Source organism: Scylla paramamosain, chromosome 18 (assembly GCF_035594125.1).
Source record: "Scylla paramamosain isolate STU-SP2022 chromosome 18, ASM3559412v1, whole genome shotgun sequence".
Taxonomy (NCBI): Eukaryota; Metazoa; Arthropoda; class Malacostraca; order Decapoda; family Portunidae; genus Scylla; species Scylla paramamosain.
This window is the reverse complement of record NC_087168.1, coordinates 4,837,631-4,909,719: the sequence shown is the minus strand read 5'-3', so window position 1 is coordinate 4,909,719 and position 72,089 is coordinate 4,837,631. Positions and strand designations below refer to the sequence as shown.

The 72,089-nt window shown below is 40.2% G+C and overlaps 2 protein-coding genes and 1 long non-coding RNA gene across 8 annotated transcripts in view; 2 read left to right on the top strand and 1 right to left on the bottom strand.

Moving 5' to 3' along the window:
- The window catches only part of LOC135108965 (putative neural-cadherin 2), an 87,751-nt gene extending 78,666 nt beyond the window's left edge, over nt 1-9,085 (top strand). The window contains exons 23-25 of the mRNA XM_064019867.1: nt 6,525-6,717; nt 7,760-7,992; nt 8,236-9,085. Of these exons, the coding sequence (XP_063875937.1) occupies nt 6,525-6,717; nt 7,760-7,992; nt 8,236-8,564 (755 nt within the window). The 3' untranslated portion in view covers nt 8,565-9,085. The remainder of the gene's footprint in view (nt 1-6,524; nt 6,718-7,759; nt 7,993-8,235) is intronic.
- A 13,010-nt stretch (nt 9,086-22,095) lies between these two features.
- LOC135109049 (uncharacterized) lies at nt 22,096-62,065 on the top strand. Of its 6 annotated transcripts, none has more exons than XM_064020043.1 (6): nt 22,096-22,191; nt 41,403-41,452; nt 42,781-42,943; nt 58,253-58,542; nt 59,232-59,455; nt 60,383-62,035. In XM_064020043.1, exons 2-6 carry the CDS (start codon nt 41,417-41,419, stop codon nt 60,417-60,419), a joined length of 750 nt encoding a protein of 249 aa, XP_063876113.1. In that variant the 5' UTR covers nt 22,096-22,191; nt 41,403-41,416; the 3' UTR covers nt 60,420-62,035. The 6 variants fall into 6 exon arrangements, with proteins under 6 accessions (XP_063876113.1, XP_063876111.1, XP_063876112.1 ...); XM_064020041.1 differs by lacking the exon at nt 22,096-22,191 and adding an exon at nt 22,198-22,336 and having other exon boundaries at nt 60,383-62,034; XM_064020042.1 differs by lacking the exon at nt 22,096-22,191 and adding an exon at nt 22,371-22,473.
- A 7,881-nt stretch (nt 62,066-69,946) lies between these two features.
- The window catches only part of LOC135109047 (uncharacterized), an 8,231-nt gene continuing 6,088 nt past the window's right edge, over nt 69,947-72,089 (bottom strand). The window contains exon 4 of the long non-coding RNA XR_010272558.1: nt 69,947-72,089. This exon is cut by the window's right edge and continues 4,219 nt beyond it. This is a non-coding gene — a long non-coding RNA (uncharacterized LOC135109047).

The following is a 72,089-nucleotide window of genomic DNA, read 5'->3' as shown; positions in this document are numbered from 1 at the left end:
GCGACCAGCCTTCACATATCCTGTACTGCAACGCTGTACAGCAGACAGCCGCGCGTGGATAGAAATTGGTAGAAACATTTACAGGAGGTGTAAATTCATTGTGCAGGTTGGCGTTGTAAGAGTTGAGAAGTCACAATTACGGATGAAGAACAGATTTAGAATGGTGACGAGATAATTATTAGAAAAAAAATATATATCGTTGCCTTTAGATGTGACTGAGTAGCAAGCTGATGTTCTGGTCACCACTACTCCCTTCCTTCCTTCCTTCCTTCCTTCATTCCTTCCTTCCTTCCTTCCTTCCTTCCCTCAGCTCCAGCCACCTTCCTTCCTTCCTTCCTTCCTTCCCTCACTAAGCTGGAGCCGCCTCCCTCCCTCCCTCCTTCCCTCAGCTGAGGCCGCCTTCCTTCTTTTTCTTCCTTCCCGCAGCTGTGGCCTCCTTCCTTCCTTCCTTCCTTCCTTCCTTCCTTCCTTCCTTCCTTCCTTTCCCTCCTTCCTTCCTTCCTTCTTTCCCTCCTTCCTTCCTTCCTTCTTTCCTTCTCTCCCTCCCTCCCTCCCTCAGCTGCAGCCACCTTCCTTCATTCCTTCCCACAGCCTTTTTGTTTTTTTACGTAAGAGGGTCACTGGCCAGGGGAAACAAAACCAAAAAAAAAATCCCACTTAGGCGCCAGTCCCAAAAGAGATGTCAAAAGAATCACTGAAAATTAAAGGATAAGCGTCTTGAAACCTCCCTCTTCAAAGAGTTCAAGTCATAGGAAGGTGGAAATACAGAAGCAGGCAGGGAGTTCCAGAGTTTATCAGAGAAAGGAATGAATAATTGAGAATACTGGTTAATTCTTGCGTTAGAGAAGTGGACAGAATAGGGATGAGAGAAAGAAGAAAGTCTTGTGCAGCGAAACCGCGGGAGGAGGGGAGGCATGCAGTTAGCAAGATCAGAAGAGCAGTTAGCATGAAAATAGCAATAAAAGATAGCAAGAGATGCAACATTGCGATGATGAGAAAGAAGCTGAAGACAGTCAGCTAGAGGGGGAGGAGTTGGTAAGACGAAAAGTTTTTGATTCCACCCTGTTTAAAATAACGGATGAGTGGAATCCACTCCACCCCCATATATGTGAAGCATACTACATGCATCGGCAGATAAGGCTCCTGTACAGAGTTAGCGGCTGGAGGGATGAAAAAAACTGGCGAAGACGACTCAGAATGCCTAACTTCATAGAAGTTTTAGCTAGTGATGAGATGTGAAGTTTCCAGTTTAAATTATAAGTAAAGGATAGACTGAGGATGTTCAGTGTAGAAGAGGGAGACAGTTGAGTATCATTGAAGAAGAGGGGATAGTTGTCTGGAAAGTTGTGTCAAGTTGATAGATGGAGGAATTGAGTTTCTGAGGCATTGAACAATACCAAGTTTGCTCTGCCCCGATCAGAAATTTTAGAGAAATCAGAAGTCAGGCGTTCTGTGGCTTCCCTGTGTGAATTGTTTAATTCCTGAAGGGTTGGACGTCTACGAAAAGACGTGGGAAAGTGCAGGGTGGTATCATCAGCGTAGGAGTGGACAGGACAAGAAGTCTGGTTTAGAAGATCAGTGATGAATAATAGGAAGAGTGGGTGACAGGACAGAACCCTGAGGAACACCACTATTAATAGATTTAGGAGAAGAACAGTGACTGTCTACCACAGCAGCAATAGAACGGTCAGAGAGGAAACTTGACATGAAGTTACAGAGAGAAGGATAGAAGCAGTGGGAGGGTAGTTTGGAAGTCAAAGCCTTGTGCCAGATTCTATCAAAAGCTTTTGATATATCCAAAAGCAACAACAAAAGTTTCACCAAAATCTCTAAAAGAGGATGTCCAAGACTTAGTAAGGAAAGCCAAAAGATCACCAGTAGAGTGGCCTTGACGGAACCCATACTGGCGATCAGATAGAAGGTTGTGAAGTGATAGATGTTTAAGAATCTTCCTGTTGAGGATAAATTGGAAAACTATAGATAGGCAGGAAATTAAAGTAATAGAACAGTAGTTTGAGGGATTAGAATGGTCATCCATCTTAGGAACAGGCTGAATGTAGGCAAATTTGCAGCAAGAAGGAAAGGTAGATGTTGATAGATAGAGCTGAAAGAGTTTGACTAGGCAAGGTGCAAGCATGGAGGCACAGTTTCAGAGAACAATAGGAGGGACCCCATCAGGTCCATAAGCCTTCCGAGGGTTTAGGCCAGCAAGAGCATGGAAAACAACATTGCGAAGAATTTTAATAGGTAGCATGAAGTAGTCAGAGGATGGAGGAGAGGGAGGAACAAGCCCAGAATCGTCCAAGGTAGAGTTTTTAGCAAAGGTTTGAGCGAAGAGTTCTGCTTCAGAAATAGATGTGATAGCAGTGGTACCATCTAGTTGAAATAAAGGAGGGAAAGAAGAAGAAGCAAAATCATTGGAGATATTTTTGGCTAGATGCCAGAAGTCATGAGGGGAGTTAGATCTTGAAAGATTTTGACACTTTGTTAATGAAGGAGTTTTTGGCTAGTTGGAGAACAGACTTGGCATGGTTCCAGGCAGAAATATAAAGTACATGAGATTCAGGTGATGGAAAACCTAAGTACCTTTTGTGGGCCACCTCTCTGTCATGTATAGCAAGAGAACAAGCTGTGTTAAACCAAGGTTTGGAAGGTTTGGGTCAAGAAAAAGAGTGAGGAATGTACGCCTCCATGCCAGACACTATCACCTCTGTTATGCGCTCGGCACACAAAGATGGGTCTCTGACACGGAAGCAGTAGTCATTCCAAGGAAAATCAGCAAAATACCTCCTCAGGTCCCCCCAACTAGCAGAGGCAAAATGCCAGAGGCACCTTTGCTTAGGGGGATCTTGAGTAGGGATTGGAGCGATAGGGCAAGATACAGATATGAGATTGTGATCGGAGGAGCCCAATGGAGAAGAGAGGGTGACAGCATAAGCAGAAGGATTAGAGGTCAGGAAAGGTCAAGAATGTTGGGTGTATCTCAGAGATGGTCAGGAATATGAGTAGGGTGTTGCACCAATTGCTCTAGTTCATGGAGGATAGCAAAGTTGAAGGCTAGTTCACCCGGATGGTCAGTGGAGGGAGAGGAAAGCCAAAGCTGGTGGTGAACATTGAAGTCTCCAAGAATGGAGATCTCTGCAAATGGGAAGAGAGTGAGATTGTGCTCCACTTTGGAAGTTAAGTTGTCAAAGAATTTCTTATAGTCAGAAGAGTTAGGTGAGAGGTATACAGCACAGATAAATTTAATTTGAGAGTGACTGTAGTCGTAGCCAGATGGTGGAAAACTTGGAAGATTTAAGAGCGTGGGCACAAGAGCAGGTTAAGTCGTTGCTCACATAAATGCAACATCTAGCTTTGGATTGAAAATGAGGACAGAGAAAGTAGGAGGGAACAGAAAAGGGGCTACTGTCAGTTGCTTCAGATACCTGAGTTTTGGTGAGGAAAAGATGATGAGGTTTAGAAGAGGAGAGGTGGTGTTCTACAGATTGAAAATTAGACCTTAGATTGCGAATGTTGCAGAAGTTAATGAAGAAAAAGTTGATGGGGGTGTCAAGACACTTAGGGTCGTTGTCAGAAGGGCACTTCGACCTGTGGACATTTGTGGTCCCCTCCCCAGATGGAGACTCTGAGGCTGGTGTAGGAGTCGCCATGATAATTTTGAAGTTTTGAGTGAAGGTCGTGTGTGTTATTAGGTGCTTGTAGTTTTGTGTGAAGAAAGAGAGTTGTCTTTAGAGGGCAGGCTGTGAATGCTTCCTTGTGTTATGAGACATAAAGGGAAACATTCATTGAGGTCACAGCTGGGTTTAATGATAAGTTCACATCACCCCCTGATCCAGTGCTTTAGACTTCACTGGGAGTAATTATTGTTTTGGCAGGTGCCTACTGCCTCCTTCTGTTAATTGTTTCCTGCACTCTTTTAAAATGATACCTGATACTCCATCTGATCCTGTTGCTTTTCTTTCTTCCAGTCCCTCCATCATTTTATAAACTTCTTTGATTACTGTAATTTCCCACATTGCTTTTTTGTCTTTCATCTTGTGGTTCTTTAAATTCTGATTCTTCTGTGAAAACTTGTTGGAACTCTTCGTTTAGCAATTCACTTATGCCTTTGGGTCTTCATATATGATTAATTTCCTTTTAGTTTATTTTTTTCATTAATGAATCTATAGAACTGTTTTGGTTCATCCTTGCACTTTTCAACTATATCCTTTTAATATATTTTATCTTTCTCTCCTTATTTTCACATTCTTTTCTTGTTATCTTTAAAGTCTTCCTTATTTTTTTTGGTTTTGATTTCTTTTCATTCTTATCCATGCTTTGTCGCTTTTTCTTCACACTTGCACATTTGCATTGAAACACACCTGTTTTCTTCTTTTTTTAGGTTTGTATAATGTATCCTTAAAAATGCCATAGTTATCTTACACGTAATTTGCTCTTTTCAGCTTTTCCCAGTCCATTTCTTTATAAAGTTTCTTGAGATCATTTATATTCACTTTTCCACAGTTTCTCCAATTTCCTTTCTATGATTCATTCTCTCCACTGACATCATTATCAGTCTCTGTTTCTATCATTACATGGTCATTTTTTTCCCATGGGGCACACTTATCTTAATTCTTTAGTTAGGTCCATACCCTTTGTTAGTATTAGGTCTAGTCTTGCTGGTTTGTCATCTCCCCTGGATCTTGTATTTTCAGTTACCCATTGCATCTCTGTGTTTTCCATACTCAGCTTCAGAAATCTTTCTCTCCATGCAGTCTCATTTCCATCTACTTCAAGCATTTCCCAATTTACTTCTTTGCCATTGAAGTCACCAACCAATAATACTCTTTTATTAGTTTTGATTAATTTACTCAAACACTGAATGGTATCTTATATTATTTTCTCACATTTTTTTCTTACTCCAAGAATTTGTTTTGGGTGATACATAGCTTGTTATTACCATCAGTATTTCTCCATTATTGACCTCCAAGTTAACACTCACTTTTTCTGTTTTTCCTTCCCCATATTCCATTATTTTTGTCTTCACCTCTCTTTTTGTCATTATCATTACACGTCCACCTCCTTTACCAATCCTGTCTCTTCTCCATGTATTGTAGTTAATGTTAATGACTGTCTGGTTTTCTTCTTTTAGCTTTGTTTCCATTAAACACACCACCTTCTGGTTTCTTCTTTGAAATAATTTTGCAACTCCAGTTTTCTGTGTACCAATCAATCTATGTTGGTATCTATCACATTCAGTCCTTCATTTTTACCATTTTTCACTTTTATTTTCATTTATTTTCTTACCTTTGTGTACCATTTCTTTGGTCTGTGTGTGTGTGTGTGTGTGTGTGTGTGTGTTTGTGTGTGTGTGTTTGTGTGTGTGTAAGCCAAGATCAGGCCTCAACTTCCTGCTCTCCCTCACTTCCAACTTTCCTCTTTCCAGTATTCAGTAATTTTTTCACATATTCCTTTTTTTCATTTTATCTTTAATTTCATATTACATTGCATAATCAGTGGACAGGCATTGGAATCACTGATTGAGAGAGAGAGAGAGAGAGAGAGAGAGAGAGAGAGAGAGAGAGAGAGAGAGAGAGCAGGTGAAGTATGGCATGCAGGTGCGGGAAGGAAACCTGACGATATGTACATATATATATATATATATATATATATATATATATATATATATATATATATATATATATATATATATATATATATATATATATATATATATATATATATATATATATATATATATATATATATATACACACACACACGGAAGTACAGTTTCGGAGAACAATAAGAGGGACCCCTTCTGGCTCATAAGCCTTCCGAGGGTTTAGGCCAGAGAGGGCATGGAAAACATCACTGCGAAGGATCTTAATGGGTAGCATGAAGTAGTCAGAGGGTGGAGGAGAAGGAGGAACAAGTTCTGAATCAATCAAGATAGAGTTTTTAGCAAAGGTTTGAGCGAAGAGTTCAGCTTCAGAAATAGATGAGATGGCAGTGGTGCCATTAGGTTGATATAAAGGAGGGAAAGAAGTAGCAAAGTTATTGGAGATGTTTTTTGTCTAAGTGCCAGAAGTCATGAGGAGATTTAGATCTTGAAAGATTTTGACACTTTTTATTAATGAAGGAGGTTTTGGCCAGTTGGAGAACAGACTCGGCATGACTGCCGGCAGAAATATAAGCCGCATAAGATTGAGGTAATGGAAGGCTCTTTTGTGGGCCACCTCTCTATCATATACTCGTATAGCACGAGAACAGACTGCGTTAAACCAAGGTTTGGAAGGCTCAGGTCAAGAAAAAAGAGTAAGGAATGTATGCCAACATGCCAGACACTATTACTTCCGTTAAGCGCTCAGCACACAGAGACACGGAAGCAGCCACGGCCACCTTTCTTCTTCACGAGCTCACTTGCCTCCCTCTCAGTTTGGGAATCGCGGTAATGATGATGATGTCTACAGTAAAGCTTCCTTCTCTCTCTTTGCTGCACCTATGAGCCTCCCCCTCCCATCCCTGCGACATCTCCACAGCCTGCCTGGACGACCTACGGGTTTCGGACCACCAACTCCCGCTGCCTCCAGCTGTGAACGGCACCACCTGGGGGCAAGTGACCACAATGGAGCACCTAGTTGAGGGGTGCCACCCTCCCGGGGATCCCTGTGCCAACATCAGCTGTGCGGCGCCGCGCTCCTGCCGGGCCACTTGGGACCAGCCCTCCTGCAGGTCAGCTGCCACTCGTGCCTTGCCACACTGGGCGCCACGCATCTCCGTGTTGGTGTGGCGATGGAACACGTTTTCTTTGCTTATGTGTATCCAGTTATGATTTGCCCAGTGTGAACCCCCCTGCACCACACTGAGAACCACACTGCACCACACTGAGCACTACACTGTACCACACTGAGCACTACACTGTACCACACACCACTGCAACACACTGCACTACTGCACCACACTGCACCACACTGAGCACCACACCACACTACACCACACACTACTGCATCACACACTACTGCACCACACTGAGCACCACACCACACTGCACTACACTGAGCACCACACACCACTGCACCACACTACACCACACATCATTGCACCACACGCCACTACACCACACGCCACTGCACCACACACACACACACACACACACACACACACACACACACACACACACACACACACACACACACACACACCACTCTTCACTACACCACAACTGTCACTGAATATAAGGCCGAAAACTCAAAATCTACAAAAGGGCATCAACGTTTAGCTCAACGTTTTTCTGTTTTGCAGCCGTTAGAGTTCCTGGCAACATTTCTGGTAATTCGTGCATATATATATACGAGTATATATATATATATATATATATATATATATATATATATATATATATATATATATATATATATATATATATATATATATATATATATATATATATATATATATATATATATATATATATATATATATATATATATATATATATTTTTTTTTTTTTTTTTTTTTTTTTTTTTTTATATATTTATTTATTTTTATTTATTTATTTATTTATTTATTTATTTATTTGTTTGTTTATTTATTTATTTTAGATAGGAAGACAGATAGACCTGGGATAGTGATAGGTATGGAGTGTGTGGAGTGGCTGACATCAAGGAGGCTTGCCATGAGCTTCGTGGTGGGCCCTCAGTAAGGTGTGCCTGGTGCGTGTGTTTGTGTTAAGGAGTCCTTCCAGCCCGCCACCTGATAAGCCTCTCCGCGGCAGCTGTGGCCCCGGCAGGCGGGTTGTGGACGGGGCCTGCGAGGATGTGGACGAATGCCAATGGCGGCCGTGTCTGCACGGTGGCTCATGCCTCAACCTTCAGCCCGGGTACCTGTGTGTGTGTGGACCAGGCCACGTGGGCGACCACTGCCAGTGGTCCAAGTTGGCCTCCAGTGGACATCCCGTAGCGGCCCCCGCTGCCATCGCTGCCATCACCGTGTCCGTCCTCGTCCTGGGTGAGTGAGTGGTAGCCAGCACGCTACGAGGGAGAAATGTGAACTTGAACCCCTACAGTGTGGTGCTTACCAAAGATTTCCTCGCACCGCTCATTTCCATCGTCAAAACCACGGTGACAAATTTATTCCATGATATTTGACATCCATACAGTTTTCCTTGTTTTAAAAAATAATTTTCGTTATGATGGAAAATGGCGATGCACTTGAGAAATGTTCCTTCTCTGAACAAGTGTTTCTTTGCAGTGGTGCTTGGCGTGGTGTTGTCCCTGCGGCTGCACCGACTGAGGGGCGCACATGGACTACAGGCGGGGACGGTGAAAGGCGGCATCCAGAGTGTGAAGGGTACGGCAGTGGAGGGCAGTGAGGAGGGAAGTGTTGGAGAGGCAGCCGTGCGGGAAGGTTCCAGCGACACCCTGATGGAGCTGCTCAAGCTGCGAGTGTCGAGGGACCCGTCAGGCCTGTCGGAGGAACGTGAGTACCACGTCTGGGCTGGGGAGGCTTTCTTGTCACTGCCTGTGTCACTGTCTTTCTGTTGGCTGCTGTCTCCCTGTGCTGCAGCTGCCGGCTGGTGAGAAGTCGGTTCGGCCACGTGTAGAGAAAAGATGGCAATGGTTGGGTGAAGTATGCGCAGAGTTGTAACATGAAAGATGGAGGGCAGTCATGATTAGTAGTCGAGTAACATGACACAATCACTTCCTCTGTTCAGCGTTCTCCCTCAACCTTATTCATGTCCCTTGATTTGGTCCTCTAGGACTCTGCCAATTGTCAAGTTCCTAGGCAGACTGTCAGCAGATCAGAGGACGTGATTGGTGAGAAATGCAAGATACAGTGGGAGTGAGTGCTGCAGGCTCTTGACCTCTGATCACGACTGTAACGCTGTGAGCCAAAACAGCAGGGAGGAGGAGAAGGAGGAGGAGGTCCCGTGGAAGTAGTACGCAGGTGGTGAGACGCCACGGGGCAGGGTTTGCAGAGTCTCACCGTGAGTGACTGAGGGCAACACTCAACACTCGTAAACATGATGATGACGTGGAAGTGAATGTGACTGATGACAATGACGAGTGTTGGCGGCATTATTTCCTGCACTTTTCACTTTCATTTCCCAATGTGTTGTTTGTCATTTACTCTGATGTATCTACTCCTTCCACCCTCCATTAGCGGATACTAATTCACGGCCATAGATTCAACAGCACCGGCGGGGTGGGAAAGCTGCGGCAGCATCTTGGTGGAGACGCAACACCTGCCCGCCATGCACCGCGAGGATCCGCCAGCCTGCCACTGCGGAGAGAACACCGCATCAGGACACCGCGGCTCCTCTGTGTCAGGTGAGGCGGCTCGGGAGGCACGGACAAAGGCGAGCGTGTACAGAAGATGAAGGGAAGGAAGTATAATTAAATGAAGACCATGTGAAGTTGTAGGCGTTTAGGGAGAAAGTTTCATCCCGTAATAGCACCAGAACATTAAGAAAAAAGTGCAGCATCGTGACATACAAGGTGGTTCAGTGGGAAGGGAAAGAGATGGGAATGTGGCTAGCAAGAGTGTTGGGGAGGGAAGAGGAAGGAAGAGATGGTGTGGTGAGAATGGAAGAAGATGCTGATGACGGGTAGAAAAGAGAGAGGATTGATCGTGAGATTTTTTTTTTTTCCATTCTAGATTAGTTTATTTTCCCAAAATTTGTCATTCTCTCTCTCTCTCTCTCTCTCTCTCTCTCTCTCTCTCTCTCTCTCTCTCTCTCTCTCTCTCTCTCTCTCTCTCTCTCTCTCTCAGCAAGTGCCGTCTGCCATAACCCACCTCCGGACCCAGATCACCCAGATCATGATCCGGATCACTCAGATCAGAGCAAATCCAAGTCAAGATGGCAATAGAACACGGCCCGCACCATCAGACCAATAGAAACAGATCACGGTAAAATTAATAGAAGACCCCTAAATGTTTAGATACCTATTTTCTTTTAGTAGTTTTTATAATTTGTTGCGTGAAACCAGTACACTAATGGTCAATTTGGTGTGAATTATTTTGGTTACATAGCAGCTTCAGACAACTTTTGAGCTTCCAAACAGCTCCAGCGAATGCCCGTCATGTGACTCTTTTGGCTTTCCTTTGCCACTACGGAAAGATGGGACAGGGACACCAACAGACAGCAGAGGACTCGCGGTCAGGACTGCGGGACGTATGAAGGACAAAGACAAGTCATGGTCAGAAGTCGAGTAGCGCAACGTACCTACTCCCTTTACCCGTGCTAAAAGTTTTGCCGCAGTCTCAAGTCCTCTTGCAGCTTTAGTAATAAGACTGTCAGCGGATCTCAGTCCTTGGGTTTGAGGGAACACGCAAAATGCAGAGGTCAATGCAGAGCGCTACTTGACTTGTGCTCACAATATGTAGGGTTCAAGGGGAGTGATGGGCAAAGGTACTCACATAGGTACGCAAGTAATATAATTTAATTTACGGGTTTATTATCCTGATCCTGCACATTTATCTCTCCATGTGTATAAGTCTGTGTGTGTGTGTGTGTGAGAGAGAGATGCACCGTGGTCACGTGTTCCTCTGATATGGTTCCCTGTTCATTACGAGTACTTTCTTTCCCGGCGCAGCGGACAGTCCGGCGCAGCACCGCGGCCAAGCAGCAGCAGACGAGGAAGGCGGCACTGCTGCGGGAACTGTCTGGCCAGAGATATACAGGATTTCCGGCACCACGGTTAGCTAGAAGAGCTAGCGCCTGCGCGTCCCCAGCAGGTGGAGGAGGTGAGGTGTATTAGTTTCCTGTGAAGAACAGACACGCCAGGCAGGGTAGGAGGCGTGGTCCAGTGAGTGGCGACGTGAGACAAAATGCAAGAGAACCTTTAGAGTTAATAAAGAAAATGGAAGATGAAAGCCACTCTTGTTAAGGAGCTCGATCAATTACAATGACCATTCCTGTTTGACTGGTGGCGGTGCAGGAGAGGAGGCTGTCCATGCGGTGGCGTGTAACGGGGCGCGGCGGGGAGGGGAACGCCGCCTGGGGAACACCCATCCCCGGGAGGCAGAGGCACGCGCCGCCACCAGGTAAAGTACTGAGTGACCAGTCAACGCGTGGGGGTGGAGAGACACTAGTTTTCTTATTATTTACTGTTAATGGAATCAGCGGTAACACACACTACACCACACACTACTTAGCGGTAACGCACCACACCCTTGTAAAGACTGTCTTTACTCCTTAATTAAGTACCCCGCACTATCCGCTGACAATAGCAATAACCGTGGTCCATGTTTGTGTGTGTGTGTGTGTGTGTGTGTGTGTTCTAAGTTTCGTTCAACACTGTGGGAAGAGTCCTCAATTAGGAGGTGTTTTTGTCGCCCTGTTCAGCAGTGAAGCTTCAGTTCTTTACATCGGACACACATCTGTCCTCAGCACGGCTTCCTCCGCCGAGTGTGACTCTCCTCTCCTCCCTACAGGCGGTGCGTGGCTGTGGCCGAGCTGTTGTGGTGAGCAAGACAGGCACTGACGACCATATTCTGAAACAATTCTGCCCGCACCTTCACTTCTTTCAATAGGCTCTAGTTGAAGTGACATGAATTTTAAGGGTGTTTTAACGGTTCTAGTGACAGATTAACAAAATTTCTCTATTGTTAACATGAAAACACTCTTGAAAATCTATCAATCCATCTCTAACCCTTGAAAATTGTCGTGGCGAGAGAGCAAAGCGTTTCTGAATACTGGCTTGAGTCACACCACAGAACGAGGACCGTCCCCGTGGCTCCCTGATGCCCTCCAGTACCCGGTGGCGTACCACGCCAGCAGGGGACATCTAACCCCACCCTGCTGCACCGGTCTGCCGCGTGGCCCCAATACAGAATCTTTTGCAAACCACATGGAGTCTGGAAAATGCAGATACTTTCCCAGATTTTCTTTCAAGATGCAAACTTGTTCCAACGTGGAGTGCTGATGTCGTCCTCTGTCAGTGAAGACAAGACCTCCAACCTTGCAACGAATCCTGAGAGTTCTGGTGGATGACACCGGTACTGCTACTGAGAGAGAGAGAGAGAGAGAGATTCACTTAAGAAATAAATGTATTAATAAATATAAGATTCTTTCACAAACCCTCGGCCGAGTGGAAACCAAAGGACGCTGTCTCTACTTGACTGGAAGCGAAAGTAAGTGTGCAATGGTGATGAAGGTGATGACTGTATTGGTGATGGTGGTGATGAAGATGATGATGATGATAATAATGATAATAATAATTAGTAATGATAATAATAACAATAATAATAATAATAATAATAATAATAATAATAATAATAATGATGAAAACTACTGATTGGTCATCTGTAAGGTACAAGTGACTGTCTGAACGCATGTGGTGTTTGTTTGTTTGTACCGTGTTTTGTGACGAGACATTAAGAAGTTTATACATTCCTTAACATAATAAAGAAAAGTTGCTATTGTTGATTTCCTTTCCCCGGCACCCGTGACCCGCTGCCTAGACTACCCCGGGCAAGACAGGTGCACACCGGTGCCACAGCCCTGCAGGTGAGTGCGTGCATCAATAACTGCACTTGACGCGCGAGTCGCCAACATTTGTAAAAGCTGAGTGTATGATGATCGTTGTATCGTTAATGTGTGTGTGTGTGTGTGTGTAAGGTGATTATCTGGTTGGTAACAGGAATAAGATTGTATGCTATTTCAATGACGTGGCAGAAACTGTAATCACTCGGCTAAAGGAGAGATGTCGTGGCAGAGACAAAAAGAGTTGGCAGAGGTGTACTAATGTACCATTGTAGTCAAGCTGAACTGTTTTCCTTACCCACTATACCCACAACTCCTATTGTCCAAGACACGACCCGAAAGACTACCATGCAACTCAGAATAATGGCATACAGACATCGTCACAGAGTCGTGGGCCGTGCAACTCATAGGGGACAGGGTGTCATGTGGGCGTGCCTCAGGGTGACACGAGAGATCCCCATAAACGTAACGCCCATCTACCTGCCTATGAACCGCAACCTGTAGCTCCCACTGCTTCCGTGCCATACTTCATTGGTGACGACGCTTCTCTCCTCCGACGGTGGAGGCAGCAACCAACCCCCCCCTCCCCGCCCCCTGAGCGATGACGGAGGAGCACATAATATATAGTATATTCTTAACTACAGGCTGTCACGTGTTGTGGAGGATGTCTATGGGATACTCGCACAAAGGCAGTATCGGAGCTGGCTTGTGTGGTGCCCTGGGCAAACCTCAACTTCGCTCCCCTTCCCCCCACGATTTTTCATCCTATAAAATTCGACATAGTTATTGCATTATTTATTAAGACAATCGAAATTATTATTATTTTTGTTGTTGTTGTTGTTGTTGTTGTTATTATTATTAATATTATTATTATTATTATTATTGTTATTATTATTATTATTATTATTATTATTATTATTATTATTATTCAGTTGAGATTACAATTATTATCGTTCAATTGAAATAGGCACGAGTGTTCTAGCAGTGTGGCGTAAATTTTACGGTACAGTTATATAGTAGAGGGGTGGGGATAACACTGAAATCAGTGTTTGACTGCTCGGTGCCGCCCACACGGTGATACCGCCCATGTCGCCCATAGCAAAATCCGCCCTTGCAGAAGGGTAAATAGAATACGCAATATTATGTTTTCTCTTACAAACCATATCATATCGTCCATAAGCAGCCGCTATGCCCTCAGAACTACAAAGCTCATCCAATAGGCTCCATGTTTGCTAGACGATCATCCACCTGGAAGCAGACAGGGTGGAGTGACATTATAAGCGCCTACTGCATGAAGGACCAGCCACATAGAGAGCTGAAGTCAGACAGACAGTGAGCCAGAGCCTGTTATAGTAACGACGTACACATGGAATAACTTCTCTCCTAACGGTGACAGAGAAGAAATGCAAAGAATACAGACACGAACATAGGAGAGAAGGATAGGCTTGGGTAGGGATGGATCATTAAAGAGAGGGGAAATGAGGGAAAAGAACGAGCGAATATGGAGGAGGGATGAGAGCAAAATTTATGAAGAATGGTAAAAGAGAGAGAAAAGCTGGGGTTGGTATGGAGAGATGGATGGGATGGCAAGGGAGAAATGAAAGGAAAGAAGGTAAAAATTAGAGAACCTTCCAGTATAGTATTAAGATAAACAGGAACCATAAACCTTGGAATATTTCTGAAGCATGGAACACACATTCTCAAACACTTCAGCGTCCTATCTACTTTTTAACAAGCTCTAGTGATCTATAGTGGACGTTGTTAGTTCTCAATCGTGTTCCCATGATTCTGATGATGGTATAACCTGTACTATAAGTAATGAATAAGGAAAACGCCCAAGAGAACGCGGGTAATCAAATCAGTGGCTTCTACAAAATCCCAGCCAATAGGGGAATCAACTTCCCGGAACTGCTACGCCTTGGTAACCACCAAGCAGTGGCCGCCTTGTAGGCTTGTTGTTACCGCCAAGCAGTGCAACGCACGTGGCCGCCTTACAGGTTTGTTGTTGTCTTGCGGCTAATATTTTCGTCTTTAAGAGGCAAAATCTCAAAATTAGTAACTTACAAGTGAATGATAAATGTGTAGTGAACCAACAGGTGACGAAAGTGTGAACAAAATCGCGTGGTGACGATAAAGAAAATAAAGACGAGATAGAAATAGAGGACAGCTGCCTAGGGGCGTAAACATTGTACCAACAGGAATCACCTTCAAGGTTGGTAACTATGACTCCTGTAGGGCCTAGGTTGATGTGCCGCAACTCCCTATATGATGTGAAAACCCTACTTGAGACTTAGTTACAGGGTAAGTCTGCCTCCACGTGGCGCCCCCTGGTAACGAGGGAACAAACCTGTTCGTGAGGTTCAGGGTTGGTCCCTCGGCTAAAGTGCCCCCTCGAGACGAACGTGAGACGGGGAGATGGACAATATTTCATCCTCTCTTATCATACGGTCGTAGAGTAATGGGGTTCCGCCAGGCTTCGGTTCCCTTAGCCTCACTAATCCGGAGTCTTTCAGCTCTTTTGGGTTCTCTATCCCATTTGGATGGGGGCTGTCGGTGTGATTCGCTGAGTCCAGCGCCAAATCCATTTAGCCTGAGCTACAGTAGTCATGCTGGCGTTTCCGGAATGACGACCCGCTGGGGGCACGGCAGCGCTCTTCCAGCCAGAAACCCAGCAGGTTCATGGCTTTAATCAGGGGTACACGGTGCGGATGTGGTACCAATCCCCCTTAAGCTGGAGGGGAGGACATAAAGCCTCTGTGTCCGTTCTAAAGGCCTGAAGCGCTCTCCCAAGTTTTTTTTTTTTTTTTTTGTTTTATATAGGAGGGACACTGGCCAAGGGCAACAAAAATCCAATTAAAAAAGGCCGACTGAGATGCCAGTCCCATAAAAGGGTCCAAAGCGGTAGTCAAAAATTGAACGATAAGTGTCTTGAAACCTCCCTCTTGAAGGAATTCAAGTCATAGGAAGTGGAAATACAGAAGCTGGCAGGGAGTTCCAGAGTTTACCAGAAAAAGTGATGAATGATTCAGAATACTGGTTAACATTTCACCTCATTAGAGAGGTGGACAGAATAGGGTGAGAGAAAGAAGAAAATCTTGTGCAGCGAGGCCGCGGGAGGAGGGGAGGCATGCAGTTAGCAAGATCAGAAGAGCAGTTAGCATGAAAATAGCAGTAGAAGATAGCAAGAGATGCAACACTGCGGCAATGAGAGAGAGGCAATGAGAGAGAGATAGTCAGTTAGAGGAGAGGAGTTGGTGAGATGAAAAGCTTTTGATTCCACCCTGTCTAGAAGAGCGGTATGAGTGGAACCCCTCCAGACATGTGAAGCATACTCCATACATGGATGTGTAATGCCCTTGTACAGAGTTAGCAGCTGGGGGGTGAGAAAAACTGGTGGAAACGTCTCAGAACACCTAACTTCATAGAAGCTGTTTTAGCTAGAGATGAGATGTGAAATTTTAGTTCAGATTATAAGTAAAGGACAGACTGATGATGTTCAGTATAGAAGAGGGGGACAGTTGAGTGTCACTGAAGAAGAGGGGATAGTTGTCTGAAAAGTTGTGTCGAGTTAATAGATGGAGGAATTGAGTTTTTGAGGCAGTGAACAATACCAAGTTTACTCTGCCCCAATCAGAAATTTTAGAAAGATCAGAAGTCAGGCATTCCATGGCTTCCCTGCTTGAAATGTTTACTTCCTGAAGGGTTGGACGTCTATGAAAAGACGTAGAAAAGTGCAGGGTGGTATCATCAGCGTAAGAGTGGATAGGACAAGAAGTTTGTTTAGAAGTTCATGGATGAATAATAAGAAGAGTGGTGACAGGACAGAACCCTGAGGAACACCACTGTTAATAGATTTAGGAGAAGAACAGTGACTGTCTACCACGCAACAGAACAGTCAGGAAGGAAACTTGAGATGAAGTTACAGAGAGAAGGATAGAAGCTGTAGGAGGGTAGTTTGGAAATCAAAGGTTTGTGTCAGAGTCTATCAAAAGCTTTTGATATATCCAAGGCAACAGCAAAAGTTACGCTTACTAATGATGTTTCATACTGTGGCAGGCTTTATGGAAAGTAGCCAACCACCTGGTCTGAGGGTGGCATCCTCAGCTGGAATCCTATCGGGTGAGAGCCCAGTAGGTAAGTTTCACATTGCTCATGCTGTCTTAAATGACGGCGGGTGTGAGTAGTGCTGGTTTTAACCCACTACCCTGCCATTCCCCCCAAGGGGGGGATTGTTTGTTGCCTAGTATGGCGCTTCTTGTCCAAGAGCAGGAATGGCGGTCAGACAAAATATGACTCAATTGTAAGAAGTGTAAAATGGAAGTGATGAAAATATGCTGGGCGGTAGCCTGTGAAAGGTGCAGTGACTAGTACCACATGGGCTATGTGTTTCCAAAGGGCCTGAAGGAGAACCATGTGAAGATGTTAGGGAATGAGTGTCTATAAGTACATCTGCAGGAACTGCCTGAAACCTGCCAGGAAACTACTGAAGAAAGAAAGGAACGACAGAGAGAGAGGTAACGGCCAAGAAGAGAAGAACGAAACAAGAGAGGATGAGATGGACACAGATTGTGAGAGCAGCAATAAGGAGGAAGAAGAGGAGCAGGACACAGAGGAGGAGGAAAAAGAGCAAGAGTCAATGCCAGACCACAACTATCACATGGCAACTAATAGAGGGGATCCAGAGGAGGTAGGAGAGGAGACACCAGGATAATTTACTGCAGCCACAGCAACAGCAGAACTAGTAGAGGAAGCACCAGAAAAACAAGAAGAGCAACAGCAAACACCAAGACAAGAGGACAACAAACAGCATGGAGAAGAGCAAGAACAACAGATAAGGTAGCACTGGAGGATCACAAGGAGGAGGATAATGACCAGGACCATGGCACCGCTGCTTGGCAGTTGTGTGGAACACAGCTGGCAGAAGGCATGCCACGCCAACAAACCAAGGAAGAGGACTGGAAGGCTCCAGCAGCATCTGTGGCTGAAGGGAGTGGGTAAGGAGATGCACTTCTTGACATCAGGATATTATAGAAAGAATAGGACTAAAGGAGGTGCATGAATACACAGAATACGAGACATAATAGAAGTGTGAGGTTGCTGCAGGCGGTGGACCAGTGACAGGAGACAACCAAGGTGCAACAGAGAGAAAACACCAGCCAGGCATGTGAGAGTATGATGATTCGGTGCATGAATGTGAGAGGATGGTATGTGGGTAAGTTTGAGGATGTATGCAAGGAGCTCAGAGACTGGAAGTTTGATGTAGTCGCAGTCACTGAGACACACCTGAGAGATGATGTCAGAATGGAAAGATGTGAGTATGTTATGACTGGAAAGGGGCATAAGACTCAGGAGACATGGAGAGGAGGCGTAGCCTTACTTTACAAGAAAGAAAGGGGACTGAAAGTAGAGGAGTTTAATGTGGGAAAGTGTGAAGGCAATGAGGATATGATGGCAGTGAGAGTGGAATGCATGGGTGGTTGTGGCAGACCAGAGAAGGTGGTACTGGTGGTAATGTACATGACTGTCATGGATGAAAGAGCTGATAGGGAGAACAGGAAGTATGACATACTTAAGAAAGTTGTGAGAGAACATGGAGAGGAAAAAGTGCTAGTGGTGGGTGATATGAATGCACCTGTAGGAATACTGGGGGAGCAGATGAACAGAAATGGCAAAATGCTTGGAGAGTTTGCTGATGAAATGGAGTTGGAAAATCTGAGTGTTATTTTGGCAGAGGGGCAAGTGACTTAGAGTGAAAGGGAATGTGAATCAACGGTTGACTACATGTTGGTGAATGGAAGAATGCATAAAATTGTGTTGCATATGTGGATAGATGAGGATGGTATGATTGATATTGTGTCTGAGTGCCTGATGCATGGTAGGAATTAAGTTAAAACAGCAAGTAAGAAAAGGAAGTAGAGAATGAAAGATATAGGATGGGAGAACTTTCAAGCTGATCTGAGTGAAAGAAGCTGGGATGATGTAAGTGTGCATGATGTGGAGCACCTGAATGAGAAACTGGTTAAGGACATGCAGAGTGCTGCTGAAAACCAGATAGGGTTTGTGAGAATAGGCAGAAGAAAGAGACTATGTAAACCATGGTGAAATGATGAAATCAAAGAGCCTAGGAAGGACCAAAAAAGAATGAGTAGACAATGTAGATGGCTGAGGAAAAAGAGGCATGAAGGTGATGAGGCAGAGAATGAGCATCAGAATGTATGGCAGCATATGTGAAACAGCAGCAACTGATAAGATGAATAATAATGAAGGCCAAGGTGAAGTGTAATTGAATCTTCAATGGAGAAAGGCATGGAAGGTAGCCATGAATAGTACAAGTTCATGAGAGGTGAGAATATGTCAGGCAGTGTTGGTGTGGAGAGTCTGAAAGTGAATGGTGAAGTTATAACAGAGAAGGAAGGAATCAGGGAGGAAATCATACAGTTCTGGGAATAAATGGGTGGTGGTGTAGGTGAGGTGTTTGGTGTGAGAGAAGGATGTGTGACACTGGAGAGGAAGAATGCAGATGAACTGAATGAGAGAATCAGCAGGAAGGAGGTGGAAAAATGTGTGAAAAGGCAGAAGAATGGGAAGGCAGCAGGACCAGATGAGATACCCTATGAGATGTATAAAAATAAAGGGGAAGTTATGATTGACAGGATGACTAAGGTATTTAACCAGGTGTGGGAAGAGGAGAAAGTGCTAAGAATATGGTATGAATACAGGGTGACTGTTACACAAAGGAGTATACAAGTGTAAGGATGAGCTGAAGAACTCTAGGCTGATTGCATTAGTGAACACAGTAGGGAAAGTGTTCAGTGTAGTGTTGAATGAGAGAATGTGTAAATGGATTGAAAGAGCTGTAAAATTATTTAAAATAGCTTTGGATTCATAAAATAAAGCTTTGCATATTTTTTAGCTCAGTAAGAATCTATAACAAGAATATTAAATGGAATTGTAATATAGAAGTTGACAGATTGTATATATATATATATATATATATATATATATATATATATATATATATATATATATATATATATATATATATATATATATATATATATATAGTTTGAGACAAGAATTTAGCGATAGTGGATGAATACATTCCTGCCAAATGCTTTGTGAACTTGGAAAACCAGTAAAACAGTGTTCCCAGCTTCTGTTATGCCAAGATGAAGATTAAATGGAAACTTGTAAGAACTGGTAACTCAATGTAATTATGAGAAATTATGAGAAATTCTGAAATTATTATTTTTGGTCTAAATTTGTTAATAGACAGTGTTAGGTTCTGGCAGTATGTGGGACCATTAGTTAAAATGTTCAAGAACAATCTGAGAGCAGAGAAGTGGTATAAACTTTTAGGAATATTGAAAAAAAAAAAAAAATGGGCAGAAGGAACTCGTTTGTATGGGGATGCAGCCATATATAAGGCTTGGCACGGGTTTTCAGCGTCAGACACTTAACTAGCAGGCTTGTCCACAGGCATGTCATTGTTCACGGATTTCATATGTTTACAGAATGTGTCTATATGGGAATAACCATTTGTGCCTATTACAAAATAATTACTTGTGATAGGCTAACTAAACTGGTTGATGTACACCTACACTACTTTAGAATGCTATTTATTGAAAGTTAAGGTGACTCTGGGCACACTCAAGTTAACTTTTGTAAATTATCTACTTAAGTCTTATCTCATTAACTGATTAGGGCATTGTCATCTTCCTTAGTCTAGGGGTCCCACAACTACAAGATAACATAATTATAAATTAAATATATCATTGTTTATTCAGAGAAAGTAATATGAAGTCTGTTTGTTATATAGCAATTTAAATAAAATAAAATGAATCTCTTGTCATGGGATTTTCCAGTGTCTTATCTATCTCTGGCTAAATGCTACCATTCCACACCAAGTTTAAAATATTAGACATAAACTCATGGTTGGTGGCAGCTACCCTCTTTTTTTTTGTAATCTTAACAACAAACAAAGTAACCAAACTTAAAACAAATTTACCATCCAACTTAATTAATCTAAATCAAAACTAAACATCAGATTAATAATATAAATTAATCCAAGGATTAATTTACCAACTGTACTTAGGTTTTCTGGATATATATAGAAAGGTTATGATAGGGTGAATAGAGAAATGCTAGGTAGGGTTTTAGGAAAGATTGGGTTGAGCATAAAGATGGTCAACATAGTGCATAGCACATATGTTGACACAAGAGCTAAATACAGACTAGGAGATATAGAAACAGACTGGGTGAAGAGTGACAGCAAGGATGTATATTGTCACCAATCCTTCTCAGCTTGTATATAGAGGAGTCAGATTATAAAAAGAATAAATGCAGGAGTGAGTGTGGGAAATGATAGGATATGTGTGTTTTTTTATGCAAATGATGTAGTTGTTATGAGTGAATTGGCCGATGAGCTCCAAAGTTTGCTGGATGTTGTAGATGGGTATGGAAGAGACTTTGGAGTTAGGTTTAGCAGTGAGAAAAGCAAGGTAATGATGGTGGATAGATCAGAAGATGAAAGTAATGCAGTATGGAGACTTGGGGGAGAATGAGTTCAGATAGGCTAAAGAATACAAGTACTTAGAGATGTGGATGAGTCCGAATGGCTGTGAAAAGGCAAAGAATGAAAAGATAAGCTTGATAAACCAGCGGGTAGGTTGAATGGGAAGCGCAGCAAGAATGAGAGCTAGTAAGTATGACATGCTGAGAGAAGTGTGGAGGAGTGTGGCTGTGCCACATATAATGTATGGTATGGATGTGATTGCATTGAATGAAAGGGAAATTGATAAGTGAGAAGTGGGATAGAATAGAGTAGCAAGGATGGCACTGAATGCACCTACATACACAGCATTGGAAGCTTTGAGAGGTATATGGGAGGGCGCACATTTAGGGAAAGACTTACAAAAGCAACACAGGTACAAAATTAGACTTGAAAGAATGGATGATGCAAGAATAGCAATAAAGGTGTATCTGTGGGATGAAAGGGGAAGCAAATGGAGGAAGAGGTGCATGAGAATGACAGACAGGAGTGGATTACAAAAGTTGTGTGGGGAATGTGAATGGCTGAGAGAAACCAAAATGTGTGTGAATGGATCGTGACATAAGGAGGCAGAATTGGAACTGAATGGGATGTGAGAAAATGGAAGAATGAGATTAGACAGAGAAGTGAGTGGAAAAATGAGATGGAATGGTACAAAGAGAAAGAGGCCCCGATGTATGAAAGGTGGTATGATGGAAGCCTGGGTGGTGATCTCTTCCGAGCTAAGGCACAGTGTATGGATATGAATGCAAGGAATTACAGATGCTCCGAGTCCCACAGCAACATGTGCCGGATGTGTGACATGGGAGAGGATGAGACGGTGGAGCTTGTGGTGCTGGAGTGTGAGAGGTATGAAGGAGGAGAAAAATGATGCAAATGATTCTGAGTTAAGGCATAATAGAAATGAAAGAGTGGAAAAGACAGGAAGGGAATTGGTGGTGCTGCTGGGACCGTTAAGAGACGAATGAAAGGCTAAATGAGGCTGTGAAAGAGTTTCGGGAAAGAATGGTGTGCCAGATGTAGGAACAATTAGTTTAAAGGATACTGTTCGTTTTTTCAATTTTTTTTTTTTTCTGTCTTCTACAGGAGTTGCTGATCCAAAGGCATGGCTAAGGAGTGATCTCGGGCCACCTATAATTTCAAGATCAAGATCACGTGTCGGCATCAGGTTGGGAAGATCTGTCCATTTGCTGTAAACTTATCATAACTGTATCAGTTTCTAGCGTTTAGTGTCTAGTCGCACACATAGATGAAGGAATGATGTAAACAAAGCGTGTGTGGTATGTGAGAGAGGAGTGGATGAAGCAATAGAGGTAAGGGTAGGAAGATGTGATGTAGATCGGAGCCCTTGCCTTTGCAACGGCTCAGCTCATGTGAGGTTTTATTGATGCTGCATTTTTTTCTCTCACTCTCTGGCGATCCGCATTCGGTATATCAAGTGCTTATAACGGTGTGTATATGTGAAGATAAATAACCTCTCTAGTTGACCGCAGCCCTCGGAGTAGGGTTGGTTCAGGATGGGCGCTACAGCGCGCTGGTTCAAATAGCCAGGGCAGTGTTGCAGGTCTTCCACTGCTGCCCTAAACATACTGCATGATGTGCCCAAATTTTGGAAACGTCTTTTGTTGTTGAGATTCAAGTTGTTTGTTTTGGCTTTGTAGAGAATCACGGAGGTCGGGGTGGATATTTTTACGCGTGCACCAGTAGCAACATGGCTTTTCTTTCCCTATTCGTCAGATGGAGTTCATTTTGAATAATTTGAACCCCATATATACTCACCACAAATTAATTATAAAGGTGACAGCAATTTTTAAATACTTATATGTTTTTTTGGGGAAGCGAGTTAGATTAATTTGGTTAGGTTAGTTTGGCTAGATTAATTTGGTTAGGTTAGATTAGTTAGGTTAGTTTAGTTTGGTTAGGTTAGCTTGGTTAGGTTAGGTTAGAGTAGGGATAAATTTCTATAAGTGCACCTATCTAACATTTTCAGATGAAACTATATTTTCTTGATCTATTTTGATGTGCTTTGAATGAATCTAGTAATCATTTTGCTGCAAATCATCCTTTTATATATAATATATATATATATATATATATATATATATATATATATATATATATATATATATATATATATATATATATATATATATATATATATATAAAACACTCCCTTACACATAAACAAGCAGAAATTCATCCATAAAATATTAACTAAACCTAACCTAATTTAACTAAACCAAACCTACATTAACCTAACGTACCTTAAGGTTAAATTTTATAAAAATTAATATCTCAGGAATTAACAACTTACTTGCAGCAGTAAAGATACACACCACTGTGTTATGTGACCCAATTATTTCACTGAGAACTCTCTCTCTCTCTCTCTCTCTCTCTCTCTCTCTCTCTCTCTCTCTCTCTCTCTCTCTCTCTCTCTCTCTCTCTCTCTCTCTCTCTCTCTCTCTCTCTCTCTCTCTCTCTCTCTCTCTCTCTCTCTCAGTGAAATAATTGGGTCACAAAACACACTGGTGTGTATCTTTACTGCTGCAAGTAAGTTGTTAATTCCTGAGATATTAATTTTTATAAAATTTAACCTTAAGGTACGTTAGGTTAATGTAGGTTTGGTTTAGTTAAATTAGGTTAGGTTTAGTTAATGTTTTATGGATGAATTTCTGCTTGTTTATGTGTAAGGGAGTGTTTTATATATATATATATATATATATATATATATATATATATATATATATATATATATATATATATATATATATATATATATATAAAAGGATGATTTGCAGCAGAAATGATTACTAGATTCATTCAAAGCACATCAAAATAGATCAAGAAAATATAGTTTCATCTGAAAATGTTAGATAGGTGCACTTATAGAAATTTATCCCTACTCTAACCTAACCTAACCAAGCTAACCTAACCAAACTAAACTAACCTAACTAATCTAACCTAACCAAATTAATCTAGCCAAACTAACCTAACCAAATTAATCTAACTTGCTTCCCCCAAAAAACATATAAGTATTTAAAAATTGCTGTCACCTCTCTCTCTCTCTCTCTCTCTCTCTCTCTCTCTCTCTCTCTCTCTCTCTCTCTCTCTCTCTCTCTCTCTCTCTCTCTCTCTCTCTCTCTCTCTCTCAAGAGAGAGAGAGAGAGAGAGAGAGAGAGAGAGAGAGAGAGAGAGAGTACACTTGTATAGATTAGGTAGGTTACTTTTGTTAGGTTGGGTTAGGTGGTGGTGTAAGCTGGCTGCCAACCACAGCAAGCGGCAGCCAGTGCTCTCTTGTGGAACACTGCCAGTGAATGCTACTGCTGTGTTATTTGTGAGGATGGAGCAATATTTTCCTGTTAAATTTTGGTCTGTTTTGTGTTAATTTGCTTTTTGTTTTTGTTCTTTATGGCTGTAGTATTGATTTTGTATAATTATTTACATTTCTCACAAGTCAAAATTTCTCACTTGTATTCATCTTCATTTCATTCAAAGGGGCCACTTTATGTTTCTTTCAACATATTTATTATCAACACATTCATCATGCGGGAACACAGATAACAACAAATTCATAAACACAACTAATATTCACTTGGTGCAATTAATGTTCACTTAGAAAAACACACATGATATCTGCATCACATCAATTTCCATTTCCTATGACTTGAATTCTTTCAAGAGGGAGGTTTCAAGACACTTATCCTTCAATTTTTGATTACTGCCTTGGACCCCGTTCGAGGACTGGCATCTCAATGGGTTTTTTTTCATTGGATTTTTGTTGCCCTTGGCTGGTGTCCCTCCTACATAAAAATTAAATAAATAAATAAATAAATAAATATTCTGTAATCAAGTAAATCTTTCTACATCATATAAGTTTATCATACCCAACATAAAACATCAAATAAATATCCTAGTCCTTCTTTAATAAGATACTTGATTTTTCTAGACTGCCTTACACTTTCAAGTTCCACTTACTTCAAGTTATTCCATCAGTCTCAACCCCTCTCTGGTCAGGCCCTCTGGAACTCAGGCTTTCTGTCTGCTACTGACTAATTCTCTCTGTTACTCTATTTATATACAATCTTTCGGGGACTGCTTACTTCCCTCAAAAAATTATTTCCTAACGTTTTACATATCTGCCATTCACATTTCTCATTTACACATATGATCTACCCACAGGCATGGTACTTAATATAGAACATCAGTCAGGGTATAGGGGCAGTTTAGGGGTGGAACTTAAGTAGGCCTAGGTACGTTTTTATGGGCTACCCTTTCCTTCTGGTGCCTCACGCCTCCTGACTTACTTTTACTTTCCCTTTCAATCATTTTTTTTTTCCTTGCCCCCTACATCATTACTGTTAATCCCCTTTTGATCCAGGCTGCCTTCCCAACGGTCTATGGTCTTCTTGTTGTGTATTGGTTGGGTCTGTGTCCATGCTTATTGTTCTGTCGGCTCCCTTGATATCAAGTGCTAATTACTTTCCCAGGTGGGATGACTGCTTGTTTTCTCAATAATTCATCAGTCTTCTCCATTTCCTCTTTCTTTTTAATTATTCTATCTTCTCTTCTTTATTCTGCTTTATTTTGTCTTCTTTCTTCTTATTTATTCTATCTTTTCTTCTTACTTCTTTCTTCTTTCTTGTTATGTGACAACACCATATATACTGTAGTGTGGGGTCACCACAATTTCATGTACATGAATCTTTCTTCAAAAATTCTGGCCTTCATTCTAGACACTCTCACTTCCCCTCTCATTGTTCAGGTTTGAGTGTATTCTGGTGTTCCGAAAATCTGTCTGTAAATGCTGTTTTCTATTGTTTATTTCTATTTCTGTCTCTGTGAAATTTAATACATTGGCCCCTTATGGGAGACAGACACTTTTCCAGTAAGTCTTGCCAATGGTAATTTTATGACAGCTTCTTGCTGTGATGGAGTATGTCATATTTGCTAATCTTTATGTTTTCTTTATTGTATGTATATATTATTTATCTGTTCTTTGACCATGTCTCTCTGATTGGTTATTGTGAGGCCCAAATACTTTATTTCATCAGTTTTTTATATTTTTATTATTTATTTTTTTTTTTATGTAGGAAGGACACTGGCCAAGGGCAACAAAAATCTAATAAAAAAATATGCCCACTGAAATGCCAGTCACATAAAATGGTCAAAGCAGTGGTCAAAAATTGATGAATAAGTGTCTTGAAACCTCTCTCTTGAAGGAATTCAAGTCATAGTTAGGTGGAAATACAGAAGCAGGCAGGGAGTTCCAGAGTTTACCAGAGAAAGGGATGAATGATTGAGAATACTGGTTAACTCTTGTGTTAGAGAGGTGGACAGAATAGGGGTGAGAGAAAGAAAGTCTTGTGCAGCGAGGCTGTGGGAGGAGGGGAGGCATGCAGTTAGCAAGATCAGAAGAGCAGTTAGCATGAAAATAGCGGTAAAAGACAGCTAGATATGCAACATTGCAGCGGTGAGAGAGAGGCTGAAGACAGTCAGTTAGAGGAGAGGAGTCTATGAGACGAAAAGCTTTTAATTCCGCCCTGTCTAGTAGAGCAGTATGAGTGGAACCCCCCCAGACATGTGAAGCATACTCCATACATGGACGGATAAGGCCATTGTACAGAGTTACCAGCTGGGGGGGTGAGAAAAACTGACGGAGACGTCTCAGAACACCTAACTTCATAGAAGCTGTTTTAGCTAGAGATGAGATGTGAAGTTTCCAGTTCAGATTATAAGTAAAGGACAGACCGAGGATGTTCAGTGTAGAAGAGGGGGACAGTTGAGTGTCATTGAAGAAGAGGGGATAGTTGTCTGGAGGGTTGTGTCGAGTTGATAGATGGAGGAATTGAGTTTTTGAGGCATTGAACAATACCAAGTTTACTCTGCCCCAATCAGAAATTTTAGAAAGATCAGAAGTCAAGCGTTCTGTGGCTTCCCTGCGTGATATGTTTACCTCCTGAAGGGTTGGACGTCTATGAAAAGACGTGGAAAAGTGCAGGGTGGTATCATTAGCATAGGAGTGGATAGGACAAGAAGTTTGGTTTAGAAGATCATTAATGAATAATAAGAAGAGAGTGGGTGACAGGACAGACCCCTGAGGAACACCACTGTTAAAAGATATAGGAGAAGAACAGTGACCGTCTACCACAGCAGCAATAGAACGGTCAGAAAGGAAACTTGAGATGAAGTTACAGAGGGAAGAATAGAAACTGTAGGAGGGTAGTTTGGAAATCAAAGCTTTGTGCCAGACTCTATCAAAAGCTTTTGATATGTCCAAGGCAACAGCAAAAGTTTCACCAAAATCTCTAAAAGAGGATGACCAAGACTCATTAAGGAAAGCCAGAAGGTCACCAGTAGAGCAGCCTTGACAGAACCCACACTGGCGATCAGATAGAAGGTTGTGAAGTGATAGATGTTTAAGAATCTTTCTGTTTAGGATAGATTCAAAAACTTTTGATAGGCAGGAAATTAAAGCAATAGAACAGTAGTTTGAGGGATTTAAACACTCACCGTTTTTAGGAACAAGTTGAATGTAGGCAAACTTCCAGCAAGAAGGAAAGGTAGATGTTGACAGACAGAGTTGAAAGAGTTTGACTAGGCATGGTGCAAGCATGGAGGTGCAGTTTCGGAGAACAATAGGAGGGACCCCATCAAATCCATAAGCCTTCTGAGGGTTTAGGCCAGGGAGGGCATGGAAAACATCATTGCAAAGAATTTTAATAGGTAGCATGAAGTAGTCAGAGGGCGGAGGAGAGGGAGGAACAAGCGCTGAATCATCCAAGGTAGAGTTTTAGCAAAGGTCTGAGCGAAGAGTTCAGCTATAGAGATAGATGTGATAGCAGTGGTCCCATGTGGTTGAAATAAAGGAGGGGAAAGAAGAAGCAAAGTTATTGATGATGTTTTTGGCTAGATGCCAGAAGTCAAGAGGGGAGTTAGATCTTGAAAAATTTTGACACTTTCTAATAATGAAGGAGTTTTTGGCTAGTTGAAAAACAGACTTGATAGGAGAGTTGAAGGATAACAAAGTTGAAGGCTAGTTCACCAGCATTGTCAGTGAAGGGAGAGGAAATCCAAAGCTGTTGGTAAACATTGAAGTCTCCAAGAATGGGGATCTCTGCATAAGGGAAGAGAGTCAGAATGTGCTCCACTTTGGAAGTTAAGTAATCAAAGAATTTCTTATAGTCAGAGGAGTTAGGTGAGAGTATACAGCACGAATAAATTTAGTTTGAGAGTGACTCTGTAGTCATAGCCAGATGGTGGAAAACTCAGAAGATTCAAGAGCGTGGGCATGAAAGCAGGTTAAGTCATTACACACATAAACGCAACATCCAGCTTTGGATTGAAAATGAGGATGAAGAAAGTAGGAGGGAACAGAAAAGGGGCTACTATCAGTTGCCTCAGACACCTGTGTTTCAGTAAGGAAAAGAAGATGAGGTCTATTAGAGGAGAGGTGATGTTCTACAGATTGAAAATTAGATCTAAGACTGCAAGTGTTGCAGAAATTAATGAAGAAAAAGTTGAGGGGGGTGGCAAGACACTTAGGGTCGGTATCAGGAAGACTGCCGTTCCTATCCCTCCTATCCACTATAGGCACACTTGATGTTGTCATATTATTCTGTGCCCTGTCAATGCATGCCTTTGAATGTTGGCAAATGCCAATTTACACACCGTCACAGGTATGCCACTCACAGTGACATGGTAACTCCTGGTGCAACTCTTTTGTATTTCAAGGTTATCTGTACCCCTACACTTCACTGCCAGTAGTGTTGTTTGTTTTTGTATATAGGCAGTCTGTGTATCCCAACAGCCTGAAGACCAGAATTTTGTGAATATCGTTTCAATATCTTGACCAACAGCATCATAACACATACGGGAACAATTACAGGGGGTCAGACTTCACACTTAGCAACTTTTTCCCCCTGTGACAGCAGACGTATACATTTCACCGAGATTGTGTTTCTTTTTGGCCTCTTTTTTTCTTCCAGGCAGCCTCATTTGTGGGTCTCTCTCTCTCTCAATCCCAAGGGTGAGGCAAAACTCAGACTGTTCCTAGAATCACTGTCAACCATACTGGTGTACAAAAAAGCCTAAAGAAAGGAAAAATTGTCAAAAGTAAGGGAGCCTTCTGATCAGTATTACTGACACGGGAAGACTGACTGAGGCTGGTACAGCACACATCCGCATTCCCATTGGCTGGGAGGGGGTGACTCACCATAATCACACGCTCTGATTGGTCCTGGTACTTCTCTCAGGCGCTTGCCTCACTGCAGCACGGAACATCTTGCCGTGTGGTCTGTGTGTGGAAAAATCTGAGTTTTCTATTACATTTCGACCATATGAACTTATGTTTTGGACTTTCAGAATATGTTGGTTACCTCATGAAAGAGCTTGAATTGCCCTATCCAATGCATCCGAGAACTCAATTTTGACCCGGGTATTGCTTACCTCGCTATCGCAAGGGGCGCCACAGATGTCATTGGTCATTGTCAAGGTCACTCACTGACTGTCACACACCCACAATCCATCCCTCAAATAAGAGGTTAACTTCATAGCTGTGAGCAATAATGAAAAAATTTATTATGATAACTGATAAATCAATAACGATAATCTTATCGGTGATAACTGATAATTGGTAACTGGTGATAAATTTGTCACCTGATAACTGATAAATTGATAAATCCAAAATAATGATACTAGCAATAACAATATTGATATTTTGAATAAAGTCAATAAATGTAAATCGTGATAATTTATCACAATAAGCCCATCTATGGTTGAATGTGTCAGTCAACTCTCCAGCATTTTAAGAGCTAGGATGTTTATAATATAAAGCAAGCATTCAATAATTTTGAAATATGCTGTAATTTACAACATTTCATAAGATAAAACAAGTGTTTGATAGCATTAAAGGGGTTATTATACCCAAAATTCAGTAGAGGTTCATTATGTCAATAGTTTACTGTATTAAAAAACATAAAAAAATTGAGGTGTTTTTTTGGAGGCTGGAACGGATTAATGACATTTCAATTAATTTTGATATGGAAAATTTATCAGACATACAAGCAAATTGACTTATGAGCTCTGTCACAAAACAGATTAAACTCATAAGTATATATATATATATATATATATATATATATATATATATATATATATATATATATATATATATATATATATATATATATATATATATATATATATATATATATATATATATATATATATATATATATATATATATATATATATATATATATATATATATATATATATATATATATATATATATATATATATATATATATATACACACACACACACACACACACACACACACACACACACACACACACACACACACACACACACACACACACACACACACAGTACTTGCCACTGAAACTGTTGCTGAGACTTCAATGGCTGTCAGAATTTTCAAAATGCTTGTGCTTGTTCTAGCTGAGCATGGGTGCTTTGAAAATTATTAGATATCTGGCAACTTGGCTTCAGTGTCTGAGATATACAGAGGAGGGAAAATTGACAGTTGCTGATCACACCTATTAAAGGGGGGTGTAGTTCTGCCAACCCTCCCACCTGCTAAGCTTGCACTTACTAGGCCCGGTTCACAGTAGGTGTTTTCACTTGTGCAGTTCAAGCTGAGACAGTGCAATTACAGTGTTAGTCAATGGAGGCATTGACACACAACTGTGCTGTTTTTTTCCACCCATCACAGTTCCCCACACAAGTCAAGGTCTACCTTCCAACTGTGCAGGTTGATTTACATACATTTGAAAGGCAGCGTACACACTTGATGGTTTGAAGGCCACAGTGAGCTTCCATTGGCCAACTTGGCTTATGATCAGTGGCAGAACTGCCATTTTAGGGCTGTGATTTCCCCCCAGAGTGCCCCACAACTTCAGGGGAGTGCTCCCCTCCTATTAAATATCTAAGCAAATTGGTAATATACTGGTAAAAAAAAAAAAATCATGATCATGAATGGGTCTAAAATGACATGATGATACAAAAGCTGTGGGTGAGATAACAGATACATAACGAACACCTATTCAATATAAGATTAATGTACACATACCACAGTTGTTTAATTATAATCCAAAGTCAAAACTATAGTCCAAATATTTGTATTTTGCTGGCAAGTAATGATGCGTGAGATCAAGTCCGCCACGCGTATGAGCACAACAGCTGCGGCAGGATTGTTAACTGTCTTTCTTATACTGTCATTCTCATATGGTCATCATTACATAGTATTTGGTATAATGGTTATGATATTACTAATGCTCAATAAGGGCCGCTGGCCAAGGGCAACAAAAATTATTTCAAGAAAAAAAAGGCCCACTTAGATGCCAGTTTCCAATGCACTGTCAAAAAGGTTGATCAAATAATAGAGGGTAAGTGTCTTGAAACTTCCCTCTTCAAAGAGTTCAAGTCATAAGAAGGAGGAAATACAGAAGCAGGCAGGGAGTTCCAATGCCTACCAGAGAAAGGGATGGATGATTGAGAATACTGGTAAACTCTTGCATTGGAGAGGTAGACAGAATAGAGCTGAAAAAGGAGAAAGTTTTGTGCAGTGAGGCCATGGGAGGAGGGAAGGCATGCAGTTAATAAGATCAGAAGAGCATTTAGCATGAAAATAAAGGTAGAAGGTAGAAAGAGATGCAACATTGTGTCAGTGAGAGAGAGGCTGAAGACAATCAGTTAGAGGAAAGGAGTTGATGAGACAAAAAACCTTTGATTCCACCCTGTCCAAAAGAGTTGTATGAATGGAACATCCCCCCCACCTATACATGTGAAGCATACTCCATACATGGAAGGATAAGGCCTCTACAGAGTTAGCAACTGGAGGGGTGAGAAAAACTGGCAGAAATGACTCAGAACACCTGACTTCATACATACAAACTGTTTCAGGTAGAGATGAGTTATATATATATATATATATATATATATATATATATATATATATATATATATATATATATATATATATATATATATATATATATATATATATATATATATATATATATATATATATATATATATATAACAATGGTAAATTTGCTCTACCCCATTGAAAAATTTTAGAGAGATCAGAAGTCAGGCATTCTGTGGTTTCCCTGTGTGAGCTCTTTAATTCCTGAAGGATTGTACATCTACAAAAAGATGTGAAAAAGGTGGCAGTGGAGTGGATAAGACAAGTAGTTTGGCTTAGAAGACCATTGATGAATATTAGAAAGAGAGTGTGAAGCGCTTGCTATTGATAGCAGAAGAGTTTAAGCAAAACCTTGTGGAACTTAACCCTAACAATGACAGATCTTTTACTGCCTCAGACCACTTTAACAGCCTGCAAGAGCCTTACAATGAACTGTTCAAGAAATATGTGAACATCAAGCAGCAGCCCATGGTTACCCACTACTACTTCCCAGCAGGAAGCCCTCCACCTGCCTCACTGGAAGTGGAAGACAAAGAAATTGAAAGGATCTTCTTAGCTGTACCAGAGGATGATGATGTGGTGTCAAATTTTGACTTTGGGGGTTTTGGGAGTGATGATGAGGGAGAAGCTGGTGCTGCATTTTTTTTTTTTTTTTTCTCTAGATGAAAGAGAAGCCAGCTCATGAGTATGTTATTTGGTGACCTGGTACTCTGAAGTTGTACAACAGTGAAGAGTCAAGGGAAGTCCTGACCTCTAATCCTTCTGCTTATGCTGTCACCCTTTCTTCTCCGTTGGGCTCCTCCGATCACAATCTCATATCTTTATCTTGTCCTATCACTCCAATCCCTCCTCAGGATCCCTCTAAGCGAAGGTGCCTCTGGCGTTTTGCCTATGCTAGTTGGGGGGACCTGAGGAGGTATTTTGCTGATTTTCCTTGGAATGACTACTGCTTCCATGTCAGAGACCCGTCTTTGTGTGCTGAGCGCATAACAGAGGTGATAGTGTCTGGCATGGAGGCGTACATTCCTCACTCTTTTTCTCGTCCTAAACCTTCTAAACCTTGGTTTAACACAGCTTGTTCTCGTGCTATACATGATAGAGAGGTGGCCCACAAAAGGTACTTAAGCCTTCCATCACCAGAATCTCATGCACTTTATATTTCTGCCCGGAACCATGCCAAGTCTGTTCTCCAACTAGCCAAAAACTCCTTCATTAACAGAAAATGTCAAAACCTTTCAAGATCTAACTCCCCTCGTGATTTCTGGCATCTAGCCAAAAATATCTCCAATAACTTTGCTTCTTCTTCTTTCCCTCCTCTACTTCAACCAGATGGCACCACTGCTATCACATCTATTTCTAAAGCTGAACTCTTTGCTCAAACCTTTGCTAAAAACACTACCTTGGACGATTCTGGGCTTGTTCCTCCCTCTCCTCCACCCTCTGACTACTTCATGCCACCTATTAAAATTCTTCGTAATGATGTTTTCCATGCCCTCGCTGGTCTAAACCCTCGGAAGGTTTATGGACATAATGGGGTCCCTCCTATTGTTCTCCGAAACTGTGCCTCCGTGCTTGCTCCTTGCCTAGTCAAACTCTTTCAGCTCTGTCTGTCAACATCTACCTTTCCTTCTTGCTGGAAGTTTGCCTACATTCAACCTGTTCCTAAAAAGGGTGACCGCTCTAATTCCTCAAACTACCGTCCTATTGCTTTAATTTCCTGCTTATCTAAAGTTTTTTAATCTATCCTCAACAGGAAGATTCTTAAACATCTATCACTTCACAACCTTCTATCTGATCGCCAGTATGGGTTCCGTCAAGGCCGCTCTACTGGTGATCTTCTGGCTTTCCTTACTGAGTCTTGTTCATCCTCTTTTAGAGACTTTGGTGAAACTTTTGCTGTTGCCTTGGACATATCAAAAGCCTTTGATAGAGTCTGGCACAAAGCTTTGATTTCCAAACTACCCTCCTACGGTTTCTATCCTTCTCTCTGTAACTTCATCTCAAGTTTCCTTTCTGACTGTTCTATTGCTGCTGTGGTAGACGGTCACTGTTCTTCTCCTAAATCTATTAACAGTGGTGTTCCTCAGGGTTCTGTCCTGTCACCCACTCTCTTCTTATTATTCATTAATGATCTTCTAAACCAAACTTCTTGTCCTATCCACTCCTATGCTGATGATACCACCCTGCACTTTTCCACGTCTTTTCATAGACGTCCAACCCTTCAGGAGGTAAACATATCACGCAGGGAAGCCACAGAACGCCTGACTTCTGATCTTTCTAAAATTTCTGATTGGGGCAGAGCAAACTTGGTATTGTTCAATGCCTCAAAAACTCAATTCCTCCATCTATCAACTCGACACAATCTTCCAGACAACTATCCCCTCTTCTTCAATGACACTCAACTGTCCCCCTCTTCTACACTGAACATCCTCGGTCTGTCCTTTACTTATAATCTGAACTGGAAACTTCACATCTCATCTCTAGCTAAAACAGCTTCTATGAAATTAGGTGTTCTGAGACGTCTCCGTCAGTTTTTCTCACCCCCCCAGCTGCTAACTCTGTACAAGGGCCTTATCCGTCCATGTATGGAGTATGCTTCACATGTCTGGGGGGTTCCACTCATACTGCTCTTCTAGACAGGGTGGAATCAAAAGCTTTTCGTTTCATCAACTCCTCTCCTCTAACTGACTGTCTTCAGCCTCTCTCTCACCGCCGCAATGTTGCATATCTAGCTGTCTTCTACCGCTATTTTCATGCTAACTGCTCTTCTGATCTTGCTAACTGCATGCCTCCCCTCCTTCCGCGGCCTCGCTGCACAAGACTTTCTTCTTTCTCTCATCCCTATTGTCCACCTCTCTAACGCAAGAGTTAACCAGTATTCTCAATCATTCATCCCTTTCTCTGGTAAACTCTGGAACTCCCTGCCTTCTTCTGTATTTCCACCTTCTTATGACTTGAATTCCTTCAAGAGGGAGGTTTCAAGACACTTATCCACCAATTTTTGACCACTGCTTTGACCCTTTTATGGGACTGGCATTTCAGCGGGCATTTTTTTTTTTATTAGATTTTTGTTGCCCTTGGCCAGTATCCTTCCTACATAAAAAAAAAAAAAAAACTTTACTTGTGCTATATGACAACCATTGCTAATACTGTAAATGTGATTTATTGCATACATAAGCTTTAGTTACACTGTGATTTCCAGGGTGGTGGAAGTTTAGGTGGAAGAAGAGTTGAAGTTGTGATGCTTGGAACTAGTTCGAATTTCCCCACAAGATCCCTTTATTTTTTGAGCAGCACGTAGTGATGATTTGCATAACCATGTGTGCTGGTAGTACAAATTTACCACGTTATGTACAGCACCACCAAACTTAACTTCCAAACTGGAGCACATCCTGACTCTATATGGAGATCTTCACTGACCATCCTGGTGAGCTAGCCTTTAACTTTGCTATTCTCCACGGCTTAGAGCAACTGGTGCAACACCCTACCATTCTGGAGATACAGCCAACATTCTTGATCTTTTCCTCACCTCTAATCTTTCTGCTTATGCTGTCACCTTATCTTCTCCACTGGGCTCCTCCAATCACAAACTCATATCTGTATTTTGTCCTCTTGCTCCAATCCCTCCTCAGGATCCCCAAAGAAGAGTGCCTCTGGCATTTTCCCCTTGCTAACTGGGGAAACCTGAGAAGGGATTACACTGATTTTCCATGGAATGACTACTCCTTCTGTGTCAGGTACTTCTCTGTGTGCTGAGGTGATAGTGTCTGGCACAGAGATACACATTCCTCACTCTTCCTCTTGTCCTAAACCTTCCAAACCTTGGTTTAACACAGACTGTTCTCTTGCTATACATGATAGAGAGGTAGGCCACAAAAGGTATTTGAATTTTCCATCACCAGAATCTCATGCACTTTATTTTTTTGCCAGGAATCATGCCAAGTCTGTTCCTCAGCTAGCCCAAAAACTCCTTCAATAATAGAAAGTGTCAAAATCTCCCATTGTGACTATTGGCAACTAATTAAAAATATTTCCAATAACTATCTCCTTATCCTTCCCTCCTCTATTTCAACTTAATGGTACCACTGCTATCTCATCTATCCCTAAAACAGAACTCCTCGTTCAAACCTTTGTTAAAAACTTTACCCTCTACCCTGGATGATTCAGGGCTTGTTTCTCCCTCTTCACCCTCCAACTACTTCATGCTACTTTGCAGTGATGTTTTCCATGCCCTCACTGGCCTTGACCCTCAGAAGATTTATGGACCTGATGAAGTCCCTCCTAATGTTTTCTGAAACTGTGCCTCTGTGCTTGCACCTTGCCTAGTCAAACTCTTCCAGCTCTATCAATATCTACCTTTCCTTCCTGCTGGAAGTTTGTTTACATTCAACCTGTTTAAATGCTAAAAAGGGTGACCACTCTAGTCCCTCCAACTATTGTCCTATTGCTTTAATTTCCTGCCTTTTCAAAGTTTTCAAATCCATCCTCAACTGGAAAATTTTTAAACATCTATCACTTCACAACCTTCTATCTGATGATCAGTATGGGTTCCATTGTGGCTGCATCCTGGTGCATCCTCTTCCTGCTCCAGCTCCTCTGCTGCCTCCACCATTATTTTACTGTGTGTTCTGTCTGCTGATTGTTCACCGTGTCCAGAACCTCATCTGCCATGACAGCATCAAAGCCTGGTATCCTTTGAGAGACAGGATGTCTGCCACCCATCTCTCCACCCCACTATCGTTGGCGGCAAGCATTTTTTTTTTTTTTTTTTTTTTTTTATGTAGGAAGGATACTGGCCAAGGGCAACAAAAATCTAATAAAAAAAATGCCCACTGAAATGCCAGTCCCATAAAAGGGTCAAAGCAGTGGTCAAAAATTGGTGGATAAGTGTCTTGAAACCTCCCTCTTGAAGGAATTCAAGTCATAAAAAGGTGGAAATACAGAAGCAGGCAGGGAGTTCCAGAGTTTACCAGAGAAAGGAATGAATGATTGAGAATACTGGTTAACTCTTGTGTTAGAGAGGTGGACAGAATGGGGGTGAGAGAAAGAAGAAAGTCTTGTGCAGCGAGGCCACGGAAGGAGGGGAGGCATGCAGTTAGCAAGATCAGAAGAGCAGTTAGCATGAAAATAGCGGTAGAAGACAGCTAGATATGCAACATTGCGGCGGTGAGAGAGAGGCTGAAGACAGTCAGTTAGAGGAAAGGAGTTGATGAGACGAAAAGCTCTTGATTCCACCCTGTCTAGAAGAGCAGTATGAGTGGAACCCCCCAGACATGTGAAGCATACTCCATACATGGACGGATAAGGCCCTTGTACAGAGTTAGCAGCTGTGGGGGTGAGAAAAACTGGTGGAGACGTCTCAGAACACCTAACTTCATAGAAGCTGTTTTAGCTAGAGATGAGATGTGAAGTTTCCAGTTCAGATTATAAGTAAAGGACAGACCGAGGATATTCAGTGTAGAAGAGGGTGACAGTTGAGTGTCATTGAAGAAGAGGGGATAGTTGTCTGGAAGGGTGTGTCAAGTTGATAGATGGAGGAATTGAGTTTTTGAGGCATTGAACAATACCAAGTTTGCTCTGCCCCAATCAGAAATTTTAGAAAGATCAGAAGTCAGGCATTCTGTGGCTTCCCTGATATGTTTACTTCCTGAAGGGTTGGACGTCTATGAAAAGACGTGGAAAAGTGCAGGGTGGTATCATCAGCGTAGGAGTGGATAGGAGAAGAAGTTTGATTTAGAAGATCATTAATGAATAATAAGAAGAGAGTGGGTGACAGGACAGAACCCTGAGGAACACCACTGTTAATAGATTTAGGAGAAGAACAGTGACCGTCTACCACAGCAGCAATAGAACGGTCAGAAAGGAAACTTGAGATGAAGTTACAGAGAGAAGGATAGAAACCGTAGGAGGGTAGTTTGGAAATCAAAGCTTTGTGCCAGACTCTATCAAAGGCTTTTGATATGTCTAAGGCAACAGCAAAAGTTTCACCAAAATCTCTAAAAGAGGATGACCGAGACTCAGTAAAGAAAGCCAGAAGATCACCAGTAGAGCGGCCTTGACGGAACCCATACTGGCGATCAGATAGAAGGTTGTGAAATGATAGATGTTTAAGAATCTTCCTGTTGAGGATAGATTCAAAAACTCTAGATAAGCAGGAAATTAAAGCAATAGGACGGTAGTTTGAGGGATTAGAGCGGTCACCCTTTTTAGGAACAGGTTGAATGTAGGCAAACTTCCAGCAAGAAGGAAAGGTAGATGTTGACAGACAGAGCTGAAAGAGTTTGACAAGGCAAGGTGCAAGCATGGAGGCACAGTTTCGGAGAACAATAGGTGGGACCCCATCAGGTCCATAAGCCTTCTGAGGGTTTAGGCCAGCGAGGGCATGGAAAACATCATTGCGAAGAATTTTAATAGGTGGCATGAAGTAGTCAGAGGGTGGAGGAGAGGGAGGAACAAGCCCAGAATCGTCCAAGGTAGTGTTTTTAGCAAAGGTTTGAGCAAAGAGTTCAGCTTTAGAAATAGATGTGATAGCAGTGGTGCCATCTGGTTGAAGTAGAGGAGGGAAAGAAGAAGAAGCAAAGTTATTGGAGATATTTTTGGCTAGATGCCAGAAATCACGAGGGGAGTTAGATCTTGAAAGGTTTTGACATTTTCTGTTAATGAAGGAGTTTTTGGCTAGTTGGAGAACAGACTTGGCATGGTTCCGGGCAAAAATATAAAGTGCATGAGATTCTGGTGATGGAAGGCTTAAGTACCTTTTGTGGGCCACCTCTCTATCATGTATAGCACGAGAACAAGCTGTGTTAAACCAAGGTTTAGAAGGTTTAGGACGAGAAAAGAATGAGGAATGTACGCCTCCATGCCAGACACTATCACCTCTGTTATGCACTCAGCACACAAAGACGGGTCTCTGACATGGAAGCAGTAGTCATTCCAAGGAAAATCAGCAAAATACCTCCTCAGGTCCCCCCAACTAGCAGAGGCAAAACGCCAGAGGCACCTTCGCTTAGGGGGATCCTGAGGAGGGATTGGAGTGATAGGACAAGATAAAGATATGAGATTGTGATCGGAGGAGCCCAACGGAGAAGAAAGGGTGACAGCATAAGCAGAAGGATTAGAGGTCAGGAAAAGGTCAAGAATGTTGGGCGTATCTCCAAGACGGTCAGGAATACGAGTAGGGTGTTGCACCAATTGCTCTAGGTCATGGAGGATAGCAAAGTTGTAGGCTAGTTCACCAGGATGGTCAGTGAAGGGAGAGGAAAGCCAAAGCTGGTGGTGAACATTGAAGTCTCCAAGAATGGAGATCTCTGCAAAAGGGAAGAGGGTCAGAATGTGCTCCACTTTGGAAGTTAAGTAGTCAAAGAATTTCCTATTGTCAGAGGAGTTAGGAGAGAGGTATACAGCACAGATAAATTGAGCATGAGAGTGACTCTGTAGTCATAGCCAGATGGTGGAAAACTCGGAAGATTCAAGAGCGTGGGCACGAGAGCAGGTTAAGTCATTGCGCACATAAACGCAGCATCCAGCTTTGGATCGAAAATGAGGATAGAGAAAGTAGGAGGGAACAGAAAAGGGGCTACTGTCAGTTGCCTCAGACACCTGAGTTTCAGTGAGGAAAAGAAGATGAGGTTTAGAAGAGGTGAGGTGGTGTTCTACAGATTGAAAATTAGATCTTAGACCACGAATGTTGCAGAAGTTAATGAAGAAAAAGTTGAGGGAGGTGTCAAGACACTTAGGGTTGTCGACAGAGAGGCAGTCTGACCTGGGGACATTTATGGTCCCCTCCCCAGATGGGGACTCCGAGGCTGGTGTAGGAGTCGCCATGATGATTTTAAAATTTTGGGGTGAAGGGTGTGTGTGTTATTAGGTGCTTGTAGTTTTGTGAGGAGGAAGAGAGTTGTCTTTAGAGGGCAGGCTGTGACTGCCCCCTTGTGTTGTGAGACACAAAGGGAAACGTTCAGTGAGGTCACAGCTGGGTTTAATGATAAGTTCACAGCATGGTGTCTGCCACATCTCCCTCACCAACCAAACAGAGGCTGAGGCTGGTGGTTCTTTTAGTGATCACCACAGAATGGTGTTTTCATTTAATTTTGTTTCTTTCCTTTTTGTCCTTTGACAAGAGTACAGCAAAGCTGAAAAGCTAGCTGTGTGTAAGGGAGGAGGCAGACACGTGGTCTGCAGCTTGGGTTCTGGTGAGCATTATGAATTGCATTTATGGCACTACATATTTGTTTTTTTTTTTTTGGTTTGATCACATAACTGATGAATAGTGTAATATACTTTTGCATAATGGATGTGCATCACTGTAGTCAGAGAATTTTTATATAGTCAGATGAGTTAGGTAAGAAGTGTACACAACACAGATAAATTTAGTTTGAGAGTGACTCTGTAGTCATAGCCAGATGGTAGAAAATTCAGAAGACACAAGAGCATAAGCCAATGTGCACATAGACACAACATCCAGCTTTGGATTGAAAACAAGGATAGAGAAAGTAAGAGGGAACAGAGAAGGGGCTACAGTCAGTTGCCTCAGACACCTGTGTTTTGGTGAGGAAAAGATGAGGTTTAGTAGAGGAGAGGTGGTGCTCCACAGATTGAAAATGAGATCTAAGGCCACAAATGTTGCAGAAGTTAACGAATGAAAAGTTGAAAGTGTCATGACACTTGGGGTCGATACCAGAAGAGCAGTCCTACCTGGGGACATTTACGGTTCCCTCCCCAAGTGGGGATTCTGACGCTGGTTTAGGAGTTGCCATATTTAATTCTGAATTTTGAGTGAAGGTTGTGCGTGTGTCAAGTGCATGTAGAGTTATGTGAAGGAAGAGAGTTGTCTTCAGAGGGCAGGCTGTGACTGCCCCTTTGTGTTGGGAGACACAAAGGGAAATGTTCAGTGAGGTCACAGCTGGGTGATTGATGAGTTCACAGCACCCCCTGATCCAGTGCTTGAGATGTCAGTGGGAGTAATTATCCTCCTACTGGGGCCTGGTGCATAGGTTGCTGAGGATGCTGTAAAACTGATCTTTGTGTAGTGTAGTTGGCAAGGATTGATCCTGTCTCCCTCAGAGGCCTAGAGGTTGAGATATGTGGAGATGTGATTGTGAACAAGAAAGTGCATATAGGTATATAGACATCTTTCTGTAGGTAAACCACTTTATGTGGGAGATGTCGGTCTGGTGTGAAGACAGATGTATAGATACTTCAGTAGATTTCCTGGCCATTTTAAGTTATTCCTGTATGCTATCAAACCACCATCCCATTTTTCTTCTGCTATTATTTGCACATGTATTTTTGTGTTACCCTACGTATTTCTATTATTTCTTGATTTATTTTTTGTCTTCTATCAATTATAAATATTCAGTTATTGCATCTTAACAAATTTATGCAACTGTATATTGGTAGTCATTCTAATGCTGTTACTCATCTTGCAGGTTGAATCTTCGCCATGGCTCTGTCAGGACCTTCTGGGAGACACAAAAGGGTGTGTTTCTTTATTATTTTCACCTCAAGAGGTAGCATGTGAATAGGGGAGTGTATCAGGAGTGCACAAATGCCATCCAGTGTTCAAGACGAAAAGTAGCAGAAATTATTCTGGGAATCATAAAGATTAATTTGCAAATTTCTCAATTATTGCTAGAAGGGTCTATGAAAAGCTGGTAATTAAAGGGCTGCAGAAAATCATAGTAGTATTGGCAAAGAGCAGGAGGGCTTAGAAAGGATGGCATGTGTGGGGAAAAAAAATCACATAGGCAGTATTTGAAGAATGATGATAAAAGTTAAAAGAAGTTTATGATACTTTCATGGATGGATCTTGAGAAAGCATTGATGTGATTGGTTTGATGACAATGAGGGGTGTAATGTGTGCTAGCCAAACCTTTCTGGCTCAAGAGGATGTAGTGTATGAGTGAACAGCAGACTGGAGGAAGGAGGTGGCCTCAGTAAGGGGATGGGAATGAAGTGTATTAGTCTGATGGTGTGTTGAGGATGCTGGGGTTATTTGGGCATCATTAGAAAGTGGTGAAGAGGAATTGGTTGGAAGGAGCTTGAGATTTGAATGTAGACTGTTTCCAGAGGATGACTTCAGTAAAACTTTGAACTGAAAAATGGTAAATGGTCTCTAAGATGTAGCCATGTAGGCCTTTGAGGCAAGGGACTGTGCAGCCTGGTAAGCCACCATTAGGTGATGAAGGTTGATATGTGCAGGTGTGTGTGGAGCCTTTTAAAATAATGATAAAAATCATAAAATGGTTCAGTAGATAAATGCAAAGGAAAAATCTATAATATTGGGGGTCACCTAGAGAGTATGAAGTGCAAGTATGTTGATGTTCCCTTTGTTGTAGGATGTTGTGCAATACAAGCTGCAGATTTATTCATCAGATGAACAATAAATATACATTATATTCATAGCCAAAGATAATACTTAAAGCTAAATCTATAATATTTATGCTGAGAACAGATTTCCACAGTACTGAAGTGGATAGTTTTGAGTGTAGTTGTTTTTCTATTTATTTATTTATTTATTATTATTATTATATTTATTATTATTATTATTATTATTATTATTATTATTATTATTATTATTATTATTATTATTATTTATTTATCATTTTTATTTATTTATTTATTTATTTATTTATTTATTTATTTATTTATTTATATTTTTTATTTATTTTTTTACATTCATATGAGTGTCTTTATGTCAAGATTCATGTTATAATTTTACTTCTCATCCACTGCTGCTTCACTTGTATTCTTCAATTATGATCAGTTTGATGTAGATGCATCATATGCATTTCTTTGTAACCTCAGGTGATGTCCCATGAGAATAATGGTCAAGTACCATATAAAAGACCAAGGTTAACTACAGATGTTGGATATGAGAGCCAGACAACATTGTGCTTCAGACCTCACAGCATTATCAGCACCTCGGGCAAGTTCCCAGGGAAACACATCCTCAGTAGTGTTCATGGAGGTGAGTTTTGTGGGTTTGGATTTTGCCAAAGTCAAGTGTTTAAGGACATAAACAGATAAAGTGAAGTGTGCTGCTCTTAACCCTAGATCAGTAGACCTGTGAGTGTAACAATTATGATAGATGTCTGCCAGTTGGAATCACAGTAGGAAAAAAATAAAATGTGAAAACACCTTATTTATTCCAGATGATACTGTGGTACAAAAATAAGGCTTCTGGACTCCTACTTGCTGTAACTGACTGTAATTAAATTAAATTTAATCCAACTCGAAGATAATTGAAAAAAAAAATATCGAAAGAAAAAAACAGTATTGAGATCTTCTGTTCTTCAAAGTGAAATACAGCAAAACTCTTATAACTCTCAAGTTTCCTTTCTGACCATTCCATTGTTGCTGTGGTAGATGGTCAATGTTCTTCTGAACAGTGGTGTTCCTCGGGGTTCTGTTCTGTTACCCACTCTCCCTATTATTCATCAGTGATCTAAACCAAACTCCTTGTCCTATCCACTCCTACGCTGATGATACCACCTTGCACTTTTCCACGTGTTTTCAAAGACGTCCAACCCTTCAAGAAGTAAACAGTTCACACAAGGAAACCACAGAATGCTTGACTTCTGATCTCTCTAAAATTTCTGATTGGGGCAGAGTGAACTTGGTATCGTTCAATGCCTCAAAAACTCATTCTTCTATCTATCAACTCGACACAACCTTCCAGACAGCTATCCTCTCTTCTTCAGTGACACTCAACTGTCCCCCTCTTCTACACTGAACATCCTTGGTCTGTCCTTTTCTTATAATCTAAACTGAAACTTCACATCTCATCTCTAGCTAAAACAGCTTCTGAGACATCTTCAGTTTTTCTCACCCCCCCCCCCAGCTGCTAACTCTGTACAAGGGCCTTATTCGTCCATGTATGGAGTATACTTCACATGTTTGGGGAGTTCCATTCATACTGCTCTTTTAGACAGGGTGGAATCAAAAGCTTTTCGTCTCTTCAACTCCTCTCCTCTAATTGACTGTCTTCAGCCTCTTTCTCATAGCTGCAATGTTGCATCTCTAGCTATCTTCTACTGCTATTTTCATGGTAGCTGCTCTTCTGATCTTGCTAACTGTATGCATCCCTTCCTCCCAAGGCTTTGCTGCACAAGATTTTCTTCTTTCTCTCACCCCTGTTCTGTCCACTTCTCTAATGCAAGAGTTAACCAGTATTCCCAATCATTCATCCCTTTCTCTGGTAAACTCTGGAACTCCCTGCCTGCATCTGTATTTCCACTTTCTCATAACTTCATTTCCTTCAAGAGGGAGGTTTCAAGACACTTATCATTAAGTTTTTGACTGCCACTTTGGACCCTGTTCAGGAACTGGCATCAGTGTTTTTTTTCCTCTCTCCCTTGGTTGGTGTCCCTCCTACATAAAAAGGCATGATAAGGGCTCCAGTCTTGCCAAGTCATTAACTTTTTTGAGTTATGTAAATCCCCCATTCCCCTTCCCCCCATTTGCATAAGCAGTCAAAATTTTGAAAACACTGCACTACACAGCAGCACTAAAAGCTTAAAACAAAACTTATCAGTGAAGGGGCTGCTGTAGTCATATAGTCCATGCAGAGGGAGGCCTTGTGGTAAGATATAGATGTTGTGTAGGACTCAGTCACATGTGTCATTGTGCTTGCTGTGTTACATGCAACACCAAATAATTATCATGGAGGTGGGCCAAGGATGATATTAGACACTGGTCATTTTCAATATTTAATTCATCAAAATTAAGTACAAAATCAGTTTCCGTGAAGCAACTTGCAATTTGTCTTCCACTTAGTTTAGTCGCCAAACGAACTCACATTTAATAGATCATGTCAGCAACATCATACACAGTATATAGAAACACAATATACAATTTCCTATAACTAAACATGAAAGTAATACAAACATCCTACAAATCATATCAGTTTCCTCCTTTAGTCAATTAAATAATTTTCCTAGACTGCATTACACAACTTTTGAGCTCTACTTACAAGCAACAAGATATGCTTCTCCATCTCATCTCAGCCTCTCTGGTCTGGGACTGGAACCTCTGCCTCTCTGTCTACTACTGAATTATTCGCTGTTACATGCTCTAATGTACCACCCCTTAGGCATGGTGAATCATGCACCTCTAACCAATGACACACTACTTATTGACCTTTTGACCTATCAAACAGTACATATGACTCTTCAGAAAATACACTTGACCAATCACAGATTACCTCTGGCCAATCAGAAGTTAAGACAAGGTACAAGGCAGAGTGTATGTAGGCACTGATATGTTTCCATAGGTTGACCTTTTTTCCCTGGTAGTTTACTTTCCCCTTTCTCTTGTTTGAGCTCTGCCTTCTTGATACAGTATCCTATGTTAACCCTCTTTTCCTATAGTAGTGACCTGCTTCATGTGTGTTGTTTTTGGCTTTGGTATCTTGTGCTGATCCCTTCTTGTTGTTCTGGCCTTTTGTTTGTGCTATCTGGTTCCCTAGTCCTGGATATCTGGTGTGAAGATGTGAATTACCTTTCTGGAGGGGACCAGCTTGTTATTTCTCTGCTCTTCTTATTTATTCTATTTTCTTTTTTCTTTCTTTTCTTCGCTTCTTTCTGTATTTCTTGTTGCTTCATTTTTTTGTTTCTTCATTCCTTTCTTCATTATGTAATATACTGCTGCATTCAGGGTTACAACACATTTCACAACAATACTGTGTTACATACAATTACTTAAATTCACTGCACTGTTCTTTATTGTACTGTACAACATAAATTGACAACAGAATGTGGTTAAAACTCGGCAACTTGCTAAGATCGGTTTTTTTCCATTATTTTATTTTAAAATAGATTTTTTTACTGGATATTTCATTGCCATGTTGTGTTATATAAAATTTTGAGTTATAAAGGTTTTACTGTGCATGAAATTCAGCAAAAAACTGGTACAGTAGTATTTTAGTATACATCCACGTTGGAGCAAGTCCGGCTTGGTACACGTTCTGTTTGGACCCGATAAAAATTGCTTGGTATATGACCTTTGTTTGGAATGCAACTCACATGGTAGAACTTGTATGAGCCAAAATGACTCATGACACTACACACTTCCCTTGTTTACTTCTCTGGAGATAAAGTCACAACTGCTCACGAGCAGTGCCAGGGTGGCAGGACTCTTTCCCAACAATAACACTTCCCTCTTCCTTCCCAGCACCATCCTAGTAGGCACTTGACTCTTCTCAGGTGAGGTTAAATTTTAGTTTATTTCATCTAATTGCTTTTGTATTTACTGTATTTGATGACATATAAGACACACCTTTCTTCATAGAAATGGTTAAAAAATCACCCTGCATCTTATATGCAAATGTGAGGCCTCCCATATTAATTTTGAAATTTCCTTCACCCATACACCTGATGATTTACACCACTGTATTATAGGTAAGGGTGCTATATCATATTTTAAACCATAATATGATGTAAGGAAATGTTGAAAATGAAAACGTGGCCATGTTCAGTGACATGTCAAGTGTGTTGTTGACATCTCGACAGCTGGACTGTGTTCTTCATCTCACCTCCATGACAAGGCCACTACCTCTGTTTAGATTTAGAAATAGATGTGATAGCAGTGGTGCCATCTGGTTGAAATAAAGGAGGGAAAGAAGAAGAAGCAAAGTTATTGGAGATATTTTTGGCTAGATGCCAGAAGTCATGAGGGGAGTTAGATCTTGAAAGGTTTTGACACTTTCTGTTAATGAAGGAGTTTTTGGCTAGTTGGAGAACAGACTTGGCATGGTTCTGGACAGAAATATAAAGTGCATGAGATTCTGGTGATGGAAGGCTTAAGTACCTTTTGTGGGCCACCTCTCTATCATGTATAGCACGAGAACAAGCTGTGTTGAACCAAGGTTTAGAAGGTTTAGGACGAGAAAAAGAGTGAGGAATGTACACCTCCATGCCAGACACTATCACCTCTTTTATGTGCTCAGCACACAAAGACGGGTCTCTGACATGGAAGCTGTAGTTATTCCAAGGAAAATCAGCAAAATACCTCCTCAGGTCCCCCCAACTAGCAGAGGCAAAACACTAGAGGCACCTTCGCTTAGGGGGATCCTGAGGAGGGATTGGAGTGATAGGACAAAATACAGATATGAGATTGTGATCGGAGGAGCCCAGCGGAGAAGAAAGGGTGACAGCATAAGCAGAAGGATTAGAGGTCAGGAAAAGGTCAAGAATGTTGGGCGTATCTCCAAGATGGTCAAGAATACGAGTAGGGTGTTGCACCAATTGCTCTAGATCATGGAGGATAGCAAAGTTGAAGGCTAGTTCACCAGGATGGTCAGTGAAGGGAGAGGAAAGCCAAAGCTGGTGGTGAACATTGAAGTCTCCAAGAATGGAGTGTTGGTGCACTGTATATCGAGTGTTGGTGCTCTGCATGTTAATTGTTGGTGCTCTGCGTGTTAAGTGTTGGTGCTCTGTGTGTCTCAGTGCAAGTGCCTTGTATTCTGCGTTGCCCTGCAGCTGTCTTGGAGTGCTTGTGAGACCAGTGCTACTTTGTGAAGGCATTGTTCCAGCTCTCTGTGAGAGGTGCTGTGTTGTGAGTGCACCGTTCTGACACTGGGATGGCACTGCTATGTTACTGAGTAAGAATAGTGCTGCAACTGTAAGCTTCATAAGACTACACAGAGCTTGCCTTTCATCTCTTTCATCATGGGAATCTACACTAATTGCCTCATCCCTTAAGTTGTCTTGGTCTTTGTTGTATTTATATTTATTTGCTGCATAACATTAATTTTTTTAATTCTCTGTAGGTTGGCAGATAGGACAGGACCAGCCATTGGACACGTAAACACCACTCACATTCTTTCCATTGGATAGAGTTCAACCGTGTCCCCCTTCCCTCCCTAACCCTCTACCTGATGCCACCCCTCACTCAACCCCCTTCTTTAATTGACCTCCCCAGGCATAACTTCTCTCACTGTCTATCTGCCAACCCCACTTGCCTTGGTAGATATTCCTCCCCCACCTCTCCTCCCATCACTACTTGACTTCTTCCAGAACATTAATATATATATATATATATATATATATATATTTCATATATCAGATAATTCTAAGATTTTTATTATTTTATTTACTTATTTTTTTATTTATTTATTTATTTTTTTTTTGATTGCAGATAAACATCCTCTAATAATATTTCCCACAAATTAATAGAGTACTTTCATTACAGAAATTAACATTGTCTGTTTTCTGCTTTTATAACAGGTGATTAACAACTTTGGTTTATATTTCAGGTCATTTAATTTTTATCTGCCATAACAGGTACTTAATGTTCATTGTTTTAAATTACAGGTAACTAGCATTAAATTCCCCCTTATCTCGCATCAATTTTATTTTATTTTATTATTATTATTTATTATTAATGTTCTTTCTTTCTCAGATACATTTCTTAATTCCCTACACTAATAATAGCCCTACAAATTACAGCAGAAAATTTACCATGGCACTGCAGATGACCTGTACAAGTTGCTTTGGAATGTTTGGCCAACTGTCTTTGCTGACAAGAAAAATCTTGTTTGTAGATTTTGCCAGGTAAGAGAGATGTTGGAGAACCTGAAGGCAGAGCATAAAAGGATCAACGCCTTGATTACCAAGGTGGAATTGCTGCAAGAGAGTGTCTCGCTTAATGTGGGAACGACACCAGCACCTGCCACCTCTCTGCCTGCCCTGAGAGTTCCTGATGCTACTAATGTTCCTGTTCCCGCACAGGAGGATTTTTTAATCGTCAGGAACAACATGATCTCCAGGAGGAGGATCGTACCAATCACTACATGTCAAAACTGCTTCCAGATCCATTCAGATACAGGAGATGATGAGGACACTGAAGAAGGTAGGCTTGTTGGAGACTCCATTGTGTGGGATCAACTAACTGAATTTTGTGGCAGGGTTCCTAGAACCAGGAAGCATTTTTGTATTCCTGGGGGCAGTGCTCAAGATGTAATCACTGCCATGGAAGAAGTGATGAGTCAAGTGCCCACCAACACTACATACGTCGTCCACGTTGACACCAATGACATGCAGAGGACCATATCAGAGGAGCTTCTCAACAAGTATCAGCAGATGATAAGAACATATAAGGATAAATCTAACAGAGTTATTGTTTCAGGCATCATCACATACATGCAGGCTGACAACCAGCCTCAGTTGACACCTTGCCAACCTCTGCAGCAAAGAGAACATTGACTTTGTAAACACCTGGGATAATCTTCATTATGATTACTCTTATTTTCAGGTGATGGCTTGCACCTCAGCCAGGTAGGCACCGCCCATTTTGGCTGCCTGCTGGATGGCACAATGAGGGATTGCCTCACAAAAAAAAATAATAGTAATGTCCTTGCTTGCCAAGCCAGGGCAGACTAGCTAACCTAATAAATGTGCAGGCATCTATTAGAAATAAACTCAAGGTTTTCTATGTGAATGCTCATAGCTTGCACAACAAGTTTTCAGATCTAGAGGAAATAGCATTCTCAGAAAGCTACGATATAATCAGCTTAACAGAATCATGGTTAAATGCAGAAGTCAGGGACTATTTGGCTGAATATAAGATTCCCAGTTACATAACATTTGAAAAAACTGAGTACATAAAAATGAAGGTGACATCTTATTTTTACATAAAAACCAGTCTTAACCTAGTACAGTGGAACCTCAGTTGCTGAACTCCTCCCTTTTTTAACAAATTGGTTTTCTACCAAAATTTTGAACTAATTATGGCTTTGTTTGTGATACCATAATTCAGTTCTAGAACAAAGTTACTTGATTTCAAATTTGAAGACATACCAAAAGCTGCTGTTTATTACTAATTTATAGTTTCTGTAAATATTTACTTAATTTTTATATACAGTGGAACCTTAATTACCGAATGTCTCCCTTTTCGAACAACTGGGTTTTCAAACAAAAATTTTAACTCATAATTGCTTCAGTTGCCATACCATAATTCAGTTTTTTAACAAAGTTACTTGATTTCAAATCTACAAGACATAGCAAAAACTGCAATTTATTACTAATTTATAGTTTCTGTAAATATTTTCATTTTTATATATTTGGAGAGACACAGAGGGTAAGACGGCAGTTCAATCTTTGAAATAAGTTAACTGTTACCCTGTTGAAGAACCTCGATGCAAACAAATAGAGTTTGCCACTCATGAGTAATCCCGAGCCTCCTGTGGCTCTATGTGTGACCCACAGCGCCATCACTACTGCACAACTGCATTTTCCCGGTAGCTTTTCCCAGCAGCAAGATGTCTAAGTGTTATGATCACCTTCATTTTGGCAGTAAGAGGGTTGCTCCTCTCTGTGTTACTCTGTAAGGCTTCCCTCACTTGATTGGTGAGAAAGAATGCATGCATGGTTACTCTGAATAATATCTTTTGATAAGTTCTGTGTCACCAAGTTCATTCAATGCATCCTTTCTGGATAGAAAATTTCTAAACTGGGGATGCTGTGGAGCAGGCATCTTTGCAGTGAGAGCGTAGGTCATTACTCACTAAGACATGGTGGATGGGTGTCTGAGAATGGATTAATCTATTTTACATTGATTCCTACGAGGAAAATAATCTCGGTTTTTTAACATTTTGGATTTCAAACGGCATTCAGAAACAAATTAAGTAAAAAAACCGAGGTTCCACTGTATGTAGAGGAGACACGCAGAGTGTAAGACAGTAATTCAATCTTTCAAATAATGTAAATGTGATCCCATTGAAAAGCTTCAATGTAAACAATGTTCAGCGCTCAGGGGTAATCCCAAGCCACCTATGGCTCTCCCGACGAACCCCAATGCCATCACTAGTACACAACTGCATTTTTCCAGCAGCTTTTCCTAACAGCAAGATGTCTAAGTGTTATGATCACCTTCATTTAGGCAGTAAGTGGGTTGCTCCTCTCTGTGTCCCTCTGTAAGGCTTCCTTCACTAGATCAGTCTAAACAGTATCTTCTGATGAGTTCTGTGTCACTAAGTTCATTCACTACATCCTTTTTGGATAAATGATTTGTGAGCTGGAGATATTGTGAAACAGCCATCTTGGCTATGGGAGCATGTTATAAGCTGCTAAGACAGGTTAAGGTTAGACTAGTGTCTGGGAACAGATATTTTATATTGATTCCTATAGGGAAAATAGCTTCGGTTTTCAAGCATTTCAGATTTCAAATGGCATTCAGAAACTAATTAAGTTTGAGAACCGAGGTTCCACTGTACCATTATCAAAATCCCTTGTAGCAAATGTAGATACTCTACTTGTATTATTAAAAAGATAACTGCAGGATGAAATTAGCAATAGCTTTTGTGTACAGACCTCCAGCCCAGCCAGTCCAAACTAACCATGACATTTACAAACAAATTAACAAATTAGCACTGCAATCCTGGGTGACTTTAATCTATCAGTGACAAAGTGGGGCAAACCACTCACTTTTAGTTTTGTCTTGTCCTTGGTCCCAAACCATAATTTTCCAGTTATTTCCATCTAAACAAAATAAAAAAAAAAATATTTTGATCCTGAAACTTTGCTTTCATGGTTAGAACAATGAATTAACATTTTTGCCTTATTTCATTATAGTATGGATTACTACTGGTTTTCATGTCAGATAAAGACCTTTGCAAAATCTCAGTTGCTTATCTGATTGCTTTTGAAATGTTGCAAATAAGTTAAAACAATGAAACAAAGAATATAAAGTGTTCTAAAGATTTTTTATTTTAATAAGATCATTCTTGAACTGAGCAGATCTAGCAAGAAATTTCTCATATTTAGAAGAATTTGCTTACATTTCAGAAATCTCATATTGTACAATAAATCCCTGTAGTCTGGTACAGTGCCTGATGAGTGGAAGCTCACTAACGTAACTCCGATTTTTAAAAAAAGGCAGTAAATCTTTTAACGGCTCAATTATCGGTCAATCAGCTTAACCTCAGTCATTTGCAAAATGCTAGAAACACTTATAAGACAGACTTCTTAATCAGTTAGAGGAAAATAAACTGCTTAAAAATACTCAACACAGCTTCCGAAACAAACGCTCTTGTATAACGATCCTCAGACTTCTACAATATCCTGAACCAGTATGACTGAAGCAAAGCAATAATATATCTCAGTTTTCAAAAGGCCTTTGACAAAGTCCCCCGCAAATGTTTACTGATAAAACTTATGCAACGTGTTGAGATGGGTGGAAAATTGGCTAAACAACCATAAATTAAGTAGTAGTAGTAAATGGAAAAGCATCCAAGAAGACTAACGTAACCAGCCGGGAGACACAGGAGTCAGACTTAGGACCTGTTCTCTTTATTTATATAAATGAGGGTGTTACCAGTATAATATTGAAGTTTGCTGATGACACCAAAATAGTGAATTACATAGTCTCTAACAAACAAGTAATAGAAATGCAGAAAAATCTAGATAAGTTGTCTGAGGGGGGCCAAACTGGTAAATGAGTTTTAATGCAGATAAGTGTAAAGTGCTTCACATAGGGTATTGAAATGAGAAATCAAGGTATATTTTAAACAGTACCCAACTTAAAAGTGTAGATAGTGAATTTGATTTAGGAGCAACAATATCAAGTAACCTAAAAGCTAGCCAACAATCTTCAGAAGTCATAAAGAAAGCAAATAAAATAATTGGCTTAATTGGCAGATCTTTTGAATATAAATCTAAGGATACCATCCTCACTTTGTATAACTCTTTAGTCTGTCCCCTTTTAGAATATTGTGTTCAAGCATGGTGCCCCTATTACCAGAAAGACATTGATAAATTAGAACAAGTTCAACATAGAGTAACAAAAATATTACCAAGCCTAAGAAACAAATCATATGAAGAGTGTCTTAAAGAATTAAATCTATTCCCATTAACACAAAGAAGACTAAGAGGCAACTTAGTACAGGTCTTTAAAATTATCAAAGGCATTGATAACATGAACTGCAGTGAACATTTCACGATAGATTTTTCAAATAACATGCAAAGAAACAGTTGCAAAGTTGTTGGGAAATCATTTAACTTATGAATGAAAATAATTTTTTTCACAGTTTAATTAATCTATGGAATGGGCTTCCTCTAAATGAGATGGACTGCAACACCAAAGAGACTTAAATGTTGTCTAGACAAATATTTTGCCTTCTAATCCACATCTAACATTGTTTGTTTGTTGGTGATGTACTTCCTTGGACCCAGGAAATGGGGGCACCTCATTTCATCTATTTTCACTCTTTCCTATAAAATTTCCCTTGGGTTTTTCCCTCTCTAATCCTATGTCATTTATTTCTTACCTGTTTTCCTGTACAGCTTATGCTGGAGGGAGTGGAGAGTGGGGAGAGACCCTTCTGCTTTGCTGTCCTTTTCTTCTTTCACCTTAGTAGTCCTAGGAGGAGGAGGCAGTAGACACCTGCCGAAACGATAATTACTCCCAGTGAGGTTTAAAGCACTGTTCAGCGGGTGCTGTGAACTTATCATTAAACCCAGCTGTGACCTCACTGAACATTTCCCTTTGTCTCACAACACAAGGGGGCAGTCACAGCCTGCCCTCTAAAGACAACTCTCTTCCTCCACACAAAACCACAAGCACTTAATAACACACACACCTTTCACTCAAAAATTTTTAAATCATCATGGCGACTCCTACACCAACCTCAGAGTCTCCAACTGGGGAGGGGACCATAAATGTCCCCAGGTCGGACTGCCTTTCTGTCAACGAACCTAAGTGTCTTGACACCCCCTCAACTTTTTCTTCATTAACTTCTGCAACATTCGTGGTCTAAGATATAATTTTCAATTTGTAGAACACCACCTCTCCTCTTCTAAACCTCATCTTCTTTTCCTCACTGAAACTCAGGTGTTTGAGGCAACTGACAGTAGCCCCTTTTCTGTTCCCTCCTACTTTATCCTCATTTTTTATCCAAACCTGGATGTTGCGTTTATGTGCGCAATGTTTTAACCTGCCCTTATGCCCACGCTCTTGAATCTTCTGAGTTTTCCACCATCTGGCTACAACTACAGAGTCACTCTCAAACTAAATTTATCTGTGCTGTATACCTCTCAACTAACTCCTCTGACTATAAGAAATTCTTTGACTACTTAACTTTCAAAGTGGAGCACATTCTGACCCTCTTCCCTTTTGCAGAGATCTCCATTCTTGGAGACTTCAGTGTTCACCACCAGCTTTGGCTTTCCTCTCCCTTCATTGACCATCCTGGTGAACTAGCCTTCAACTTTGCAATCCTCCACAACCTAGAGCAATTGGTGCAACACCCTACTCCTATTCCTGACCGTCTTGGAGATACGCCCAATATTCTTGACCTTTTCCTGACCTCTTATCCTTCTGCTTATGCTGTCACCCTTTCTTCTCCGTTGGGCTCCTCCGATCACAATTTCATCTCAGTATCTTGTCCTATCGCTCCAATCCCTCCTCAGGATCCCCCTAAGCGAAGGTGCCTCTGGCGTTTTGTCTCTGGTAGTTGAGGGGACCTGAGGAGGTATTATGCTGATTTTCCTTGGAATGACTACTGCTTCCATGTCAGAGACCTGTCTTTGTGTGCTGAGCGCATAACAAAGGTGATAATGTCTGGCATGGAGGCGTACATTCCTCACTCTTTTTCTCGACCTAAACCTTCCAAACCTTGGTTTAACACAGCTTGTTCTCATGCTATACATGATAGAGAGGTGGCCCACAAAAGGTACTTAAGCCTTCCATCACCAGAATCTCATGCACTATATATTTCTGCCTGGAACCATGCCAAGTCTGTTCTCCAACTAGCCAAAAACTCCTTCATTAACAGAAAGTGTCAGAACCTTTCAAGATCTATCTCCCCTTGTGACTTCTGGCATCTAGCCAAAAATATCTCCAGTAACTTTGTTTCTTCTTTCCCTCCTTTATTTCAACCAGATGGCACCACTGCTATCACATCCATTTTTAAAGCTGAACTCTTTGCTCAAACCTTTGCTAAAAACTCTACCTTCGACGATTCTGGGCTTGTTCCTCCCTCTCCTCCATCCTCTGACTACTTCATGCTACCTATTAAAATTCTTCGTAATGATGTTTTCCATGCCCTTGCTGGCCTAAACCCTCGGAAGGCTTATGGACCTGATGGGGTCCCTCCTATTCTTCTCCGAAACTGTGCCTCCGTTCTTGCACCTTGCCTAGTCACTCTTTCAGCTCTGTCTGTCAACATCTACCTTTCCTTCTTGCTGGAAGTTTGCCTACATTCAGCCTGTTCCTATAAAGGGTGACTGTTCTAATCCCTCAAACTACCGTCCTATTGCTTTAATTTCCTGCCTATCTAAAGTTTTTAATCTATCCTTAACAGGAAGATTCTTAAACATCTATCACTTCACAATCTTCTATCTGATCGCCAGTATGGGTTCTGTCAAGGCCGCTCTACTGGTGATCTGGCTTTCCTTACTGATTCTTGGTAATCCTCTTTCAGAGATTTTGGTAAAACTTTTGCTGTTGCCTTGGACATATCAAAAGCTTTTGATAGAGTCTGGCACAAAGCTTTGATTTCCAAACTACCCTCCTACAGCTTCTCTCCTTCTCTCTGTAACTTCATCTCAAGTTACCTTTCTGACTGTTCTATTGCTGCTGTGGTAGACGATCACTGTTCTTCTCCTAAATCTATAAACAGTGGTGTTCCTCAGGGTTCGGTCCTGTCACCCACTCTCTTCTTATTATTCATTAATGATCTTCTAAACCGAACTTCTTCTCATATCCACTCCTACGCTGATGATACCACCCTGCACTTTTCCACGTCTTTTCATAGATGTCCAACCCTTCAGGATTTAAACATTTCATGCAGGGAAGCCACAGAACGCTTGACTTCTGATATTTCAAAAATTTCTGATTGGGGTAGAGCAAACCTGGTATTGTTCAATGCCTCAAAAACTCAATTCCTCCATCTATCAACTCGATGCAACCTTCCAGATAACTATCCCCTCTTCTTCAATGACACTCAACTGTCCCCCTCTTCTACACTGAACATCCTCGGTCTGTCCTTTACTTATAATCTGAACTAGAAACTTCACATCTCATCTCTAGCTAAAACAGCCTCTATGAAGTTAGGTGTTCTGAGATGTCTCCGCCAGTTTTTCTCACCTAACTGCATGCCTCCCCTCCTCCCACAGCCTCACTGCACAAGACTCTTCTTTCTCTCACCCCTATTCTGTCCACCTCTCTAACACAAGAGTTAACCAGTATTCTCAATTATTCATCCCTTTCTCTGGTAAACTCTGGAACTCCCTGCCTGTTTCTGTATTTCCACCTTCCTATGACTTGAATTCCTTCAAGAGAGAGGTTTCAAGACACTTATCCTTCAATCTTTGACCACTGCTTCGGACCCTTTATATGGGACTGGCATTTCAGTGGGCATTTCTTTTTTTTTTTATCAGATTTTTGTTGCCCTTGGTCAGTGTCCCTCCTACATAAAAAAAAAAGTCAGGTCACCTCATGAGGATCTCAAGGTTTGTTTTAACCTCTCTCTCTCTCTCTCTCTCTCTCTCTCTCTCTCTCTCTCTCTCTCTCTCTCTCTCTCTCTCTCTCTCTCTCTCTCTCTCTCTCTCTCTCTCTCTCTCTCTCTCTCTCTCTCTCTCTCTCTCTCTCTCTGCTACATAGTTTTATGAGGGCTATGGAAGCTTTCAAGAATTTCCCTTATTCTTTTTTGGGTAAATTTCTTGCTATTTCTAGCTGTAATTTGAAGGCTATCTCAGGTAGGTTGTTTTTAAGGCCCACACTTCTATTTACTTCATGCACGAGTTGTTCACGATTCTGATCCTAAATTTATCCTACTTTTCTTTGACTATTGGGATATTTGTCCTCATTTTTAGTATGGTATTGTCCAGTGAGGCAAATCATGTCATGGAGTTGTCTGAGGAAATGTCTCACTACTCTGGGCCAATCAAACTTGTCTAAAGCCTGTGACACATTCCACTACTGCTTCAGTGCTCTCCTGGGCATGCATATCATGAAATGTACCAGATTTTTTTGCTTAATTTTGCGAGGGCTGCCAGTAGTGTACCTCTTAGTTGATGTGGCAGTTTATTGCAAGTATCACATGTTGAAACCCAGTATACATACATGCCAATATACATACATGTTATGCAGTAGAGTATCTGGTATTATAGTTATCCACACATCCTGTATTCCATATGAGTGGTGGCACGTAACAAGGCTCCAACGCAGCAACCCCCATGAAAACTGTTTTATTCCATATAACACTAGTTTAACCTGTCCTCAATGCACTGGGATTGAATGTAAGACCCTTGTTGCAGTGGAAGTATGGTTGATAGTCCCTACCAAAAAAACTTCTGTTTTCAATCTTCCAGACAGGCACAGCTGCTGACCCAGGCAGGGGTTGAGAGAGAAGGGTACAATATCCCGTAGCAGTGAGTGGGTAAGCGAGCCAGTTTTAGGGGTCGAGAGAGAAAGGTCTAATATCCCATAGCATGGGTGGGGTAAGACATTGGTGGGAGTGTGACGTCACGCACTGCATGGGTGTATGATAATAATAATAATAATAATAATAATAATAATAATAATAATAATAATAATAATAATAATAATAATAATAATAATATTATTATTATTATTATTATTATTATTATTATTATTATTATTATTATTATTATTATTATTATTATTATGTTTTTGCACTATTATTATCATTATCGATATTAACATGTACCACTATTTTTTAACCAATATTGTACAGAAAATGAGGTTGAAGTTCAGTAATAGCTGATAAATACACTGAGAAAATAAAATTATTTATTTATTTTTTACTAAAAATAAACATTCATAATTTTACTAAAATTACTAAAGCATTTAAAAAAAATCAGAAATAATGCATTTCATGCTTCATTTTGATAACATAAATGAAGGCGGTATCTCAAAACTTAGAAGAGTTATAGTTTCCATATCACTGAACTTTAACCTCATTTTCTAACTTTTTTTTATGCAGCGCATTGGACCCTTGCTATGTGCCACCACTCATATCACCTGAGTAGATGTAACTTTCCAGTGTTATTATAAGGTTGCACAAACTTTGCTTTATTGTTACTGCCATCACCATGGTAGCCATAATGCTCACTAACATTAACACCTTGTAATTATTTTCTTCAAATAGTTACAGTACTTTCTTGACATGTGTCCACTGCTGAGACATGAGGGAATTAAGTTTTGAGTATTAATTGCAAGAAACATCCTAGGTTATTTGTTATTTTTTCCAGGAGGGAGTGATTTATTTATTTTTATTTATTTATTTATTTTTTTTTTTATTTATTTATTTTTCCAGAGGGAGTGGAAAACATTCTCAGTGACATCTTGTCAACAAACACTGGAGCTGAGATGCCTCACATCACACCAAAGTATCTCCTTGCCCACTCTAACCTTGGAGACATCACCGAAACAATTTCAAAAAATTTTGAAAATTTGAATTTGAAAAAATTTGAACATCTCATTAAAGAGAAAAGAATGGCAACCACAAAAGAAAAGTATAAGAAGATGGACTCCAGAGACCTGTTGGACTTACTGATGATGTCACCATTCTGCAAGAACATTAATTATGTGAAAGACGAAGTACAGGTGAGTTTATACCGGATGGATGAGGCAACCTCTGATGATTGCTGTGTTCTCCCACCCTCCCATTTACTGAAACCAACAAAGAGGGAATTGCATTCAGCAGAAATCTTCACAGAATAGATAAGAGGTTTTAGGGCTAGATAAGAAAAGGACATGGCATGCAGAAAAAAAAAAAGGAAAAGAATAGGGGATGTATGTGACACTGTGTAAGGAGTGGGAGTTGAAGGAACAAACATGATTGAAGGAAAGTAATGGAAGGGGAGGAAAGTTTGTGCACATGTAATTACACCAAGAATTTCTGTAGATGAAAATTATAAAAAATTTGAGTGAAAGAAAATTTTGATATTGTAGAGGAAGAGAAATGAGAGGGAAGGTTGTGCAAATTGTCACACCAGGAATGTAAATGTGGGAGTGTTTATATGAAAATTATCAAGAAGTGTATTGAGTGAAAGAAATTTTTGGTATCATTAAGCATGTGTGTGTGTTATAACTCTGAAATTTGAACTGTGGAGTAGGAAAACTTTTGCATCACTTCAGTTGGAATAATGTGGTTTTTTGTATTGATGATATGAAACTATAAAATACAAATCTTAATACTGTGTTGCTGAGAAGGCCTACTGTAGCAGTTAAATATGTACAGGGTAACAGGGTATTCTCTTCCTCTTATAAGATAATAATCTGTTTCATTGCAGGAAAACAACAATTGCACAGAGACTGAATATGGAAACACATCTAAGGGAACTGTTTTCCTTGTCCTGAGTAAAGCACTAAACTCATTAGTTCCCCAGTCTGTGTGGGGCAGCCAAGAGAACTACAACAGAATGGAGTTCTTCATGTGGCAGCTCCTGGACATGGGAGTGCATGACACCATTAGTATTGGTGTACTGCTTGATGGGATGCAGCTGAAGGATGTGCGGTAAGGAGGTCCAGCACTGACCATCAGCATTATCACCCCTTGACTGTTATTGTCATCATTACCATCATCATCCTTCACACCCATGCACCATACAGCTCTGTCTTTTCAGTGTCCACAGCAGTTTGTTTAATCTAATTTTCTGATGCTCTGCATTTGTATTTTGTTTTTATTTTGGCTATTTCATTACAACAAATGTTCATCTATTACTAATTCTATACATGACATGAACTTGATAGTTGTCAAAGTACAGTAAGACCCAAGAAAGGAATAGATTGTAAAGGGTAAAAATTTCAGTGAATCATTGTTCAAAGGTGTAAAGTAAAGGTGATGAATGCTGAACTGCTCATCTCAAGTAAAATGAGGGACTTGAACATAATATTTGAAGATGAACTCTCATTCACTTACCATTTAAACAATGTTGTTAAGGTTTGTCACTACAACCTAAGAAGAATTTCAATTATTAGTAGATATCCTGATCCTAGCAAATTAAATTACATGCTTTTTATTACTTACAATATATAATGATTCTTGTAACTGTTTGTTAATCTACTTAACAAAGACTTGGCTTGTCTCCAGTCTTCCTTAAATTGGGGCATTCGCTATGGGCTGAGTTGCCAGTGATTGCCGGCTGTTTTTAATGTAGGGGTTGGTCAGCACTCCCACAGTTTTCAGAAGCACATTCTAAAACACATCTCATGACACATCTTGATGCACTGTATTTAAATGCTACAAAACATTGGTCCTAAGTGTTTATGGTAACAGTATTCATGAGATCTGGTGATGCACACACTACAGAACAGTTATTATAAGCTAAATGCTTGTAACTATGCTCTCAGTATTTTCACATTTATTTCTGGTCTCCTGCTACATATTTAGTTTGAAACATTTTCCATTGGTTTCTACAGGGACTAATGTTTTACCTGGCAGGTCCCCAAAAGAGCCAAGCAATTATTATTTGTGCTGACAGGATGTTGTGAAGGCCGAAACCGTGCAGAGATGAAAGGACTGGCTAGTGTCAGACACACTGACTTCTCCAAAACACCCAACAAACCTGAGGCAGGAGATGCGAGTTTGTAGTGCTGTTGTAAAATCCCAGTCTGTACATGTGTTGTGGTTGATTGCATGAACATATCAGGAAAGAAGAACTAGTGTGCAAAAGGATTGATTGTATTTCCAAAGAAGAAAGTAGCAACTCAGGGAAGACATTGGGAGACAGGATGTCAACAATCAGCAATTCAGGGAAGACACTGGGAGACAGGATGTCAACAGACAATTGGCAACTGAGGGAAGACATTGGGAGACAGGATGTCAAGAATCAGCAATTCAGGGAAGACACTGGGAGACAGGATGTCAACAGACAAGCAGCAACTGAGGGAAGACACTGAGAGACAGGATGTCAACAGACAATCAGCAATTCAGGGAAGACACTGTGAGACAGAATGTCAACAGACAGGCAGTAACTGAGGGAAGACACTGAGAGACAGGATGTCAACAGACAAGCGGCAACTGAGGGAAGACACTGGGAGACAGGATGTCAACAGATAATCTTCACCAGTATCTCACTAAGATTTGGCATCAAAACATGGTTGTGTCTTTCATATGTACCAGGATTTATATACTGGTAGGTTAACTGTATAACTTAAATGGATAAAGAAAGGTCATTATAGAGAGGAAAAAAAATAATATTTGTCCCAGGGTGATGACACATCCCAGACCCAAGATAATGTGCATAATACTTATTTTGCCACATTTCTTGCTCGCTGCTTGATGATGGTGGCTGAAAATGTTCCTTATATTTTATTGGTTGCTTTGATAGCACACAAATGACAAAGATTTTTTTTTTAGCTGACCACCTTTTATTTGTAAAATTCAGTCAGCTGGTGAATCTGGCAGTTTTCTAGACCACAGTGAATGCCCCATTTGCTCAGCCTGGCTGGTCTTAGGCTCACCACTTCATGCAAGCACTCCTTCATATCTTTTTAAACTACATTGGCTAACGGTGATTGCTTGGATTAGATTTAAAATCTGCTTATTAATGTTCAAAGCCCTTAAATACATTTATCCAGCCTATATTTAAAACATACTCATTAATTATTTTTCCATCACTAACATGTCTGAAGGCAACTGATGACCCACACTTGCTCCTAATCCCTCAGTGGAGATACCTGCCTGTTATTGCTGTACAGCTTTAACTATTTTGGGCCAAAATTTTATAAGCTGCCCTCCTTTGTCAAGGATGTACCCACTGTTCATGTCTTCAAGAGGTTGAAGACCCATTTCTTTTAATTTGGTGCATGATTCTGGTTCTGAATCAACTTTACTGAATTCAAGTTATAGCTGACTATAGACTGTGATAACTTTTCCACACTCTAACCTGTTCTTTTAATGTATAAGCTTGACTGTGGCCCAGTTTCTTGCTTGGGACCACTGGAGTTGTTCAAGTGCACTCACTTTTACTAGCTGTGAGATTATGGTTCTTATGATTCTAATACTCTTTAACACTGAAACCAACTGTATCTGTTTTTAAGGTCATATAGAGGAAAAAAATAATAACTATCATCATCATCATCATCATCATCATCATCATCATCATTATTATTATTATTATTATTATTATTATTATTATTATTATTATTATTATTATCATTATTATTATTATTATTATTATTATTATTATTGAGTAATGAGTTCCTGACTTTTTTTTTAAATGGGTGAAGGACCTTCCACCACAAGAAACAGTCTACATAGTAAGTAAATTCTTTGTGTGGATTGTAGAAAAATTAATTGTTGTAACTCTGAGGTCGGTCTTTTACCAAACACAGATGTCAGGAGGTGCCTACCAAATATTTTATTTTCCCAAGAATAAAACAGAGTCACTTCTGCAGAAGACAATAAACTCCATATGTGAGGTGATGCCATCAGACAGTGAGGTCAAGGGTGTCTTAATAAAGGTACTGCCAAAGAAATCAGGAGGGGTGCGCCCTCTCTTCAGGGAAGAAACCAGACATAGGCAGTCTCAAGATATCCTTGAAGCAAGACTGCTTCTAAAGTATTTGGTATACATAGAACAACAAACCCTGACATCAGTCTCTTTCTCTAATGTTTGGCAGAATGCCCTCTATGTGCTGGGGAAAGAGAGCAAGCTCTACTTCGTAAAAACTGACATCAAAAATGCATTCTCATCAGTAGATGTCCGTCATCTTCTGGTGCAGCTGCATCAGGCTTGCAAGAACATGAACACTTTACAATTCATGAAGTATTCTAATGGGAAAAAGGAAGTAAATATTCCCTTAGACGAGTATGGGAATCTCTTGTTCCGACCAAAGTACTCATTGAAGAGGGGCATTTTAACAATAAATGTACAAAAAATCCTAGGTGTCATTGAGGCATCACTTCAGCCTTGTGTGGCTTACAAAAAGTTGAAAATAAAACTAGCCCAAGGACTTCCACAGGGATGTTGTCTCTCCAGGGATCTTTGTGACTTTTACCTTGCAAGGATGACTTCCTTGCATCTGGATGACTTAACAGCTGATGCTGAAGGGGTAATAATCAGAGTAGCAGATGACTTCCTCTTTTTGTCAAAATCATTAGAAAAAGCACAAAAATTCAAATTTCGTATGACAGCTGGATTTGAAAAGTTCAATTGCTGGATTAATTCAAAGAAAACACTTTCAAATATTAATTGTGAGATAGACAAAATATATTTCAATGGTTATATAATCTGTATGATTACCAATACCATTTTGATAAATGTATCAGACTTAGCAAAAGTACCTCCAAGGTACTCAATGACATTTACTGCTGCTGGTAACATGAAAAGTTTCATTAGCAACAAATTATTCATAATAGTAAGGAATCGCCTTCAAAAGCACATGATGGTTCCCAGCTCTGCAGATCCTGACATACTGCTAGAAAATGTGTGGCGGGTTGGAATCCATTGTGGTGCAAAGCTCTACGCTCTGGTCAGGCATGCTTGTTACACTTCTGGTGTGTACAATAGCTCTTTGTATGCCAGGACAGTCTTGAATGTTAGTAAAGGTATTTTCAAAAGAATAAGGAATTTCACACATGATTTCCTGGGGGAGAACATTTTTATTTCCATTTTAGTGTGCAGCACATTTCTTTCATTCAGTACAATGTCCAAAAGTAGGTTTGGGCTTCTGAAAAATAAGCTCAAAGACATTGTAATCAAACACTTAACAAAAATTACAGAAGAAAAGGAACAGAAGCTGAAAGATGATCTGTTGGCTCTTTTATAAAATAGAAGTGGCTCTGAACAGTATAGGCAGTGACATTTGCAGCTGCCAATGTGAGTGTCACATTGCACAAACTGGCAACTCGCTCCTCCTCAGTCTGAAAAATTCTGCCGGGAGAAAATAACTACATGGCAACTTAGGTTAGTCCTTCATATGATTCTGAAAGGATAGAATAACGGATTCAGTGTGTGACATGTTGACATCAGAGGAAATTATCTTTTGTGACTGCTCCTTGCTTCAGCTAACAAAAGGGCTGTGTTGTTCTAAACAGTGTTGTACTGAGCTGGTGTGCAATGCCTGGAAAATATACAGGCCACAATTGCATAGTAAGAATATTAGAGTTTCACTAGAATGGTGAAATTAATAGAAAAATAAGCTGTATAACTATTGCCAGTGAAAAAAAATAAGTGCATTGGTGAAAAATAGAGCAATGAGGGACATGAGGATGTGCATGGTGGGCAGCCCTAAAATGTATGACAACATCTTACATGGTACCAAGAGACAGTTAAAGATACATCCTAAGCTTACAGCAAAACAACAACAAAAAAAAAGAAAAAAAAATTAGGGCATCCCAGCACTATGTTTGTAGTGAGGCACATCCTTGCATCCCTCATCACTTAATTTCTTCACCAATACACTCGCATAGTTATACACCTTATATTTAATTAATTTAACCATTCTAGTGAAACTCTAATATTCATACTATGCAGTTGTGGCCTGTATATTTTCCAGGCATTGCACACCACCTCAGTACAACACTTTGTTTAAAACAAACAGCCATTTTGTTGTTAGCTGAAGCAAGGAGCAGTCACAAAAGATAACTTTCCCTTATGTCAATATGTCATACTGAATCCATTATTCTAGGTTTTCAAAAACATATGAGGGACTAACCCAAGTTGTCATGTAGTTATTTTCTCCCAGCAGATTTTTTCAGACCAGGGAGGAGTGAACTGCCAGTTTGTGCAATGTGACACTCACATTTGCAGGAGTTCTAATCGTGAATGTTGCTGCCTGTAGCTTTGAAAAAGTTTCAAACTGAGTTACTTCCTCTGCCCAGTAGGCATCTTGCTTTGTGACACACTCATTTCTTAACAATAATTACATGTGGCTTGGTCTGTGGATACAATTTGAAGGATTTCCAGAATTTTGAATCTGATCACCATCCTGCCTGAGCTCATAATTTGAATTATCCTTCAACCTCAGCTTTTTCATGTTCTGCATTTGATTTGAGTCTCCAGTTTTTTGGTGGTTTTAATGTTTTTAAGGCTTTTAACTTAGTCACACTCTTATGCTATTCACTGATGTTATATCATGTTATTTTCCTCAAGTAATTGTGTAGTCACACTCTTATGCTATTCACTAATGTTATATCATGTTATTTTCCTCAAGTAATTGTGTGGAGTGCCAAAGGTGTGTGTTTGTAAGATCAGCATATTCACTAATGTTATATCATGTTATTTTCCTCAAGTAATTGTGTGGAGTGCCACCAAAGGTGTGTGTTTGTAAGATCAGCATGAAAATGTGTTTACTCTATAATTCCTTGTTTATACTCGTATTGGTAGGAATGATCTCAAATTGTGTGATTATATCACTGGAGGTGTCTGAGAAGCAGTATGTAGCATTTTTCTGTCCATTCATTTTATGGTGCTGATTCAATTGTAAGGCTATGATGATATGTAAGATTTCTTGTATTTTAGTTTACTTAATACTTTGTGATATAAAGTTAAGACCATATTATGTAGAGTTTCTGTGAACCTGAGTGGAGATGAGATGAAATGTGCTAGCATTCACAAGACATGCCAGTGTGGAGCTGTTCTGGGGTGAAGGTGAGGTGAGTGTACTTGTAGTTGAGGGCCAAATTCATGGACTCCTCTTTGTACAGTAACAAGCTCCCAAAGTAAGGAGAGGACTTAAGGGAACAATATCTGCATGTTTTTTTTATCAATAAAGCTTACTTGCTACTTTCAGAATGAGCATGTCCAAGGAAACAAATTGGGATTATAGCAGCATATTTGAGAGAGAGAGAGAGAGAGAGAGAGAGAGAGAGAGAGAGAGAGAGAGAGAGAGAGAGAGAGAGAGAGAGAGAGAGACTAGACTTATGACAATAATGCTATAAAGCAAATTTGAGAGAGAGAGAGAGAGAGAGAGAGAGAGAGAGAGAGAGAGAGAGAGAGACTAGACATGTTATAATGACAATAATGCTATAAGAGTAAATTTCAATACTCAAGTAAATTTATGTTATTTCCACTGATTTTCAATGCTTGATCAAATAATTTTCCTCATTTATAATTTTTGGTAAAATTATTCATCATCTATTATTTTATGTGGCAATAAATTAAAGTGTGTGTGTGTGTGTGTGTGTGTGTATTTACCTAGTTGTATAATACAGGGTTCGAGCAGGGCTCATAGTGTCCTGTCTCCATATTTATATTTATCCAGCATTTCCTTAAATTTATGCACCTTTGCTACTGTAACAACTTCATTTAGGATGTTCCAGATATCCACAGTTCTATGTGGAAAACTGTACTTCTTGATCTCCCTCAAACACTGACTCTTCCTCATCTCGTCTATCTAGCTTCATCTTCCAGCAACATCAGGTCCTGCTTGCCTATCTTCTCAATGCATTTTAATTTTATACATCATTATTAGATCTCTTCTTTCTCTTCTAACTTGCAATGCTGGCAGTCTCATCTCCTTTTTTATGTTAGGTCTTTCAGCTCCAGTACCATCCTTGTAGCTGCCTTCTGAATTCTTTCCAGCTTCTTTATATCTTTCTTCATATGCAGAGACCACAGCACTGCTGCATATTCCAGCCTGGGTTGTAGCATAGTGGCTATAATTTTTTCCATTAGTCTTATCCATGTAATGAAATACCACCCTAATATTTGTTAACATCCTGTACATCAAACCAAATATCTTACTTATATACCGTTCAGGGATCGGGGTATCTTGAAAAATCCTCCTAGGTGTTTCTACTCCTTGCTCTTCATTATTACTTCCCCCCATTTTATAATCCCATGCAAGTCTTTTTTGTACTCTTTCCCATTTCCATCACATGGCATTCCTTAGCATTGAATTCCAATTTCCACTTCTTGCCCCACCCATAAATCTTGTCAATATCTCTTTGCAACTCCATACAACCAACATAGCTCTTTATTACTCCTAACAATTTTGCTTTATCAGCAAACAGATTAATATAGCTGGTCAAACCCTCCTGCATATCACTGATGTATATTTGGAACCTAATGGGTGCTAACAATGACTCCGCTTGTTACATTACTCCAACTTGAACAGGTGTCCCTGATCACAGTTCTCATTTCTCTATCCTTTAAGTAGTCTCTCATCCATTTTAGCATTGTCTCTCTCAGTCCTCCTATATGTTCCATCTTCCACAATAGTCTTTTATATGGAACTTTATCAAAAGCTTTTTTGATGTCCAGATACATTGCATCTACACACCCATTTCTGCTTTGTACTTCATCTATTACTCCTGTATAGAAACTTAGTAAATTTGTCAGACATGACCTTCCTTTTCTGAAGCCAAATTGCTTTTAACTTTGTTTTCTTCCAAATATTTCACCCACTTCTCCTTGAACACTATTTCACAGATCTTGCCCACAACACTACTTGGCAACACCGGTCTATAATTTAGTGGCTCTGTCCTCTTTCCTCCTTTGTGTATTGGTACTATATTTGCTCTCTTCCACTCCTTTGGTACTCTTCCCTCTGTCAGTGAGCTGTTAATCACACTCCAAATTGGGTCCACCACTTGCTATCTACATTCCTTTAGTGTCCAACCTGACATTCCATCAGGCCCCAATGCTTTCCTGACATCCAATTTCTCTAATAATTTGCCAATTTCATGGTTTTGCACAAAGACTTCCTGTAAACCCCCTTCCCACACTTTATTTGGTTCTATAAAACCTGCTTCCACACTGAACACAGACCTATAACTCTCATTCATAATTTCACTCATCTCTTCCACTGTTTGATATATCCTTTCTCCCTTTACTATCTTGTCAATGGTCTTTCTGCTTGTCATCTTTCCATTAACATACCTGTGAAAAAGCTTGGGCTCTTCTTCACATTTCTTTACCACATCCTTTTCAAATTGTTTCTCTTCCTCCCTTTTTAACATACTCATTCCTTGCCTCTTTATACTGCTCACTATTACTTTCATTTCTTTGCTTCTTCAGTTTCTTCCAAGCTATATCATTTCTCTTTTTAGCTTCTGCACATGTAGCACTATACCAAATATGTCTGCTCCTCCTTACTTTATATACAGGTACATACTTCTGCACATACATACTACATTACATATATCATATACAAGTACATACTTCTTGCACTATTTTGCCTTCCATAAGTCCCTTCCAATCAATACTCCCAAAGAATTTTTTTAACTCTGCAAAATTTGTCTTTGCGTGATTTAATCTCCCATTTCTATAATCCTCCTTACATGTTTGAACCTCCTAATCTTGTGGTACCACTTCTAACACCACATAGTCACTTCCCATTGGGCTTAAGTATTTAATGGTTGGACAGGGCTCTCTTTTTTTTTTTTTTTTTTTCCCTGAATACCAGATCTAGCATAGATGGTTCCTCCTCCCCTCTGCATCTTGTAAATTCCTCCATCCACTGGTCCATTGTATTCATCATAGCTAACTGTAGCATTTCTGTGTGTGTGTGTGTGTGTGTGTGTTTTATTTACCTAGTTGTGCTTTATAGGAAAAGAGCTATGTTTGTGTTATCCCATCTCCATATCTTTTGATATCCAACTTAGCCTTGAATCCATGTATACTTTTTGCATTACTATCTCCTCATCCAGACTGTTCCATACATCAATACTTCTATACAGGAAACTATACTTTTTGACATCTCTTCTACGAACACTCTTCTTCAGCCTTTCCATGTCCTCTAGTATCAAGTATATCCCAAACCATCAAGTCATTCTTGTCCACCTTCTCCACTCCCTCATATGCTTTATATATCACAATCAGGTCTTCCCTTTCTCTCCTTTTTTCCAACACTGGTAGATGTAACCTTTCCAATTTTTTCATATGTCAGGTCCCTGATATTTGGTACCATCTTCACTACTGCTCTCTGAACCCTCTCCAACTTCTTTATATCCTTTTTCTTGTAGGATGATCCTACTACACTACTGATGCATATTCTAATCTAGGTCTAATCAGTGATATAATCATCATCTTGATCATCTCTTCATCCATATGCACAAAAGCCAGCCTTATTCTTCTCAACAAGTTACAGGTTTCTCCTGTAATTTTGCTATTCATATAAACAGATTGTTGGGGAAACAATGAATCTACTATGGAATATAAGAATTGCATTTGCATACTTGGATGAAAAAATGATGAGGAAACTAATTGCAATGATGATTTGTCCAAAATTGGAATATGCAGCTGTGGCATGGTCACCAAATTTAAAAGAAACATATCAGGAAACTGGAGAGAATAGAAAGAGTAGCAATAAAGATGATCCCAGCCTTAAGTGATGAGACATATGAGGAGACTAGAAAAATTAAATCTTCCCACTCTGGAACAAAGAAGGGAGAGAGGATACTTAATTGTGATATATAGACTAATGGAAGGACTGGAAAAGCTAGACAGCAACAAAACTGTGATGTGGGATACAAGAGACATTAGAAGACATGGAAAGAAGCTGAAAAAAAAACATTTCTAGAAAATATATCAAAAAGAATAGTTTTCTGAAAACAGTTGATACATGGAACTGTCTAAACAAGAATGTGGTGCAAGCAAAAACTATTCATAATTTAAAGACCATGTTAGTTGTTAATGTATCTGCTATTATCATCCCAAAGATCTTTTTCTCTTATTCTTTTTCCAATGTGTGTGTGTGTGTGTGTGTGTGTGTGTGTGTGTTTAATGTATATAAGAACTGAAGCAGTAAAAATTGACATGAGAGAGAGAGAGAGAGAGAGAGAGAGAGAGAGAGAGAGAGAGAGAGAGAGAGAGAGAGAGAGAGAGAGAGAGAGAGAGAGAGAGAGAGAGAGAGAGAGGAAATCATTAGTGAGATAGATGACATCCTTTCCATAGATGCTAGAGAGCTGGGAATCACATCAGAATTTACACAAATAACTAAGCAGGTGCAGCACACAAGCGATGCTCAGGCTACATTATCATCACCAAGGCTGGTGAGTTGTATGTATACTTCATTAATAAATGACATGCTGGGCAAATATAGAATACTCCATATAGAGCAATAAAATAAGAAAAATTATTATATAGGACTGAAAATAAATATGTATAAGAGATTGAATGCAAGACAAGAGGATATAAGGAGTTAATCAATAAAATCCATTAGCTGAAATAGTTAGGCAGTTAACAAACGGCTAAGGGCAACTAAGGAATTAAGGCAGCTAGCCAGGCAGAGACATCTGATGAGATTTTTCATGTATACAAAACAAAGAATAGCTAGAGAATCAGTTGGCCTATTAATGACAGCTGATGGGGAATGAGTTGGTTCTCAAAAATACTTCAGGACAATACTATAGATGGTTATTTTTTTAATTTAAATCAAAAGGATTATAAGTAAAATCAGACAAAATTGTTATACTCATTTGTCTACTTTGCCATATTCTTTTCTCTTAACCAACTTGCTTTGTCCTACATCCTACTAATTCCTTCATTAAAAATGATAGTAGAAACAATAATGAAGCACTAACAGTGGAGTATACACTTACCAGAAAAATATGGTTTGTAATTCTGTAATATCTTCATATGACTGATATTTGTGTATAGTATTCATTTTATTTATTCATTACCATATTGTTGTTCCATAAACTGTGTGATAATATTGGTAATAATTTTGCTACCATAGGATATGTAAGCCACTGACTAAGGCTCTCACTTGCTGATGGTCTGCATATTCCCATCTTGTTTTGAAATGTGTGGCAAATTGATTAATTCCAACAAAGAACTTTTATCAGCATTAAGCGATTTTATACACATGGGCAACACTGTATAATCAGGTATAGGTTTTGACACCCCAGTGCATATTCCAGTAAAAATGATTGCCACAGAAGGTTTCTCCCTACCACCACACCTACAACCATAAAAAATCTAAACTAACAATGAATACTTGGTGCCACCATAAAAAAAAAAAAAGGGTTACTGTGTATCTGGCAAATCTAAACTAACAATGAATACTTGGTGCCACCATAAAAACAATGGGTTACTGTATATCTGGCACCACCATCAAGAACTGGATTACAGTGACAGATTTGCCTAAATAAACAAACGGCTTTGGGTTGGAAGTAGTCAAGACATAGCCTGTCACTCTCTGGATCAAGGGGGACCCCCCTACCAAGACATGGGTATGATTATGATTACTAATCAAAAAATCATAATCCATGGCTCTGATTACATAATCATAACCATATCATAATCAAAAGTAGATAACTCATGTAATCATAATCATATTTTCTTAATAATAATCAATGATTAAAATGAGATTATTGTGACTATTTCTTTCTAATTTCCATGAAGCACTTCACTTTCAAGTCCAAGTATGTTTTGAAAGCTTAGCACCATCTCATGTTTTACTTGCTTGTCTCCCATGATATACGAGTATCAGTCAAATGCACACAAAGCCTATACATGTTTCAGCAGACTTGAAATGCAGTACTGGTAAAAATTATTGCCACCAGGCTGGTGTGGGAGTGCACAGCCAAAGGGTTACATATGAAACATATTGTCTGTGTAATCACTGACATGTGTGTATCAATCGTGGAACTGTCTATCATTGTGTGTGAGTGATTGTGTGCATGTGTGTGTGTGTGTTTACCTAGTTGTGAAATACAGGACAAGGGCCACACTAGGCTCGTGCCATCCTGTCTCCATATCAACTTTTATCTAGATTTTCTTTAAATTTATGAATTGTCTTTGCACACACAGTCTCATCCTTAAGTTCATTCCACACTGTTATACTTCTGTGGGGGAAGCTATGTTTCTTGATGTCTCTTCTGCAAACACTCCTTTTCAATTTCCTTCCATGTCCTCTTGTGTTTCTTGTATCTGGTGTCATGAGGCCTTCTCTATCCAACTTTTCCATTCCTTCCAATATTCTGTATATTGCTATCAAATCACCTCTTTCCCTCCTTTTTTCTGGTGTAGTCAGGACCAATCTCTTCAACTTTTCATCATAACTATACTCCTTCAAGCTTGCAGGGATTTTAGTTGCAGCTCTCTGGATTCTTTCTAATTTTCTTGTATCCTTTTTCAGACTTGGTGACCACACTAATACTGCATACTCCAATCTTGGATATATCATTGTTGTTATCAGTTATCTTATCATATCTTCATTGATATAGGAGAATGCTATCTTAATAGTTCTCAGCA

Coding starts and splice junctions, on each gene's coding strand:
- LOC135109049 (XM_064020037.1), top strand. CDS start 48,537: ATGTTGGAGAACCTGAAGGCAGAGCATAAAAGGATCAACGCCTTGATT. Junction 58,543..59,231: donor ATGTGAAAGACGAAGTACAG/GTGAGTTTATAC, acceptor GTTTCATTGCAG/GAAAACAACAATTGCACAGA. Junction 59,456..60,382: donor ATGCAGCTGAAGGATGTGCG/GTAAGGAGGTCC, acceptor TTTACCTGGCAG/GTCCCCAAAAGAGCCAAGCA.